The following is a 72089-nucleotide window of genomic DNA, read 5'->3' on the forward strand; positions in this document are numbered from 1 at the left end:
CCCACAGCTGGAGATCGAACTGGCAAACAAGGCGGCAAGAGCAGGGAGGCGGCAAGAGAGTATACGCAGGGTGCAGAATTCTCTCTTCTTGATTTCAGCACTAAAGAGGATCTGATGTGTTTCTTGTTCTCTCTCTCAAGGCTGCCGCCCCCTCCTTCTTTTTGTTAACTTAAAAGATCAGCTCCTAATCCCATTAGGAGGTGCTTATCCAAATCATATTTGGATCAGCCTTCTCTTCTAGTGATAAGGATAAACCCTTATCTTATCTGCAGATTAGATTAGCTTTATCCTAATCCCATTAGGAGGTTTCTAGATCTAAATCACATTCAGATCTGGACTCTCTGAGTGGATAGGATTAAGACCCTATCATATCTGCTAATCCATCTTAGAATTCGCCCCTTTAATTAACTAAATAAATATCCCAATTCAAAATAGGCTTTAGGCCCATTAAGCTTATGTGCTCACTCAACCTTCCTAACTGCTGCCCAGTTGGGCTTCCTTGTATGGCGTGGGACCCAAACATTGATCTACACATCAGCCACATGGGTTTGGCCCAGCCTTTGTTACAAGGCCTGATCGAATACACTGTTAAGACAGTGCACCCCCTGAAACCCATCAAATGGGCTCTATGGGCCCAACACTTACCCTAAGAGGTCCCTGGGCCAAGCCACCTTGTAACTCCCAGGGACTGTGGGCAGATGCAAGATTAGCCCATCAGGTATTATCCTCAATGGTCTTACACTTAACCTCTCAGCCCATAATGATCTTACACTGCCCGACAAGAGAGGACCTCTCCCTCGGCTGCAAGGAACAGTGTTGCACTCTCCACTTATATGGATCCCGGGAATTAAAACCTTTTGCAAACATTTTAGAAACCATAATATATATACTTTTATATCTCATATAAAATATACTTTGCAAAACAAATCTCAATGGTTGAAATCGGTTGTCGGCAGTCTTGGTTTCTACGATATGGTTACGTGTACCTAATGAGACAAAAGTCCGAATCCTTTGAAAAGTTCAAGGTGTTCAGACAAGAAGTTGAGAAATAGTTAGGGAGAGAAATTAAGGCCCTTCGATCAGATTGAGGTGGCGAGTATCTCTCTGACGAATTCAGGGACTACTTGAAGGTCAATGGGATAATATCACAGTTAGCTCCCCCTACAACTCCACAGCTTAATGGTGTTTCAGAGAGGAGGAATAGGACATTATTAGACATGGTCCAATCACTTCTCATACGCTTAGAATTACCCACATCCTTTTGGGATATGCATTAGAGACTGCTATCTACGTGCTGAATCGGAATCCAACCAAATTGGTTTCGAAAACTCCATACGAACTTTGGACCAGAAATAAACCAAGTTTCAGACACTTGAAGATTTGGGGTTATCCTGCACAAGTTAAAAGAATGAGTGCGGACAAGTTGGAATCCAAGACCATTCGTTGCCTATTTGTAGGCTACCCAAAGGATTAGGTGGGTTATCTATTCTATGGCCCAGGTGATTAAAAAGTGTTCTATAGTCGAAACGCCCAGTTCTTAGAGACCGATTACATCCTGGACACCCATCGTTAGGAAATAGTTCTTGATGAGGATAGATCAGGAGCAGTGGGAGATGTCCCACAAGTTCTAGGTAGTGACCAACCTAGAAGATCAACCCTGGTATCCAGGCCACCAGTTCGTTATGGTAATAACCAGGATAGTTACCTGGTGGGAAGCCTTGACTCGTGAGGAGGATCCCATGACTTATGTGGAAGCTATGTTGGACATAGATTCCTAGAAGTGGGTGGAGACCATGAGAGCCGAGATGGACTCGATGGAGGCCAATAGAGTTTGGATTCTAGTAGATCCGCCCTCTAGGGTAAAAACAATCAATTGCAAATGGATCTATAAGAGGAAGAAGGGCCCCTATAGAAAGGTTGAGACCTTCAAAGCTCTTTTGGTGGCGAAAGGGTATACTTAGAAAGAAGGCATCGACTATGAGGAAACCTTTTCGCCCGTGGCCATGCTTAAATCCATTAGGATCCTGCTAGCTGTAGCAGCATACCATGACTATGAGATTTGGCAAATGGATGTCAAAACCGTGTTCCTGATTGGAGATCTTAGTAAAGATATCTACATGCAGCAGCCACAAGGCTTCATTGCTGCTAGTCAGGAGCACATGGTATGTAAACTTAATAGATCCATATATAGACTTCAGCAACCTTCTAGGAATTGGAACATCCATTTTGACTCTGTTGTCAAATCGTTTGACTTTGAGTAGTATCCGGATGAGCCTTGTATTTACAGGAAGTCCAGTGGGGATAAGGTCACCTTCTTGGTGTTGTATGTGGACGATATCCTACTCATTGGGAATGATGTAGGAATGTTGACTTCGGTCATGGTTTGGCTTTCGCAGCAGTTCTCCATGAAAGATCTTGGAGAAGCCTCCTATGTACTGGGCCTTTGACTCTATAGAGACAGATCGAAGTGGATAATTGGATTATCCCAAGTTGTTTACATTGACAAAATTGTCAAAAGGTACAGCATGGAGAACTCCAACAAAGGAAATATTCCTTTCAAGCACGGAGTCACTCTCTCCAAGAAGATGTCTCCCAAGACTTCTGAGGAGATCGAGGGCATGAAAGACGTTCCCTATGCCTCAGCCATAGGGAGCATCATGTATGCCATGCTATGCACTCACCCTAACATTGCTCAGGCAGTGAGTGTGGTAAGTAGGTTCCAAGCCAACCCATGGCAGGAGCATTGGACTACTGTGAAGAACATACTAAAATACCTTCGAAGGACAAAAGAGTTTTGTCTGGTTTTCGATGGTAGTTCACTTCAAATTCTGGGGTATACTGATGCCAATTTCTAGTCAGATCCAGATGATAGAATGTCTATATTTGGGTATATTTTCATGATAGGATCATGTGTTGTTTGCTGGAAAAGTAGAAAATAGGGGTCCACGGAAGACTCCACGACCGAAGCCGAGTACATTTCCACAAGTGAAGCCGCCAAGGAATCCGTGTGAATGAAAAAGATCATTCACAAATTAGGAATGGTTCCATCCAACACATCACCCATCCCGTTGTTGTGGGACAACAATGGAGCGATTAGCCACGCTAAGGAGCCTCGAGCCCACTCAAAGTCGAAGCACTTCGAGAGCAAATACCATGTACTACAGGAGATTGTTGGTAGAGGGGACATCCTAATTTAGAGGGTAGCATCAGTGGATAATGTGGCAGACCCATTGACTAAACCACTCACACCTAAAGTGTTTGAGAAACACGTGAAAAGCATGGGACTCCAGCTTGTAACAGATTGAACCTAAGTGCATGTGGGAGTTGTTAGTGACAGGATTAGCCCCTTTGTCGGACAAGGGTAATGATCGGGGATGCACTCTCTCTAATGGAAACCAAACTGCCGGCAGTTGATTTCAATCATTGGAATTTTGTTTTGCAAAATTTATATATAAGATATATAGATATATACGGTTTCAAAATGTTTGCAAATGGTTTTAATTCCCAGGATCCATATGAGTAGAGAGTGCAACACTGTTCCTTGTAGCCGAGGGAGAGGTCCTCTCTTGTCGAGCAGTGTTTAATCATTATGGGCTGAGAGATTGAGTGTAAGGCCCCTTAGGGTTATTCCTGATGGGCTAATCTTTCATCTGCCCACAGTCCCTGGGTTTTTATAAGATGGCTTGACATAGGGACCACTTAGTGTAAGTGTTGGGCCCATAGAGTCATGTGATGGGTTCAAGGGGTTCATTGGGATTTCTAGTGAATTCGGCTAGGCCTTGTAACAGAGGTTGGGCCGAACCCATATGGCTGATGTGTAGATCAATGCTTGGGTCCCACTCCATACAAACAAGCCCAATTGGGCAACAGTTTTGGAAGCCTATTGAGAACTTAAAACATATTGGGCATAAATCCCATTTCGAATTGGGCTGATTTGATCAATCACTTAAAGGAGAAGATCTGAGATAAGCCCTTATCTTATCTGTAGATTAGATCAGTCCGCCTAATCTTATTAAGTATTTCCAAATCCAAATTTGTATTTGGATCTAGACTCTCTGAGTGGATAGAGATAACTCCCTATCCTATCTACTGATCCAAATCCCAGATCCGCCCCCTTCTTTAACTAATCAAATTAGACCAGTTCGAATTGGGGTTTAGGCCCATTAAGTCCATGAGCTCACTAGCCTTCCAGACTACTGCCTAGTTGGGTTTCCATGTATGGTGTGAGACCCAAACATTGATCTACACATCAGCCACATGGGTTCAGCCTAACCTCTGTTACAAGACCTGGCTGAATTCACTATTATGGGCAGTGAACCCTTGAGCCCATAACCATGGGCTCTTAATGGGCTCAACACTTACACTAAGTGGTCCCTAGGCCAAGCCACCTTAAGTCAATGTGCTCATTAGCCCATCAGCTATTACCCTCAATGGTCTTACACTTAACCTCACAGCCCATAATGATCAAACACTGTGCCTTGCAGCCGAGGGAGAGGTCCTCTCTTGTCGGGCAGTGTTTGATCATTATGGGCTGAGAGGTTAAGTGTAAGACCATTGAGGGTATGACCTTATGGGCTAATCCTGCATCTGCCCACAGTCCTTGGGTTTTTATAAGGTGGCTTGACCCAATGACCATTTAGTGAAAATATTGGGTCCATTAAGAGCCCATGGTGATGGACTCAGGGTTCATTGTCTCCTACAGTGAACTCGATCAATGCTTGGGTCCCACGCTATACAAGGATGACCAACTGGGTAGTAGTTTGGAGGATAAGTGAGCACATAGACTTAATGGGCCTAAATCCCAATTCAAACTGGCTTAATGAGATTAATTAAAGATGGGCAGTTCTGGGATTTCGATCAGCAAATAGGATACGGGATTGTCCCTATCCACTCAAAGAGTCCAGATCCAAATAGAGACTTGGATCAGGAAACTTGTAATTAGATTAGGAGGGTTGATCATTATCTGCAAATAAGATAAGGGATTATCCTTATCTCTTAAAGAGAGTCCAGATCCAAATACAAGATTTGGATTAGGAAACTTCTAATGGGATTAGGAAAACCTCTCTTTAAGGCTATAAATAGAGCAGCAGGGCAAACCTCCAGTTCATCCATCAGTCTATTGATTTAAGAGAGAAGACAGCATACAGTTTGACTGTTTCTATTTTCTACTCTTGCTCTCTCCTGCTATTGCTGCCATACCTGTTCGATCTCCACTGTGGGAGCAATCAAGAAGGGTTCTTGATATTACCTTTTGATAGAAAAGGTAATCAGAAGTCATGCTCACTAGCCCTTCATCAGATTCTTGCTGAAGAATTAGGTTCTTGTTGAAGACCAGTCCTGCTAATTCTGTTTCATCTTGCACCGTGTCATCTTCGGTGGAAGCAGTCTTTGGATCTATCCTTGGGCGTGAACACCTCCATTCGAGGTTATTTTTACTTCATATCAGGTATAAACCTCCACTCCCTTCTGGTTTCAGATCTGGTCTGGTTTAGTTTGAAATTTGATCCTTGAAAATGCAGTTTTCTAAAATAGGGAATGTGATTCCCACATGGGAGAGAGATTTTTGAAATTTTGCCCAACCTACCTACAAGGCTCGGCCATCCATGTGATGGATCTCTCATCCCTTCAGTGGTATCAGAGCCAGGTTCAAATCTTGAAAAAAATTAACCAAACCTAGAACCGTGCAAATGGGCAGAAGGCGTTCTACCCGATTTGCGAAGATTACCAATTTTTGGGAAATTTGTTCCCTCATTTTTGGTTGATTGATGTGAAATTAAATTTTATAAATCTGAATTATATTTAGAATTGTTATATATATTTTTCTTGATTTTTGGGTTGTTCGTACGGTGGAGATCAAAATTTTTTTATGGCGTAGGAAATCTACGTTTTTGTTGTTCTTTTACACTCTTGGTCTATAAATAATTTTTTTTATTTTTTAGGCAGAATGTATAGGAATTCAATTTGATGTAATATTAATAGAAATTAGGTTTTCTATTTTATTCCAATCAAAGTTGAAGCAGAAAGTGCAAGGAGGAGATTTTCGCATATTAGGATTCGCCCATCTGCGATTTGTAGTTTTGGAAACTGCAAGTTGCGTACTAACCTCTGTTTTGCAAGGTAGCAGACCTACGAACAGCCCCCCTTTACTGATTCTTGAATGTCTTGCATCAGTAATTTAAATCATGAATTAAATATCAAACCCTAGACCCATTCAAACCAGATTGGACCAAACTGTTTGGACCGAATCTGTGCTTTGATGGGGGCTGTTCTCAACCCTAATTTTTCACTCTTGGGTCTAGGAGTTTATGGTTAATTGCAAAATGCAATTCAGTCCACACCTGTAAAACCCATTTTTAATGTGTTAAAACTGTTAGACAGTTTTATATGCCCTTATCTTCAATCAAGATGATATACTTTATGAGTTTATTGTAAATGAATAAAAGTGCATATTTGATTCATGTTCCCTTGGTATGTTTCTGTTTAATGCCCTTAAACTAGACACTTAATGAGACTTGTGTTAGTTTAGAATGTTCACAGGGAAGACCTATCCTGACAAGGCTGACACTGTGGTGCCACTAAGTCGATTGGGGTGGCCTGTCTCAGCTTCCAGGGAGAGACCCTAGGCACATACAGTGTAGGATTAATTGAATCTATGAACTGGACCAGATTTCCAGTATTGCCCTGGACCTTGGAGATTGATGGGAAAAATTGGAAAATTACACCTGACCCCTAGACTCGATTATAATACTGCACTAGGCATCAGATCGAGGTGGCGAGTATCTCTCTGACGAATTCAGGGACTACTTAAAGGACAATGGGATAGTATCACAATTATCTCATCTTGCTACACCACAACTTAACGGTGTTTCAGAGAGGAGGAATAGGACCTTATTGGATATGGTCCGGTCGCTTCTCATACACTCAGAGTTACCCACATCCTTTTGGGGTTACGCATTAGAGATTGTGATTTACGTGTTAAATCGGGTTCCAACCAAATCGGTTCCGAATACTCCATATGAACTTTGGACCGGAAAGAAACCAAGTGTCAAACACTTGAAGATTTGGGGTTGTCCAGCACACGTTAAAAGAACGAGTGCAGACAAGTTCGAATCCAAGACAAGTCGTTGCTTATTTGTAGGCTACCCAAAAGTCTCTATAGGTTACCTATTCTATGACCCAAGTGAGCAGAAAGTGTTTTGCAGTCGAAATGCACAATTCTTGGAAATCGACTACATCCTGGACACCCATCATCAGAAAGTTGTTCTTGATGAAGAGAGCTTAGGAACAGTGGGAGATGTCCCACAAGTTCCAGGTAGTGACCAACCTAGAACATCCACTCGAGTATCTAGGCCACCAGTCTGTTATGGTTATGACCAGGATATTACCTGGTGGAAACCTTGAGTAGTGAAGAGGATCCCGTGACTTACGCGGAAGCTATGTTGGACATAGATTCTCAGAAGTGGGTGGAGGCCATGAGAGCAGAGATGGACTCAATGGAGACCAATGGAGTCTGAAATCAAGTAGATCCACCCTCCGGGGTAAAAGCAATCGGTTGCAAATGGATTTACAAGAGGAAGAAGGGCCCCGATGGTAGGGTCGAGACCTTCAAAGCTCGTCTGGTGGCGAAAGGGTACACTCAGAAAAAGGGCATCGATTATGAGGAAACCTTTTCGCCTATGGTCATGCTTAAATCCATTAGGATCCTGCTAGCTGGAGCAGCATACCATGATTATGAGATTTGGCAGATGGATGTAAAAACTGCATTCCTAAATGGAGATCTTACTGAAGATATCTATATGCAGCAGCCGCAAGGCTTCATTGCTGTAGGTCAGAAAAACATGGTATGTAAACTTAATAGATCCATTTATGGACTTAAGCAAGCTTCTAGAAGTTGGAAAATCCATTTTGACTCTGCTGTCAAATCGTTTGACTTCGAGCAGAATCCGGATGAACCCTGTGTCTACAGGAAGTACAGTGGAGAAAATGTTACCTTCTTGGTTCTGTATGTAGATGACATTCTACTCACTGGGAAAGATGTAGGAATGTTAACTACATTGAAAGTATGGCTTTCACAGCAATTCTCCATGAAAGGTTTTGTAGAAGCCTCCTATATACTAGGTCTTCGACTCTATATAGATAGTTCAAAGCGGATAATAGGATTATCCCAATCTGCTTACATTGACAAAATAGTCAAAAGATACGGTATGGAGAACTCCAAGAAAGGAAATGTTTCTTTCAGGCACGGAGTCACTCTCGCCAAGAAGATGTCTCTCTAGACTTCTAAGGAGATTGATGGCATGAAAGACGTTCCCTATGCCTCTGTCGTAGGAAGCATCATGTATGCCATTCTGTGCACTCGTCCTGACATTCCTCAAGTAGTGAGTGTAGTAAGCAAATTTCAGACCAACCCAAGGCAGGAGCACTGGACTGCTGTGAAAAACATACTTAAGTACCTTCGAAGGACAAAAGAGTTTTGTCTAATAATTGATGGTAGCTCACTACAGATCCAAGGGTATACAGATGTCGATTTCCAGTCGGATCCAGATGATAGAAAGTCTACATCTAGATATGTTTTCACGATAGGATTGTGTGTTGTTTGCTGGAAAAGCAGCAAATAGATGTCCACTTCAGACTCCACGACCGAGGCCGAGTACATTGCCGCAAGTGAGGCTGCCAAATAAGCCGTGTGGATAAAGAAGTTCGTTCACGAATTGGGAGTAGTTCCGTCCAGCACATCACCCATCCCATTGTTGTGTGACAACAATGGATCCATTGCTCAGGCTAAGGAGCCACGAGCCCACTTGAAGTCGAACCACATCGAGATGAAGTACCACGTACTGTGGGAGATTGTTGGTAGAGGGGACGTCCTGATTCAGAAGGTAGCATCAGCGAAAAATGTAGCAAACCCATTGACGAAGCCACTATCACAGAAAGTGTTTGAGAAATACGTGGAAAGCAAGGGACTCCGGCTTGTACCTGATTCGACCTAAATGCAAGTGGGAGTTGATAGACAGTTTTATATACCCTTAGCTTCAATCAAGATGATGTACTTTATGAGTTTATTGTAAATGAATAAAAGTTCATATTTGATTCATGTTCCCTTAGTGTGTTTCTGTGTAATACCCTTAAACCGGATACTTAATGAGACTCGTGTTAGTTTAGAATGTTCACAGTCAGTAGATCGGTCTAGGGAGACCTATCCTGACAAGGTTAACACTGTGGTGCCACCAAGTCGGTTGGGGTGGCCTGTCTCAGCTGCTAGGGTGAGAACCTAGGCACATACAGTGTAGGATTAATTGAATCTATGAACTGGACCAGATTTCCAGTATTGCCCTGGACCTTGGAGATTGATGGGCAAAACTGGAAAGTTACACCCGACCCCTAGAATCGATTATGATACTGCACTAGGTGTCGGATTGGGCTGTCTTTGATATACCAATCAGTGAGATCCTTAGCGGGGGTGGATATGTTGGGACAGTCTGAGAATTCATCTGAGTGGGTGATCATAGTGATAGGATCAGCCCCTTTGTCGGACAAAGGTAATGATCAGGGATGCACTCTCACTGATGGAAACCAAGACTACCGGCAGCCAATTTCAATCGTTGAGATTTGTTTTGCAAAATATATTTTATATGAGATATAAAAGTATATATTATGGTTTCGAAATGATTTGCAAAAAGTTTAATTCCCAGGATCCATATAAGCAGAGAGTGCAACACTGTTCTGTGCAGTCGAGGGAGAGCTCCTTTCTTGTCGGGCATTGTGTGATTATTATGGGCTGAGAGGTTAAGTGTTGGGCCCATAGTACCTAATGGGCTAATCTTGCATTTGCCCACAGTCCCTGGGTGTTACAAGGTGGCTTGGCCCAGGGACCACTTAGGGAAAGTGTTGGGCCCATAGAGCCCATAAGATGGGTTTTGGGGGTGCACTGTCCATAACAGTGTATTCGGCCAGGCCTTGTAACAAAGGCTGATCTGAACCCATGTGGCTGATGTGTATATCAATATTTGGGTCCCACACCATACAAGGAAGCCCAACTGGGCAGCAGTTTGGAAGGCTAAGTGAGTACATAACCTTAAATGGGCCTTAAGCCCATTTCGAACTGGGCTGATTTGATCAGTCAATTAAAAGGGGCGAATTCTGAGATGGATCAGCTAATAGGATTGGGCCTAGACCCTATCCACTTAGAAAGTACAAGATCTAAATAAGATTTAGATCTGGATGCCTCCTAATTAGATTGGGAGATGGTTGATCTGATCTGCAGATAAGATAAGGATTATCCCTTATCACTTAAAGGGACTTCTAATCCAAATATGATTTGGATCAGCAACTCCTAATGGGATTAGGAGTTAATCCCTTTAAGATTATAAAAGGAGGAGGGGGCGGCAGCCTTTAAACATGCAACCCAAAAACTCTTGTCTTGAAAGCTGAAATCACAAGAGAGAATTCTGCACCCTACGAATGCTCTCTTGGCGCCTTCTTCCTGCAGCCGCCACCTCCAGTAGTTCGATCTCCTACTCTCTATAGGAGTAATCAAGATTTGATCTTGATACCAATCTTTTGGGAAAAGATTGATTGGAGCTGTATTCACAAGCCATCCTGTTGATTTTGCGAAATGTCAAGTTCTTTTGGAAAAACATTGTTGATTCTGCTCCATCCTGCATTGCGCTATCTTCAGTGGGAGCAGATTTTGGATCCTTCCTTGGGCGTGAACACGTCCATTGGGAGATACTATTTCTCTGTATCAGGTACATCCTCCATCTTACTCCTTTTGGTTCAGATATGGTTTGGTTAATGGTTCAAGATTGATCCTTGAAAAATATATTTTTCTAAAATAGGGAATTCAATTCCCTATAAAGATAGGAGAAATTTTTGAAATTCGCCCAGTCCATTCCACAAGATTTGGGCATCCATGTGATGGATATCCTATCCCTTCAAAAACTGCTTTAGCCCATTAACTACATAAAAGCTATATGGGCCGAACTACTCTTTGCAATTCAGCCCATATACTTAGATAATATTAATCAGTAATATTATGGATAATTATGGGTCCCATACCAGCTTCCTCCCCAAGGGGAACCATGCGGATCCCTTCCATCATTAGCATGAAAATGGGCCTTTCAGTAATGAGGAAACGCACCATAAAATTGGGTTATCCATTTTTTTTGTTGGATCTGTTCAAATGTCTCATGAGATGATAGGGGTGTCATAGACCGATGTGGGAGGGGCATATCCTAAAATGGAAGACTCTCTCACGGTCCCTTGGCGTTCACGAATATGATGGATGGGCTCTCACTAGACATAAAGGTTTAACCTAAAATGGCAATGAACCTTGTCTGACAGAGGACAAAGGGAAAGCTCATAAGATGAGTGGATATGATCTTTCATAGAAAGGTGGTGGGGTTATGCACCTGAAACAGTTGGCTCCATGCACCCTATGTGATTTCTCACATTTCCAAAGACATAATTTGCAATCTACGTCACTGAGATAGGAGGGAAATCTCAGAGATGAACATAGGGTGTGGACTAATATTTGCTTTTTACCAGAAATGGCAAACGGACAATTCGCAAAATTGTTGGATGACAACAAACTTAAGGGTCCAAACTACGCTGACTGGTACTGTAACCTTGTGCTGGTCCTGACATCTGAAAAGTTGGACAAAATAGCTAAAAACCCTGCCTCGGAACATCCGGGACATAGGACATCTAAGGCCCGTAGGAGGGACTACTAGGAATGGGATGAGAAAAATTCCCTTGTCTACTACAACATCATAGCATCCTTAGACAATCCGATACAGCGACAATTCGATCAGATCGAATTGTCCCAATGATATCCTGAACAGTTTGAGGACGATGTATGAAGAGTAGAATTGATCTACTCGACAGAAGGTCTTGAAACAGTTCATGACTGCGTAGAAGTCCAAGAACCAGCAAGTTCATGACCATTGTCTTAAGATGATGGGATACATCAATGAACTTGAGGCTCTTGGATCAGGGCTTGACCATGTCACTAAGGTGGACGCCATCCTAAATTCTTTGCCTCCTTCCTTCAATCATTTCATCATGAACTATAATATGAACAAGCTAAATGTTAGCATCTAAGAGCTCAGCAATATATTGCAGAGGGCCAAGGAACTGATCAAGAAGGATGCCCATCGTCATGCTTATTGAAACTGGTAAATCGGGCAAGAAGAAAAGGAAGGCAAAGAAAAAGCCTCAAAAGAAAGCTACTAAGTCCAAAAGGCATATGAAAGACAAAGATCAGATGCTTGTCACTTCTGCAAGCAGGCCAGCAACTGGAAGAGGAACTGTCCTTAGTACCTGGAGTCCAAGAAATAAGGTAATTTCGAATCCTTTGTCATAGAAACCAATTTGTTGGTAACTTCTGCTTCCTGGTGTATTCACTCCAGGGCTTCGACTCATGCATGTAACTCACTGTAGGGGTTCAAGACAAGCAGAAAATTGAGTGACGGAGAGGTGACTCTTTACTTGGGGACTTCTGCAAGTGTTACAACTACAGCTATAGGAACTATAGAGTTAGTTTTCAGAGAAGGAATTATTGTACTGAAAGATTGTCTTTATATACCCACTTTGACAAAGAAATTTGATTTTTGTTTCATAACTGTGTGCGGATGGATATTCTGTTTCTTTAGTAATATGATTACTATCAAAAGAAATAACAAATTCCTCGAAAACTAACATAACCAAAATTATGTCAGATAAGATTCCCAAGAAAAGAACCTGTGATGCAATTAATCCCATGTGCCTGTGGCATTACCGACTTGGCCACCTTAACATAAATCGTATCACAAGATTGGTAAAGTATGGTCCTTTGGATTTTCTAGCTGTAGAAGATCATCCAACCTGTGAGCCTAAGCCTGAAAGATGTACAAGCACGCTTGACCTTATACATACTGATGTATATGGTCCCTTGAGTGTTAGGACACTTAACCAGCACGTTTGTTTTATAACATTTACCGATGATTACTTATGGTATGGTTATGTGTACCTAATGAGACACAAGTCTGAATCCTTTGAAAAGTTTAGAGAGTTCAGACAAGAGGTCAAGAAGCAGTTAGGAAGAGAAATTAAGACCCTTCAATCGGATCAATGTGGCGAGTATCTCTCTGATGAATTTAGTGACTACTTAAAGGACAATGGGATAGTATCACAATTAGCTCCTCCTGCTACACCATAGCTAAACGGTGTATCAGAGAGGAGGAACCGAACTTTATTGGATATGGTCCGATCACTTCTCGTACACTCAGAGTTACCCACATCCTTTTGGGGCTATGCATTAGAGACTGTGATATACGTGTTGAAACCAAGTGTGAGACACTTGAAGATTTGGGGTTGTCCAGCACATGTTAAAAGAACGAGTGTGGACAAATTGGAATCCAAGACCAGTCATTGCCTATTCATAGGCTACCCAAAGGCTCTATGGGTTACTTATTTTATGACCCAGGATAACAAAAGGTGTTCTGTAATCGAAATGCCCATTTCTTGGAAGATGATTATATCCTGAACAACCATCATCAAGAAGTTGTTCTTGATGAGGAGAGCACAGGGGTAGTGGGAGATGTCCCACAAGCTCCAGTTAAGGACCAACCTAGAAGATCTACCCGGGTTTCCAGGCCTCCAGTTCATTTTGGCTATGACCAGGATAGTTACTTGGTGGAAGCCACGACCAGTGAGGATTCCGCGACTTATACGAAAGCTATGTTGGACATAGACTCATTGAAGTTGGTAGATGCCATGAGAGCTGAGATGGACTCAATGGAGACTAATGGAATCTGGACTCTGGTAGATCCGCCCCCTAGGTAAAAGCAATTGGTTGCAAATGGATCTATAAGAGGAAGAAGGGCCCTGATGGTAAGGTTGAGACCTATAAGGCTTGTCTTGTGATGAAAGGGTACACTCTAAAAGAAGGAATCGATTATGAGGAAACTTTTCGCCAGTGGCCATGCTTAAATCTATTAGGATCCTGTTAGTTGTATCAGTGTACCATGATTACGAGATTTGGCAAATGGATGTCAAAACTGCGTTCCAGAATGGAGATCTTAGTGAAAATATCTATATGCAGCAACTGAAAGGCTTTATAGCTGCAGGTCAGGAACACATGGTATGTAAATTAAATTGATCCATACATGGAGTTAAGCAAGCTTCTAGGAGTTGGAACTTCCAATTTAACTCTACCGTCAAAAAGTTTGACTACGAGCAAAATCCGAATGAGCCCTGTGTTTACAGGAAAACCAGTGGTGATGAGGTTTCATTCCTGATTTTATATGTAGATGACATTCTACTCATTGGGAATGATATAGGAATGTTGACTACGGGGAAAGTATGGCTTTCACAGCAATTATCCGTGAAAGATCTTAGAGAAGCCTCCTACATATTGGGTCTTCAGCTGTATAGAGATAGATCGAAGAAGATAATAGGATTATCCTAATCTGCTTACATTGACAAGATAGTCAAGAGATACAGCATGGAAAACTCTAAGAAAGGAAATGTTCCTTTCAGTCATGGAGTCACTCTCTACAAGGGTATGTCTCCCAAGACTCCCGAGAAGATTGAGGGCATGAAGGACGTTCCCTATGCCTCAGCCGTAGGGAGCATCATGTATGTCATGTTGTGTCCTCGCCCTAACATCTCTCAGGCAATGAGTGTAGTAAGCAGATTACAATCAAACCCAGGACAGGAGCATTAGACTGCTATGAAAAACATACTAAAGTACCTTCGAAGCACAAAAGAGTTATGTTTAGTATTCGATGGTAGTTCACTACAGATCTAGGGGTATACTGATATCGACTTCCAGCCAAATCCAGATGATAGAAAGTCTACATCTGGATACATTTTCACGATAGGATCGTGGGATGTTTGCTGGAAAAGCAGCAAATAGGGGTCCACGGCGAACTCCACAACTGAAGCCGAATACATTGCCGCAAGTGAAACTGCCAAAGAAGTTGTTTGGATGAAGAAGTTCATTCACAAATTGGGGGTAGTTCCATCCAGCACATCACTCATTCCATTGTTGTGTGAAAACACCGGAGCCATTGCTCAGCCTAAGGAGCCACAAGCTCATTCAAAATCGAAGCACATCGAGAGAAAATACCACGTACTGCGGGAGATAGTTGGAAGAGGGGACGCCCTTATTCAGAAGGTAGCATCAGCATGGGACTCTGGCTCCAATTAGAGTGATATACATTATAACATTTAATGTAAATGAATAAATTACATATTTGATTCATGTTATTATGGTGTGTTTTTGTATAATACCCTTAAATTTGACATATATGGGACTCGTGTTAGTTTAGAATCTTCACAGTCGTTGGATAGATATGGGGAGATTTATCCTGCCAATGTTGACACTGATGTGCCACCAAGTTGGTTGGTGTGGCTTGTCTCAACTGCCAAGGTGAGACCCAATGTACATGCAGTGTGGATTTTTTTGAAACCTTGAACCGGACCAAAATTTCAGTATTGCCCTGTACCTTGAAGATAGATGGGCAAAATTGTAATGTTACACTTGACCCCTAGACACGATTATGATACTACACTAGGTGTTTGGTTGGGCTGCCTTTGATATGCCAATCAGTGGAATCCTTAGAGGGGGTCAAAAGCTGGGTATGTTGGGACAATCTGAGAATTCATCTGAGTGGGTGATCCTAGTGACAGGATCAGCCCCTTTGTCGGACAAAGTGAATGATCGGGGTTGCACTCTCTCTGATGGAAACCAAAACTGTCGACAGTCAATTTCAACCATTGAAATTTGTTTTGTAAAATATAATTATATAGAAATATACATATATATATATATATATTAGACCTGTTCATGGGTCGGCCCGAGCCGGGCTTTCACTTGTCATTAAGGGAAATATGCTAGGCCCGAGCCCGAGCCCGGCCCTGATAAAAAGCCCGAAGCACGAGCCCGAGCTCGAAGCCCGGCCTAATAAAAAAAACAATTTTTCCTATTCAAATTAGAATTAAAAATTTAGATAGTTTTTTTTTTCCTATTTAAATGAACTACAAGGTGGTTTTTTTCCCCTTTCTTTTATATTTTAAAACACAATTTTACATTCTTAAATCAAAAATTTTATTCAAATGGACATAATCACATTACTCACTTTAAGTCTAATATTAGGTTGGGTCGGCTCGGGCTCGGGCTGGCTATTTTGACAAAACCCGAGCCCGGCTCGAATTTATTGTGGGCTGGGTTTTTGGGCCGAATTTAAGCACGGGGGCCTATAACCACGTTCAAGCTCGTCCGGGGACCGGGCCGGCCCGTCGGGCCACCCGACCCCCCACACACACACACACACACACACACACACACACACACACACACATATATATATATATATTATGGTTTCAAAATGTTTGCAAAAGGTTTTAATTCCCGGGATCCATGTGAGTAGAGAGTGCAAAACTATGCCTTGCACCCGAGGGTGAGGTCCTCTTTTGTTGGGTAGTGTTTGATCATTATGGGATGAGAGGTTAAGTGTAAGACCATTGAGGGTAATACTTGATGGGCTAATCATGCATTTGACCACAGTCCTTGGGTTTTTATAAGGTGGCTTGACCCAATGACCATTTAGTGCATATGTTGGGCCCATCAAAAGCCCATGGTGATGGATTCAGGGGCTCATTGTATCCTATAGTGAATTCGGCCAGGCCTTGTACCTGAGGCTGGGCTGAACACATGTGACTGATGTGTAGATCGATGTTTGGGTCCCACACCATATAATAATGACCAACTAGGCAATAGTTTGGAGGATAAGTGAGCACATAGACTTAATGGGCCTAAAGCCCAATTTGAACTGGCTTAATGAGATTAGCTAAAGAGGGACGGTTCTGGGATTTAGATTAGTAGATAGGATAAGGGACTGTCCCTATCCAATCAGAGAGTCCAGATCCAAATAGAGACTTGGATCAGGAAACTCCTAATTAGATTAGGAGGGTTGATCTTTATCCACAGATAAGATAAAGGATTATCCTTATCTCTTAAAGAGAGTCCAGATCCAAATACAAGATTTGGATTAGGAAACTCCTAATGGGATTAGGAGAACCTCTTTTTAAGGCTATAAATAGAGCAGCAGGGCAAACCTCTAATTCATCCATCAGTCTACTGATTTAAAAGAGAAGACAACATACAGTTTGACTGTTTCTATCTTCTGCTCTTGCTCTCTCCTGCTATTGCCGCCATACCTATTCAATCTCCACTGTGGGAGCAATCAAGAAGGGTTCTTGATATTACCTTTTGGCAGAAAAGGTAATCAGAAGTCGTGCTCACTAGCCCTCCATCAAATTCTTGTTGAAGAATCAGGTTCTTGTTGAAGACCCATCTTGTTGATTCTGCTTCATCCTGCACTGTGTCATCTTTGATGGAAGTAGTCTTTGGATCTATCATTGGGTGTAAACATCTTCATTGGATGTTATTGTTTCTTCATATCAGGTATAACCCTCCACTCCCTTTTGGTTTCAGACCCAGTCTGATTTAGTTTCAAGATTGATCTTTGAAAATGCAGTTTTCTAAAATAGGGAATGTGATTCCCAAATGGGAGAGAAAAATTTTTGAAATTTTGCCCAACCTACCTGCAGAGTTCAGCCATCTATATGATGGACCTCTCATCCCTTCATAATAAATACCCAATAATTCATCAGTTGTATCATAAAAATGTTTTAAAAAATCTCTTATACAAATTGCAATTTCCTAGTCTTCATCAAATAACATATCAATAGGAATTTTCGTATTATAAAAATCATTAAAAATTTGTTTGTAAGAAATATAACTTTCTAACATAGCATAACTAGAATTCCATCTATGTTTAACATCTAATATAAAATGTTTATATTTTAAACCATAATTTTGACATAAATATTTAAATTCTTATCTTCTTGCTCCAAAACTTTTAATATATATATATATAATACAATTTCTAATTTTAGAAAATATGAGTAGAAATAATATTTAAAGCATCCTGAATACATTTTTAAGATGTGACATGCACATCTAATATAAAATAATTTACTATTTAAACATGATTTTAATTGACATTTTAAATATTTATTGTTGAATCATTATTACTAGCATTGTCAAAACAAATATAAATTAATTTATTGTCAATTCCATAAGTGTGTAAAGTATTTAAAATGCTTGCAACAATAACTAGTATGTGGCCATTCAAGCCTAGTAAAACTTAAAATTCTTTTATTTAAAAGTCAATTTTCATCTTCATCGATAAAATGACTAGTAACGCATATATAGTTTATGTTAAATTTAGAATTCTAACATCATAAGTAATTACAACTTTAGAATTAAGATTTTATAACATATAAATTAAATTTTGTTTATATGAATAAAAAAAAAATTAAAGCATCTGATCTAATAGTATGCCTAGAAATTTTTTTAAATTGTGGATTACATAATTACGTAACCATTTTTCAAGTTTAGTATCTTCAGCCAACAAAAATGGTTGTTCAGCATGTACAATGTATTTTGCTAATCGTTGCATTATTTTTTCTTTAGAATATTTAAATGTACCAAATCCCCTACCCAATTTGTGTTTGTGTTGTTTCTCTCCATTTTCTTCTTTCTTAGTGAGCAAATTTCTACCCAAATGGTCAATACCACCATTGCTACAATAGCTAAAGCTTTCCCTACATTTTTTGCAAACAACTTTTTTTCCCTTCCCCTCAACCTCCTCTAGTTTAAATATTTTTTTCAAACCGGGCTAATCAACTTAGAGGCCCACTTTTTCTTTCCCCTAATATCAGTAATAGGGGTGAAAGTTCCATCAATATCAATAGCATCCATAATAGTGCTAACACTATCATGATGCGAATAAATATCGTCAACATTTTATCATGTGGAATTGGTTTCTAGAGGAGTTGGCCATTTTTAAAATTCTAAAAAAATAAAAATTAATTTAATTGGAGTTACCTAAATTGACGGTTCAGAATCCTAACTTGATTTCAACGGTTAAAGCCTTTTAACTCCAAGAGTCCATGCCTCCCAAATTGCTAACTTGAGATACTTGAGCTGGTTAAGCAAGCCTTGTTGTTGAAACTTCAATAAAGTTGGAATTGGAAAATCAACCAATCAAAGTTCAAAAAATGTATTGGAGATTGAGAATTTGAGAGATTGGGAGATTAAAACTTCAAAGAGTATGAGAACTAAAGAAGAGATTAAGAGAAGTGTTGAATTTGTGTGATAAGAATGGTGGATGATAGGGTTATTTATAGGAATTGAAAACAATTCAATTACCCAAAATACTCTCCTAAACCAGTTGTTATATAGCTATTGGGAGGCATTTGTATTGTTTTTTCTCCCCCCATAACCAAAATACATAAATACCCCCCTATATAGTTGTTTATAATTATCAGGGGGGTATTTCTGTAAGCCCCGCCACCCCCCCCCCCCAAAAAAAAAAAAAAGTTGAAATTAGCCATTAGGGGGTCCCTAACGACTAGCTCTTAGATAGGCCAAGCATGGCCCACTACAAGCCCGCCAGCCCGTCATAGGTCGTGCCGCAAACTGGGACGTGCCAGCCCATGGACTTCAAACCCCAGACCCAGCATGGCCTGAACCAATGTGTCGGGCCTGAGACGGTCCACATGCCATCGTACCGTCATGCCAATCCGTGCCAAGTCAAGCCAACCATTGGTTTTTTATTGTTCTTCCAATTTGTTGCTTTTCTTTCTTAATCGCAATTGTGGCTTCTCAGATGATGAATGTGAGTTCAATAACACTTTTTTCACACCAGAGGAAAAATGGTTTCAATTTTTCTTCCCATGCTTTTATTCTGGTTAATAAATTTGTATATGGGGACATGGATTTTGGTGTTTTCTTTGTTTTTGTTCTCCAAATTTCAAATGCACTAGAACCTGCTATATCAACAAGATGAACTATTGGGAACCCAAAATTCAAAATTCCATTTTTTATGTATAGAAAAAAGGGGACAGCACCTATAACCTTGAGTTCACTAAACTGGAATCATAAAACATTACTCTTTTCCACAGGTACTTTCCCGTTAGGTAGCACTACTACCGAATATTGTTTGAAAAATAATTGCTTCGGATGAAAAGATATGCTGGTCTTGAATCTTGATTTGAGGGCCAAAACACACACGCACACAAGAATATTTTAGTGAGAACCTGCACAACACAGATTTCATTTATTCATCTGTAAGACATCCAGAGAATATAATCAAAGTAAGATTGGTAATATTGACGCTTCCCAATTAACTAATAATTTTGTATTTAAAAAATGAATGCACAGAAATGTTTTGTGACTACTTGCAAGTGGCACAAATTTATATCTCTAGTCTCTGAATTGAACTTTTGCAGATATGGAGAAGGTGAAGGACGTTCTTAACATTTGCCAAGAGGGCAGAAATGTATTACAGAAAGAGACCTAAGCTCATTAACTTTGTAGAAATATCTTTACGGGCAAGAAGAGAACAAGCAGAATTACTAAAGCCAACTCCCCCCACCTTCCTTTTATGAGGTGTTTTTTCATCAGAACCTTGAGTTAGGTAAGTTCCTAAACATAGATTCAATCATCCAGATAGATCTAATACGATCGCAACTCAAAATCAAATAAAATAGCATACCGTTTGCAGCCCTAACATTGTTCTTTTCTCCCCACCCTATCCCAACACCCTAAAAATATACTTACATTAAATGAAACGAAAAGTTTATCATTAAAAAGAAAGAATGAAGGAGCTGAAATACAATGGTCAGTCTTAAAAAAAAGTACAGAAATAAGAAATTATTTAAGTTAATAGAGAGAGGAAATACGATAGAAGAAAAAGACATTAACAGCCAGGGTATCATCTTGACAAAATATTCATCCAGTTTAGTTAATCACCTCTAAAGCCAAGCCTACATTTGTACAAATTTAAGAATTGTATAGCACAAACACTTGCAGACCGAGCTTATGCCCTGTGTTATATTAGTTGAGCCCCTCAAGGAATCCAAATACATCCAACCATGCAGGGCAACACAAGTGGAAGGAGGCACGGACAACTCCAAAAATCAACCAATCAATCAAACAGATCCGACATGGCTATCTTCCTGAATGCATCTACCTTCACCAACTGGGACGCCAATGCTCTGTTTGGGAACAAATTGTCTGCCTTCAACCTCTCCCTGAAGCCATAAGCTGGAGTTTTGGCATTTATATAAGCCTCGAGGAGAACTTGGTACTGCCGAACCCGACCAAGGTACCCTGACTGCCTCAATCTGTTGAATATTTTTTCAGCATTATGGACATCACCCCTCTTTGCATACTTATCCATGATGGTCATGTATGAGTTGTATAGTGGCCTCAAATGCCTTTGCTGGACTGCCTTATTCAGGATTGAGTCTGCCTTCTCCACCTCCCCAGCCTCCACATACAGCTTCACAATAGCATCCCATGTCAACGGGGGAATATGGCATCCACTATCTGCCATCCTCTTCACAAGCTCCTTCCCCTTGCCTAACATCTTATGTTCTGCATAAACTTTCAAAAGGCAAGTATAGCACTTTGAGCTGGACTTCCTTTTCTTGATCATCCTCTCAAAGACTGACTCAGCCTCCTTTATGTTTCCCAGCTTTCCCCAAGCTTCAATGGCAGCTAGGTACTCCTCCATCAATGGGTTTGGCTCACATGCCTTCCAGACTCTCATGACATCATCACTCTTTCCACGGGCTGCATAGAGAAGAAGTAAGGCCCTGGAAGCCCCACGATTCTCCTTCAAATTATTACTCCCTTCCATCTCCTTCAAGACCTTGTCCGCCTTGTCATTGAGTCCTGCATCAGCATAATGTTTAGCAATAGTGGCTTTGGTTTGTAAGTCAGGTTCAACTCCTTTAGCATTCATGGTCTCAAGCAACTGCTCCATTCCCAAAATGTCATTGGACTGGCCTTTAGTGTCTATTAAGATCCTATATGTGAAAAGAGATGGTTTGACATTTTCCTTCTCCATCAACAGTAGCACATCAGCTATTTTCTTTTTGTCAAGCTTCTTATACAGCAAAAGTAACTGGTTGCAAGTAAACACTGTGAGTGGGAACTCCAAGTCCTTCATTTTGTTAAAAACCTCCTCTGCTTTCTTCATGTTTACAGAACGAACACAGTTAGCCAAGAGGGTTCGATAGACTACTTCCCCTCTGAAAGATTCTGGAATACTCTTAATGTACTTCTCAGCCTTTTGGAGATTACGTACTTTAGCAATCAAATCAAGGCGAGAAGCATAATCATGTTCAATAAAATCAAGGTGCTTATTTTCCTCCAACCACTCTGATAACTGCATGTAAAATAAACAAAATATAATATAATCAGAGAAAAAAGAGAATCAAAAAGCCTTATAAGAGGATTAGAGGGCAAACCAGAATGCCACAAAAGAATATCATCTTGCTTATTTCAATTTTAGCAATAATAGCCAACATTCTTTTAAGGCCTGTGAAACTTACAAAGAATGTGTATTTTCAATTTCTTATCCACTTTATCTCTGGAGTTCTCCCAAACCATAAGAACAATTAATAGGACCATTGGATGTCTATCTAAAAATCCATTTTAGAAGTAATCAGGTAGAAGTTAATGGGTACAAGTTCCCACTAGAGGAAAATTTTTATAAATTTTTTGTTCCACATTCCTAATTGTAAATGAAAGAAGTGCCCATTAATGGAGGAACTGGAGAATCAATTTTGGAATTTTCTGAAATTTTATGTATCTCTATATTTTTGGGCACTAGGTGGAATTTTCTGAAATTTTATGTATTTCTATATTTTTTGGGCAGGAGCTGGAGAATCAAATGAAAGAAGCTATTGTGTTTCGTAATGCAAAAGACAAGGAGTCAATTATCAAAAAAAAAATGCACAAACGAGTGCCATTTTTGTAATTATGATATGAACAGTATTCACAAGGCAACTCTCTCATATAAAATACACACACATCAAATCAGTCTTGTGATAGTTTATTCCATCCCTACTACATCAGTTTTGGCATCAGAGCTAATGATTATGTACCATGTTCTTACAAAGTGAGTGATTCTATAAGCCTAGGGTAACTTCTAAACAATCTTAAGGGTCTCGAAACAATGACTATCAGGTCTTTGAACCATACAAAAGGTCTATGGTTGACTTATTGAAAAGTTGGTCAAGGAAAACAGATCCAATAATATTGGCTATAGGAGTAAGGTTTTCAAGAATGTCACAAGAGAAAAGAAAATCCCTAATTCAAGGAGATGAAGACTTGCAAGCATTCTTTGATTGGATTGCTGAACTAAAAGAATATTTTGATTGGCATAATATGTTTGAAAAAAAGAGGTTTAGATTTGCATGCATGAAGCTTGCAGGTCATGCTAGAGTATGGTGGAGAACCCTTGAGCAACAACTAGAAAACAGAGGAGAATATAAATATCCTATTACCATGCAGGCAGATATGAAGAGGTGTTTGCAAAAAAGTTAAAGTTATGCATAAGTTTGATTAATTATATATTAGATGTGAGATTACAGAAAGTCAAAGGCACAAATTAGTTCATTTAACAAATTGACTAAGGGATGATATCAAGAATGAATTATCTACTATTCAAATTTATGACTTGGATCATGCTATTGAATTGGCTTTAAAGATAGAGAAATAGCTGGTTACAACAAAGAAATTGAAGCCAATGAGAAGAAAGTATGAAGTTGAAGATAAAGGTGATTTCTTTCATGTTAACACCATCCTAGAGCTAAAGCCATGAATGAATAATTTCAACCTATAGGTGTAAGCATTGAAGACCAAAAGGGTATGGGCCAAGACAAGATAGGAAATGTTGAAGAAGGAGCTTCCAACATGATGTGGATGCGTATGGGAGCAGCAGCAGCAATGATCCGGTGTTCTCATCCTATCCAATTCGGCAGCAACAGTCTTATCCATTCAGCAGATTAGATTAGACTATCTTGTTATTCTTATATTATTAAGTTAGTAGATTAGATTATTTTATCTTATTAGATTAGAATTAAGAGACTTATCTTATTAGATTAGGATTAAGAGAGATTATCTTATCTTATCAGCCTTATCTTATCAAGATAGAGTTGGAGGTCTCCCTATTCAACAAGGAGTCTCCCTAGGAACAGGACTCTTGTAATCTCCTATTTAAGGAGCCACTATTATTAAATAAAGGCATCCAAAATTTCAGTCAAAGAGAAGAGTAAAGGAGAGTTAGGGTGATCTCTTGGACAAATCACCCCTTAAGTTGCCACGATAGGGTCAACATGCAAAGGGAGGGGCAAGGAGAAACTAGAGGTTCTCCCCGTGGACCGACCCGTGACGAGATCCTACGCCCGGGCCCATAACATTTTGGTATCAGAGCAAGGCGTCGTGGGTGATCTGGAGCAGCTGTCGTCCAGGGTCCACGAACTTGAGCACCGGCTCATGGAGACCAGCTTGGAAGTACGGGAAATCAAGAATGAAGTCAAGGAGCTACAACGTCTGATGGAGTTATTCCTTTCTAGAAAAGAGAGGAACATAGAAAGGGTGGCAGCCACTAGCGGCCGCCAACCAGATCTGTCGGAGTCTTCCGGCGAACAGTAGTTCGACAACCAAGGGGTCGCAGTCATCCCCAAGTACAGCAGGTTAGAATTCTCGTCGTACAACGGCAACGGAGATCCCTTGGGCTAGTTGTACCGGTGCGAGCAATTTTTTCGAAATCAACGGACAGACCACCGGGATAAGGTAAGCCTAGCCGCCTTTCACTTAACAGAGGAAGCACAACTCTGGTTCTATCGATTAGAATAGGAAGAAACTGGGCTCATTTGGACCCAGTTCAAGTCCTACTGCCTTCTTAGATTTGGGCCCCCACTAACAAGCAACCCCTTGGGCGAGTTGATTAACCTTAAACAAACCGACACAGTGGCAAAATACCAGCACCAGTTCCAAAGCCTCCTCGTGAGGGCATCTTCAGTGCGACCGGATCAGCAGGTAGACATGTTCACCGCTGGGTTAGCAGAAACCCTGCGGGTGGACGTGGAAAATGCAGAACCCCCACAACTTACAGCCATGAATATAGCTCGCGCCTTCGAACGCAAACTACAACTCAGCCGCGAAACCTTCAGTATGGGGCGGCCTCCATCAGCATGGGCATCCCTGGAACCACTCAAAATGGCTCCATATTCAGTAGCCAGCCAAGAACGAATGCCACAGACAAGCAACAATTGCAGATCAGCATCTAGTGTGGGGACCAGCGTCGTTGCACCCCCTATTAAGCACTTGTCTAGGGCTGAGATGGCAGAACGCAGGGCGAGGGGACAATGTTTTAATTGCGATGAACTCTACTCAGCAGGGCACAAGTGCAAGAGACTTTTCTGCCTCCTGGTGAAACAAGAGGAAGATGAGGATGAACCCTCTTCATTGGAACCCGATCCAGGAGGGCAAAATCATTCCACCTATCCGGGATTCCTTTGACGGTGTTTCCCGACACCCATCCTGAATTCGAGCTCGAGGACAAGCTCGTAGTCCAAGAGGGAGTAATGATGTGGATGCGTATTGGGAGCAACAACAGCAATGATCCAGTGTTCTCATCCTATCCAATTCGGCAACAACAATCTTATCCATTCAGCAAATTAGATTAGACTATCTTGTTATTATTATCTTATTAAGTTAGTAGATTAGATTATCTTATCTTATTAGATTAGGATTAAGAGAGACTTATCTTATTAGATTAGGATTAAGAGAGATTATCTTATCTTATTAGATTAGGATTAAGAGAGACTTATCTTATCTTATCAGCCTTATCTTATCAAGATAGAGTTGGAGGACTCCCTATTCAGCAAGGAGACTCCCTAGGAGCAGGACTCTTGTAATCTCCTATTTAAGGAGCCACTATTATTGAATAAAGGCATCCAAAATTTCAGTCAAAGAGAAGAGTAAAGGAGAGTTAGGGTGATCTCTTAGACAAATCACCCCTTAGGTCGCCACGATAGGGTCAGCACGCAAAGGGAGGGGCAAGGGGAAACTAGAGGTTCTCCCCGTGGACCGACCCATGACGAGATTGTTACTCGTTTGTGGCTTCCGTTCTTGGTTGGCTGCTGAATATGGAGACATTCCGAGTGGTTTCGGGGATGCCCATGCAAATGGAGGCCGCCCCATACTAAAGGTTCTGCGGCTGAGTTGTAGTTTGCATTTGAAGGCGCGAGCTATATTCATGGTTGTAACCAGGTTGGGGGGATTTTGCATTTCCACGTCCACCCACAGAGGTTCTGCTAACCCAGCGGTGAACATGTCTACCTGCTGATCCGATCGCACTGAAGATGCCCTCGCGAGGAGGGTCTGGAACTGGCGCTAGTATTCTGCCAACGTGTCGGTTTGTTTAAGGTTAATCAGCTCGCCTAAGGGGTTGCTTGTTAGTGGGAGCCCAAATCTAAGAAGGCAGTAGGACTTGAATTGGGTCCAACTGAGCCCAGGTTCTTCCTGTTCTAATCGATAGAACCAGAGTTGTGCTTCCTCTGTTAAGTGAAAGGCGGCTAGGCTTACCTTATCTCGGTCGTCTGTCTGTTGATTTCGAAAAAACTGCTCGCACCGGTACAGCCAGCCCAAGGGATCTTCGTTGCCGTTGAACGGCAAGAATTTTAACCTGTTGTACTTGGGGATGACTGTGGCCCCCTGGTTGTCAAACTTCTGTTCGCCGGAAGACTCCAGCAAATCTGGTCGGCGTCCGCTAGTGGCTATCACCCCTCCTATGTTCCTCTCTTTGCTAGAAAGGAATAACTCCACCAGACGTCGTAGCTCCTTGACTTCGTCCTTGATTTCCCATACTTCCGAGCTGGTCTCCATGAGCCGGTGCTCGAGTTCGTGGACCTTGGACGATAGCTACTCCAAATCACCCATGACGCCTTGCTTTGATACCAAAATGTTATGGGCCCGGGCGTAACCTAACAATCGAGGGGGATTCCAAAGTGGTGGTGCATTGGTTGAAAAATTGTGAAGAGGTTATGTGGCGTTACAAGAATGAAATGATGAAATTTAGTTGGTTGACAAGGAATATGTTGGTCACCATACAGTGGGTGGGGAGATCAGCAAATACTTTCTCAAATGTGTTAGCTAAGAAAGGGGTAAATAGTAAAGAATTGTTTTGGTCACAATTGTGACTCTTGCTTTTCTTTCCTAGTTTACCTGTAAGATTCAAGGAGGGGCTGCAACTCTTGCCTCTCTTTGGGATGTTGTATGAACTCACTCTAAATCTGCTTCTGAATTAATAAAATTATTATCATTCATCAAGAAAAATGTACATTAAAAATATAATATATTAGTATATTATATTAATATAATACGGTATATTAATATAGATTATTCCATTAATATTTCAAATAAAATATTTATAAAAAGAATTTACAAAATATAAAAACAAAAGAATAAATTAATTACTTTATAATATAAAACATAAAATATTTTTCAAGTAATAGAATATTAACTAGTTAGTATTTTTTAAAATATTTATTAGAATCAGAAAATGTTTATTAAATTTTATAATAAACCATATTCTACATTTAATATAAAAAATCAGAATAAATTTTATACTAAATCATAATTTATTATAAATTTAGTATTAAAAATCATAATAAATTCATTAAATTTTATAAGAAATCAGAATTTATCATAGTCTTAATACAACAAAAAGGAGAATCAGTTTATTAAATTTATAATAAAACATAATGTATTATTACTTTAATATTCAAAAAATCAGAATAAATGTATTTCTATTTACTAGTGTGAAATAAATATATTAGAATTTATAATAAATCAGAACTAAAAATAAGAAAAGAAAGTATCAGATAACCTTGTAAAAACATCAAAATGCATAATTAATCAGTAAATCGTCATTTACTAATTTGTTATTGATCTTAGTTTCTTAGCTTTATATAATGGTTGGGAATAAGATAATAGTCTAGAAATATGTATTAATGCTTCTTTTTTCATTTTACAAAATATATTTGCATATTTCCACATATTTCATAATATTCCCACAATGTCTCTAATTTTTACATTATTTCCCCTCGACATTTCCAACATATGTCCTATATTTTGGTAAGTGGCATTTCCATCGACATCGACATTTTAAACCTTGATTCTCTATCAATTTTCAGTTTATTTGCATTAGTAGGTAGAAAATCATTTCTTGAGGAACAAAACAAGGAGTGGTATTTTCGTAATTATTGTGAACAGTATTCCAAGCCACACAGCCACTCTATGAATAGATCTTTCTCTAGCTTTTTAAACTAATGAAGATATTCTTTAGAGTTCTCTCAGAAGTTTGCTGTAGGATTGATTTCCACAAACCCAAGAGTGATTCCAGGACCCTTGGGAGTGATTCCTTGGGATTTCTTTCTCTCTCTTTCTCTACCCTTTCTCCTCTCTCTCTCTCTACTCTCTCTTTCTGTCTTGTGATAATTTATTCCAGTGCTACCACATCACTGATCAACTGTTTGGACAATTATGTAATTTGGGATTGTAAAGATGCTTATTCTTGTGTCACAAATTTTTTGTAATATTCCATAATTAATCTTTATGAATTGAACCATTTACTGATCAAAACAAAATATGGGAGTGCAAACTCATGTTTATTTTATTGATCAAAAAATCAGATTTATTATCTATCAAAAAAAAATCTGATTTATTTGTGTTTCAGTCATTGCCTTATTGTGTCCATTTGCATTGCAGATGAAGTAAAATAAAATCTGAAGCAAAGTAAAACCCAAAGCACAGGTAAATACACTGTTCTCATTTACACAAATGCACTTGTGCTAGTACAAATAAATTGCACTGCAAACAAATGGAGCCTTGAGGTTTCAATTTGCTCACAGCAACTGAATATTATGGACAACTAAGGACAAAGATTACATCCTCCCTAACCAAGATTAAAAAAAAAGGAAACAACCTCCGATCTCTGAAGGAGATAGAGCAGTTTCCTTGACAGATATGGACAACAATCTTCATTCTCGCTGCAAGGATCGTTTCTGCAATAAAATGGGTTTACTATTTCCATGGAAATGTCACTAAGTACAGACAAAAGAAGCACCCCAACTGTTCAGAGCAATATTGAGTACTTTGAGCATAGGAACAGGATGGAAGAGGTGGGAGATAGGTGTGCATTGAGAAACTCCTGACCCACAATTGGCATAAAACTGTTACATAAGGATGTGTCTGGTACCTTAAAAATGCATGTGTGAGGCTGTTTGTAGAAAATAAGATTGATGTTACTTGCTCTAGAGGGGGTGCAGTCCAATCATTCTAGCTTAAGTGACTCTCATGTGATGTGACAACATATAACTCACCAATGTGTATCAAACTACCAATCAACCCAAACATTTCAGGTAGAAACAGCAATGGTACCACCATACCAAACATCACCTGTGATCCAGAGTTTTCCATGTGGAAAGATGGTTCAAGGTTGAACTCTCAAACATAATTGTCAAGGTGACACCTACGTGGGCACCTAGGTAACAAGGTGCACATGGAGGATCACCTCGCTTAATCACCAAGCTAATTTGTACAAGCCTCTATGGAAATACTTTTATATTATTAATTTTGTGAAAATATGCTGAACTAAAATATTCATTTTGTGGTTTTATATACCAATTTATTTTTATTATTTTATTATTTTATTATTTGTTCTAGTTCAATCAACATATGATGTAATGCTGTTTTGAACCCTCAAAGACTTAAAAACCTGAAGCAATAAGTTACAAAGACAAAAACAGATTCTTCTTCCACCTTTTCTTCTTTTCCTAGGACAAAAACAGGGCTCAGCCCCTATATTTTACAAATTTTCTTTTCTTTATTCTTTTAAATCTCATGAATATGTTGTTTTTCAATATTTGAATCTGAAATTTATACTTTTTACGAAAATTATAGATAATAATTAATGAATGATGGTTTCTAGTTGGTACAGAACCTAGGAAACTACTGTAGGATTCATGTTTTTCATTTAAAAAATCCATCACCTAGGCAACTAGTGCCACCCCATCGCCTGGCCTCACATTTGCACCTTGAAAACTATGCTCTCAAACAGTTAATACATCCTACATGGTTGGTTTTTGGATGGTGTCATCAAGGTTTTCTATGATTTTGAACCTTTAACTGGGTCTAAAGCAGGTGATGTGCAAGGATCAGATTGTGAAAGGATGACTGAAGCAGCTTTGAAAATTTTTGAGCTTTGCATAAATCATATTTACTCAGGTGGGTCAATACAGTAAAGGATTTATATGCGGACCATGGTGGTTCTGTGGTCTCCTATTTTTAGAAGACCGCTGTTGAAAAGGGAGATCAGTAAGTGCACAGTGTTGATGACTTGATGCAAAAAGCAAAAATTGGAGTCTGCTATTCTATTCCCAAACATGAGACTGGTTCCAGAGGTACCATTATATGATTTATGTTTCAAAATGCAGTTTGTTGGTGTATATGAAAGAAGAGAATTTGTCACACTTGAAGAGTTGAAGAAAATGAGAAAAATCTTTTCAATCTGTGTGCATTTCTAGTATTCTTCTTATTGATTGGGTTTTCCCTCTGAAAGACCTTTCTTTTTAAGTTTTAAGAGGAGCAGTTTGTTTTCAGATGGTTGTTTGCTTTGGGTGTAGAGGGTGGCATATTGTAAAGAACTTCCAAACTTTATATAAAGGGCCTTAATTTACACCCTTATACTTGAATTAATAAAGTTTTTTTTGTTGCTTACTGAATAACATAGAATATTTGCACATGTAATTATCACTTATCATTATTCATGGTGCATCAGTAAATCAAAATACATGAGGGCTGTGAATCACATCAATAATTGCAGACCAAGGATTCAAAACACCTAAATACTAGAGAAAGCCTAAGTGTGAAATAAATCCTAATGGAGGATTAAAAAACACATAATGTCAGCAATTATAATCACCATCATCATCCAAGCCTTATCACAACTATATGGGGTTGAACACAAGAATGCTGCTTTGCCGGTCCAATTTGTTTAATGCAATATCCATTGTTAGGCACTCAAATTTTCTTATTACTTCTACCCATGCCCGTTTTGGTCTACCCTTTGCCCTTCTAGCCCCCTTCAACTTGTAACAAATCACTTCTTATGGGTGCTGTCGATGGTCTTCTATAATGCACATGGCGAGACCATCTTAGTCTACAACTCTACATTCTCACATTTTATTGGAGCTACTCTTAAGTCCAACAAATTACTTCATTTCTAATACTATACTTTCTAGTTTTTCCACTAATCCATCGCAGCATATGCATTTCTACCACACTCATTTTCTGGATATGTTGTTTCTTGACCAACCAGCACTCTGTTCCATTCAACATAGCTTGCCTTTTCTTATCAGCAACACAGAAATTCAACATAGCTGGCTTACAACTGCTTTATAGAATTTTCCTTTTAATCTAAGATTCTAAGTGCATTTTCCTATCACATGAAACTCCAGTTACACCCCTCCGTTTTGCCCATCCTCCTCTAGTTCTATGGATGACACCCTTCTCAATCTCTCCCTTGTTATGAATTATCAAACCAAGGTACTGAAAAAAGGTCATATTGAGTTATCTCTTGGTCTCCAATCCTAGGTGTACCCTGATTTGCACTCCCATTATTATTAAATTTGCATGCCATATTATTCTGTTTTAGTTCTATTTACTTTAAAACCTTTTGTTTCTAACTTTCTAAGGCATTTATCCATGTGTTTAATCAATTCATACAAGATAAAAAAAAAAAAAAGTATCTGCCTACATCAGGCGTACTTTTGCTGCATCATCTAGCTAAACCAAGAAACAATCAAGACTTCAACAGAGACAAGACTGAACTGGACCTTGACTATCACTCTGTAACTCATTCTTAATTCAACACCTGCAAAGTTTCAGCCTATTGTAGGGATGCAATAGGATCAAATCAAATTTGGATAGGGATATATCCAAATTCGATTCAATGAAAATTTTGGGATATCCGAATTCGATTTGAATCCAACAGATATGAAAACTCTTATATTTGAATTCAATTCGATTGAATAGCTGGATATCCTATTACAATTCGATTTGATTTGCTCATATGCATGCTTGTTCTCCATACAAAAAATAGTAGAAGAATGAATAAAGAATATAAGCAAAAAATAAAAGAGCTTATTTTCATCTTCTTACCTATTAAAGGTTAAAAAAATAGCTGGAAATTTTTTTTGCTTTGCATTCAATGACTACTGGACAGTCATTTTAAGTTCTTAATATTACCAAAATTTTCTCTCCTAAACTTGAAATCCTGCCAATAATCAGCCTTTAAGATTGTACTAGAACCTAGATCACTAAAAAACCAAAACTCAGAAAATTGAAAAACCATCAAACCCATTCAGATCTTCAACCACTGGCACTTGCTACTTTAACGATGGATTTAGAAGGTAGCTGCTATTGGAAGAAAAGAAAATCAAAAGAAGGTTACAGATATTGGAAGAAGAGAAAAAGAAAACAAAAAAAAAATCTAAAGAAGGTAGCTAAAATGAAAGAAGAAAAAAGGGTTTAGAAGACGGCATTGAGAATTATCTTGATAGGGACCAGTAGCAGCAGATTTGGAAAAAGAAACCCTTGTTCATAGTTCTTCTCATCAAGAACAGCGGGTTTTAGATTTTGGAAAAAGAAACCATGTCTTGTCTCTTTTTAATCCTTTCAATGGCTAGTCATCGAAAAGAATGAAGAAACCCTTTAAGTCCTCTCAGTCATATGACTAGACTAGGGTCTAAGGTCATTATGTTCTTGGGTTTTGTTAAATAGTAGTACACAAATACCCTTGCGTACTATGAAAATCCTCTTCAAAAGCTTTTGCCATTTAAGTTCTATGAAGGATATACTTGCCCACCCACACCTACAAATTTATAAATATGTACTATAAAATTTATCACATAAATACATTATATTATTATATATATACAATCAAATCAAGGTATATCCAAATTTGATTCAATTTATAATCAAATCCTCAATTTTCAATTCGAATTCAATTCATTTACTATGACTATATATTTGAATCCTTTTTTTGGAAAAGGTAAAGTAATATTTTTTTTTATAATTGATAATAAATTTATTAATTCAGAAGCAGATTTAGAGTGAGTTCATACAACATCCCAAGGAGAGGCGCGAGCTGCAGCCCCTCCTTGAATCTTACAAGTAAACTAGGAAAGAAAAGCAAGAATCACAACTGAGCCCAAAACAATTCTTCCCTATTTACCCCTTGCTTAGCTAACACATCTGACAAAGTATTTGCTGATCTCCCACCCATTGTACAATGACCAACATATTCCTTGTCAGCCAACTAAATTTCTTTATTTCATTCTTGTAACGCCACATAGCCTTTTCAAGATTTTCCACCACCACCACTTTGGAATCCCCCTCGATTGTTAGGTGTTGTACCCCCAGCTGGTTTGCAAATTGCACCCCTTGTACAGCAGCTAAAAGTTCTGCCTTGATGGAGTCCCCAATTCCCAAGGGACCTGAGTAGAGCAACAAAATCTCTCCCTTCTCATTTCTCAAAGCACCCCCCATTCCAGAGAATCCTAGATTACCCATGCTACTTCCATCAAAGTTCAATTTCAATGAGCCTTCGGATGGAGGAGACCAGCTTGTAATTAATTTGTCCTTTAGAGATGAACACCTCGCTACTGCTGACCAATTTCTCCAAAGGTCATTAAAGGAGAATTGATGAAAGATTTCCAAGGTCTTCAGCCAAGGTATTGCCCTATTTAACACACAATCTTTCAATTCCTAACTGCTCCTTTCCTTTTCTTGAAAAATTCTAATATTCTTTTTTTCCCAAAGAATCCAAATCAAGGCAGCATGAGCACATCTCCACATAATTCTCCCTATTTTTGTAGGCCAATAAAAGGTAGAATGGTTGAAGAGCATGTGAACTTCTGCTGGTAGACTCCAACTACTCCCAAACAACGAAAGTAGCCAAGCCCAAAGGTTTGCAGAAAATGAACAAGATATTAATAGGTGGTAACAATCCTCACCGTGAGCTCTACAGAGGATACACCAATTAGGAGAAATACAGAGGAAAGGTCTTCTCTTTTGTAAGTTATCTAGAGTGTTTACTTTCCCATGGTACTTTCCAACAAAACGCCATAAATTTTTGGGGAACTGGCCTGCACCAAATTTCTTTTGACGGAAAGGGTTGGTGAGTAGAAAGTTGGGAGATGGACTTGAAGAAAGAAGCACAAGTGAAGGTTCCATTGGGTCTAGGAGTCCATACCCTCTTATCTGGCTTGGAGGGATCCAAACAAACCTGATTAAGACAACCAAGCAAGACAGAAAGAGATTCAATTTCATCATCCCTAAGTCCTCTACGAAACCCAAAATCCCAAGTAAGATCTAAAGGTGTTCCCAAAGGTGAGACAAATTTTGAAACCACCTCTCTTTTGTACAAAGAAACAAAAAATAGCGAAGGGAACTGATCCTTTAAAGGTATGTCTCCTACCCAAATATCCTCCCAAAAATGAACAGTGTTGCCAGAACAAACTTCATACCTGATAAAATTGAGGAATTGAGGAAGGGTGTTGTGAATGGCCTTCCAAGGTGCTGCTACGTTAGCTTGCCTTGATACACCAGCATCCCATTCATTCCCTGACCTCTCATGAATGCTTCCCACCACCTCATGCCACAATCTCTCTCTTTCCAATGGCCATCGCCACAACCATTTCCCTAACAGAGCTTGATTTTTTCTAGTTACCCTTCCAAGTCCCAAGCCCCCCTCTTCTTTACTTCTCTGCACACAATTTCCCAATTAACCAAGTGATCCTGTTTTTCTTGTCCCTACTCCCATAAGAAATCTCTCATCAACTTCTCCAATTTCCTAGCTTCCCCAACTGGTATCCTAAAAACAGACAACAAATAGATAGGTAAGTTAGTCAAGGTAGCTCTTATTAGGGTAATTCTCCCTCCTAAAGAGACATAATTCATCTTCCATGAGGCTAATCTCTTCTCAAACTTTTCCATCATTGGGGTCCAAAATCTACTCTCCCTAGGATTTGCCCCTAAAGGAAGCCCTAAATATGACATAGGTCAAGCAGAGGTGGAACACTCAAGACACTCCGCAATAGCCTCGATCTCCCCTACCTCCAAATTTATACCCGCTATGCAGCTCTTTTCCAAATTTATTATCAAATTAGAAATACTTTCAAATCCTTTGATTAGCTCCTTTAGGTTTGCTACCTTTTCGCTAAAACCTCCTTCACAAAAGATCATTGGGTCATCTACAAACTGAAGATGGGTGACAGGGACTTAATGTCTCCCTATTCTCCAACCCCTAATGGCATCTTCACTGTCAGCCTTAGTAATGATCCTACTAATCACATCAGCTATTAAGGTAAAAAGGAAGGACGAGAGTGGATCCCCTTGCCTAACAACCCTGCAAGCTGGAAAAAAGTCCCTCACCATACCATTTAACAGAATAGAATAGTGGCAAGTACAGATACACCCAAAAATCCAACTACACCACTTGTCCCCAAATCCACAGTTTCGCATAACCTCTAATAGAAACTTCCAATCCACCAAATCATAGGCCTTTTCAAGATCCAATTTACAAATGAAACCTCTCTTACCAGACCTTTTCATTTCCTCCACACTCATTCACAATTAAGATCTGATATGTTATTTGTCGTCCTTGAATAAAAGCCCGCTGGGTTTCAATAATGATAGAAGGGAGGACTGTTTTGATCCTCAACGAGAGCACTTTAACCAGAATTTTATAGATGTTTGTCACCAGACTAATAGGCCTATAATCTTTTGGGTGGTTGGCATCATTCTTCTTAGGTATCAAGGCCAAAAAGGTGGAATTAATTCCAGGGCTTATAATGTGATTGTCTGCAAATTCCTTAAATACTTCAACTAAATCCTCTTTCAACACCTCCCAACAGTCTTGATAAAAAAACCATTGTAAAGCCATTTGGACTTGGAGCCTTGGATCTATCCATTACAAAGACAGCTTTCTTAATCTCTTCTTCCTCGAAATCCCTTTCCAGCCACCTTGCCACTCCGTCATCAATTCTTGGCCATTCCACCCCTTCCACAACTACTCTCTCACTCAAAGGTCTTCTATAAATCGATTTGAAGTGGTCCACAAATTTTCTAGCTATGTCATCCTGGTTGGTAATCACCACCTCTCCTGTCTCTAGCTTGGTCACAAGATTCTTTCTTCGTCTCCCATTTGCCAAATCATGGAAAAATCTAGTGTTTCCATCGCCTTCCTTAATCCACTTGTGTCTAGATTTTTGTCTCCAACTGATTTCTTCCCTCAGTAACACCTCTTCCAAATCCTTTTTCAATTGTCTCATTAACACTCTGTCCTCCTCGGTCAACCCATTTTGAGATTCCTTTACATCTAAGTTTTCTATTCGAGAGATTAGGAACAATTTTTGCTCCTCAATTCTACCAAAATGATCTTTATTCCACTCTTTTATTTTGGCTCTCAACCCTTTTAATTTCTTATGAAACTCGATCCCCTTCCATCTTACCCCCCTCTCCTCACCCCACCATTCCTTCACTTTTTTCACAAAATCTGGATGGGTAAGCCACATATTTTCGAATCTAAAAGGTTCGGGTCCTGTAAGAAAAAAACTCAGTACCTATCTAGATAGGACAATGATCGGAGGTGACCCTGGGTAACGCTCTAGCAGCCAAGTTTTCCAAACTATTCTCCCAGACAAGGTTAAATAAGAACCTATCCAACTTCGAACACAAAGGGATTTCCTGAAGGTTGGACCAAGTGTAACTGGCTTGCAGCAGAGGTATTTCCTTCAGTTCACATTCTTCAATAAAGCCATTAAATTTCCTCATGCTTGTTATAATTACCTATCGGGATTATTGGTTTCATCAGACAACCTAATGACATTAAAATCCCCGCCCAGGCACCAAGGGCCATCCCATAGCCCCTTGATTGCATATAGTTCCTCCCACATCACATTCCTCTCTCTATAGGAATTAGGGCCATAAACATTGGTTAAGACCCATACACACCCATTCTCTACATCCTTACACTTAATGGAAACTGATGCAGCACAATCTGGGGGCCAAATCACCCTCCATCAGAAACTAAGAATCTGCCTATCAATTGTTCCACTACTTCCACCACATCCTCCCTCCACAGTGTTACAATCCCCCCCCCAAGGCTCCCCAAGAAGGAGATGAGCTCCAACCTAAACCTCTAGACCTCCAAAAACTCCTCACCCATCTCCCATCTAATTCCATCATTTTGGATTCTTGTAACAGCACAATATCGGGTTTTTCCCTTTGGAGTAGGTCTTTGATCACCCTTCTCTTTCTTGCACTCCCCAACCCTCTTACATTCCAGCTAATAATTTTCATCGAGACAAAATAGCAAAAAATCCCATGAAAAGGCCATAATCTCCTCAATTTAGGCCCTTCCTCCTATCCCCTCTACCACTAAATTCTAAATCCCCCTCGATGTCTGAGATTAGCCTTTCCACTTCAGATCTTTTTTTCTTCTTTGTTCCTTCCCCCCCCCCTCCTAATACAACAATCATCCTTTTTCTTTTCTCCATCCTTTCCAGCCAATGTCTGAGGAAGAACTTTACCCTGATCACACTTATTTTGGCTACAGCATCTCTCTAAGAATCCTTTCTTTTTTTTATAGTTCCTCCATTGTACAGATCAACTCCCAAATTCTGCCTGCTTCCCCCTTACTACTTCCTTCCATCACCCTCTCTCCTCCTTCCACTACCACCCTCTCTCTTGCATCAGAATGTTATGGACGCATTCCCCGAGAAGACGTACCGTTGCCACCGGCAACAACAGTCACCTGACCCACCGCCAGCAACAACAGTGATTCAATGACTCTCATCCTACCCAGTTCGGCAACAACAGCCTTATCTAGATTATATTAGATCATCTTGCTTGTCCTTATATTGTTCTTATCTTATTCTATTGCTCTTATCTTATCTTGTTAGTAGCTTATCAGATTAGGATTAGCTTATCTTATCCTTAGCAAGATAAGATACTGTTGATTAGATTATCTTACCTTATCAGATTAGGTTTAACTTATCTTATCTTATCAAGATAGAGTTGGAAGTCTCCCTATTCAGCAAGGAGACTCCCTAGGACTAGGACTCTTGTAATCTCCTATTTAAGGAGACACCATTATTGAATGAGATATCAAGTTTCCAGTCAAGAAAGAGAGAAAAATGAGAGTTCGATGATCTCTTGGACAAATCACCCTCTAGGACACCAAGATAGGTTCAGTTAGAAAGGGGAAGAACAAGGGAAAACAGGAGGCTTTCCCCGTGGACCGACCCGTTACGAGATCCTATTCCCGAGCCCATAACAACTTGGTATCAAAGCCAACCGTCATGGGAGATCTGGAGCAGCTATCATCCAGGGTCCATGAACTAGAGCATTGGCTCGTGGAAACCAACGTGGAGGTTCGTGAGGTCAAAGACGATGTCTGAGAGCTGTGACGCTTGCTGGAATTGTATTTCTCTAACAAGGAGATGAATCCAGAAGGGGTTGTAACCACAAACAGCCGCCAACCAGACTTGACGGAGTCATCCGGCGAACAGTAGGTCGTCACCCCGATAGCCGCAGTCATCCCCAAGTACAGCAGGCTGGAATCCCCGTCGTACAACGGCAACGGAGACCCCTTAGGCTGGCTGTATCGTTGCGAGCAGTTTTTTCGAAATCGACGGACATATGACCGGGATAAGGTAAATCGTTCTATATTGCTAGAAGAGGATCATGTTAAAGCAGAAACAGAACATGCTAAGGCACCAGTAGATTTCACTACATTACAGCTCCACAATTTGATGTATGAGAAAATTCATTTTGTGAAAGCCATAAAGGTGCGCAAAGATTTCAAGTCAAAGTATCCGGATATTGAACTTGTGCCTAAGGAGGAGTTTTTCAGTTCAGCCCCTCAAGATATTAAAGGATCTGTACTATCAAAAGACAGTGCACATGACCTGATGCTAAGGTAGCTTAATTTTGAGCTTTTCCGGCAAAAAGAACTCTGCAAACTTCATGAGAAACTGGAGCAACACAAGAAAAGCCTTATGGAGACCATTGCACACCGAAAGAAGTTCCTTTCAAGTCTCCCGAAATCTCTGAAGAAAGCATCCTTGCCTGTCCAACACCAACTAGGGGTTCTGCATACAAAGAAATTAAAGTAGCATAATTTAGCAGAATTACTGCCACCTCCACTCTGTGATTTACTCACAATTGCTAGCTCAGAAGGAGGCATTTGGGGAGAGTATTGAATTGGAAATTATAGGAAGCATGAAGGATGCCCAAGCATTTGCCCACCAACAAGCAATTAAGGACAATGGTGTTTCTACAAATACAGAAATGAACAAGTTGGAGGATGATGCGCCTGATGAGGAAGAGGAGGGTCAAAGAAGGAGAAAGCGGCCAAAGAAGGTTACTAGAAAAGAGAACCTTGACCAATCAGGAATCTATCGATCTCATCCTCTTAAAATCATCATTCATATACATGATGATGAGGTTTCAAATCCCAAGCCTGCAAAACTGGTTAATCTGAGGTTTGAATACTTGTTGAAGTTGAATGTTGTATGTGTTGGGATTGATGGCTCTCAAGAAGGACCTCAAAACAACATCTTATGCAACTTGTTTCCTGATGCTATTGGTACTGAGCTTCCCCATCAGTCAGCTAAGCTTTTTGTTGGTGATGCTGTTGGAGTCATGGTAGAATGGTGTAATTTACCATCGACCGAAGCCACATGGCTCCCATTGGCAAAGTTCCACGCCACATATCCAGAGTTCGAGCTTGAGGACAAGCTCGTAGTCTAAGAGGGGAGTAATGTTATGAACGCATTCCCCGGGAAGACGTACCGTCGCCACCGGCAGCAACAGGCACCTGACCCACCGCCAGTAGCAGTAGTGATTCAATGATTCTCATCCTACCCAGTTCGGCAACAGCAGCCTTATCTAGATTAGATTAGATCATCTTGCTTGTCCTTATCTTATTCTATTGCTCTTATCTTATCTTGTTAGTAGCTTATCAGATTAGGATTAGCTTATCTTATCCTTAGCAAGATAAGATACTGTTGATTAGATTATCTTATCTTATCAGATTAGGATTAACTTATCTTATCTTATCAGATTAGGATTAACTTATCTTATCTTATCAAGATAGAGTTGGAAGTCTCCCTATTCAGCAAGGAGACTCCCTAGGACTAGGACTCTTGTAATCTCCTATTTAAGGAGACACCATTATTGAATGAGATATCAAATTTCCAATCAAAAAGAGAGTAAAAGGAGAGTTCGGTGATCTCTTGGACAAATCACCCTCTAGGATGCCAAGATAGGTTCAGTTAGGAAGGGGAGGAACAAGGGAAAACAGGAGGTTTTCCTCGTGGATCGACCCGTGACGAGATCCTATTCCCGGGCCCATAACACAGAACTTCCTGGATGGGAAGCCGGAATATCTGTTACAGGCATAGCAAACAAGTCAGTGCCTAAACAAGAATTGACACCCATACCTGGTAGGACGAGGGTAGGACGAGGGTAGGACTAGAATCACTGGAATTGAGTTGCTGACAAGCGACAAATGGTTTTAAGGCCTTTCCCCTTTTTCGACAAAGTTGTGAAGTAGATATAGTGAAAGAATCACTTCCTGACGACCTACCCACTTGGAAAACCTTTCTCTGTGTTTCCGACACTAGAATACCCACATCCATCCTCATAGCCAATTCTTGTCCCTCTCCACCAACATCCTGTAATTCATTAGACTCAGGGTCAGCTCCCTCGACGAAGGGAATAGGAGTTTTCACAGCTTTAGGACCATTTTCTTCACCATTTCTAGTCTTCCCGCCACCTGTCTCTTCAATCTCTTCCTCGAAAAACAACAGCTCTATATGCAAACTTTCTGTTTCAAGTAAATCATTGTTGCTTTTCGGATACAGACTTCCCAAACTTATAGTTTTGTCTCTATCAGAATCGTCATTGTTGTTTTATTCACTCAACCAATCTTCAAACCCTGTTCTGTTCAAATCACTAGGCTTCAAGTATTTCGGGTTGCGCCTATCTGGTGAGAGAAGGTTCGCCAGGTTGGATGGGACCCACTGCAGAGAGCCTCGAGACTGAGAGTCTTGAGATTTTGCGCCTGAACTGTTCGATCAAAAGGAGGGACTCAGGGTAGAAGAAGATAGACGCTTAATCTCGTCTATCAGCTCATCCCTCCTCCCAGTCATGTGCTCACTTAAAGGGTCCCTTGGCCCATCTGTCTTGTAATGGGCCTTGGGCTCAAAACTTGTAATATAAGAACCCAGCTTTAAAGCCTTTACTTGAGTTGCCTTCTCCAGCCCACCAGAAAAGGGATCCACTCGACTGGACCCATTTTCTAAGTCTTTTCCTCCCACGTGACCAATCACGCCCCTTGTTTTAATGGTCGAACCAGCAACCCTCCCTGTCTAAGGTTGCTTGTTCAGCCCTCTCCCTTTAGACACTGGTATATTTTTGTCTATTTCCCCTGACACCACCTACGCAAAAAATCTGCCATTTGTCACAGCCCTTTCTTGCTTTTTACAAGTTTGACCTTCCATCTGCCCCAAAAGTAAAGTAATATTTATTGAGAAGAAATTACACACAGGAGGTTGGGATCAGTCCCAAAAAAGGCTGACTGATCAAATCAGCAATTACACACAGGTATATCCAAATTTGATTCAATTTATAATCAAATCATCAATTTTCAATTCGAATTCAATTCATTTAGTATGACTATATATTTGAATCCTTTTTTTTGGAAACGGTAAAGTAATATTTATTGAGAAGAAATTACACACAGGAGGCTAAGATCAGTCCCAGAAAAGGCTAACTGATCAAACCAGCAATTACACAATCCACCAGGAACTAGAAAGAAAAACAGCAGACACATTACAATTTCTGAAATCCTCAGACACAGACACCCAAGACATCAGTTTGCCCACTGTTTTTTGAATTAGCTCTTCCAGACTTAAAGCCTTGTTACAGAAAATCCTTCTATTCCTCTCAGACCAGATGGACCACAACACAGCAATTGGAATCGTCTTCCAAACAGTCTTCTTTTTCTTGCTCAAACCCATAAGCTTCCAGCAACCCAACAGCTCCTTAACGGACCTCGGCATAGCCCAACTTAAATTCACATAACTAAAGAAATGGCTCCACAGCTGAGCAGTGGACCCGTTCAAGGGTTGGGCTCGAGCAGGGCTTTACCATTTAACACTAATTGATAGAAAATGTTCAGGCCAGACACCAAGCCCAACCCTCATATAAAGCCCAAAGCCCGGTCTAAATAGGAAGTAAAAGTATATTTGGGACCCAAGCAAAATTCATTAAATATTACAAATATATATAACTAATATATAATATTATCATGCATTACTATTTACTAGTATATATTTTTATTATATATAATATTATCGGGCCAACGTTATTTACAAATGCCCAAGACCGGCCCAAAAAATAATCAGGCCTGATACTTAAAGCCTGAGCCCAAGCCCATGGGCCTCAAAATATGTTCAACCCAATAAAGAATGGACTGGACCAAAGCAAGCCCACCATACTACATGGCACATGAACAGGTCTAATAATGAGTCTGAAGCATTTCTTGCCATATGACCTTACTATAGAGCCAATAACCATCAAAAGTTTCAACTTCAAAAACCCAGAAGTAGAATGGAGTTCAGGATTTCATTATGGATATCTTTTAGTACACTAAAATTTCCTACCCCTCCTTACTCTTTATTTCTTATCTTCTCATTCTGTTCTGAATATAGCACTCCATATGTCAATTTATTCTTTTTTGAACATGACTCAATGTAAAATGTGCTTTATCTGATGTATCACTCAAATGTTTTTTACAAGGGAAGGATATTGAATATAAAACCATAAAATTGTTTCTAAGCACCAAGTATGCAGAAAGAAAAACAGAATTTAAGTTGATCTAACATCGATATGACTATTTTATTTCACAATTATTTAAATTAAAACAAAAAAGAATGTCATAGTGGTCATTAGAACCAAAGAGTTAATATAACTGCAAAGTTTGGAAATTGTTTGAAATAGAAATTATAAGATAACATGTGATATCTTCCTTTATGAAAGCAAAAAGAACATCTCTCCCTCTCCCCCTCTCTCCTTTTTGAGAAAATGTAAAGTAGTGTATTATACAAATATAGAATATATACAACCACTAAAACCAGAACAAGGAGCTTGCATTACAAAAATCATAGGATAAAAAAAAAGAACTGTATGGTATGCTTTTGAACAAGCTATGCACTACAACCAATATCTCCCACTTTTCATGCTTTCTCATCTCTTACTTGGTTAAGGGTAGAATATTTCAAATCTTAGACATACACTACTTCTTTAGTGTACTTGTCTACAGAAGAGAGAATAGTGTTTCCCAGAATCAAACGTTTGTGCCTGAACCCAGTTCCCATGCACATAACAATCCAAGTTCCATTAACATTGAACTGACAAAACAATTAAAGCAATAATTGATAACTTAAAAAAATAAACCATTTGATCAGTAAAAAGTGAAAACCTGCAAAGCCCTTTCATACATCTGGCGCTTCCGGAGAATAAGCATGGCAGACAATATCTCAGGCCGGCTCACCATGTTACTTTTTCCAGCCCATTTATTGAGAGCATCACGAACAGAATCCCGTGAAGCAGCCATTATAACTTTGAACAAGTCTGAATGACCCCTCTTCCTCCGTAACTCTGTCTCACCTGTGTCACTTGTACAAATATCAGCTTCCACATCAAGTTCGTTATGGGAGGCATCACCCATGCTCTCTACTGCATCATCATCTGAGAGCTCTGGCTCGGAAACCAATTCCTCATCATTTTCCTCTCCTACAGCATCCTCTCCAATTTCTTCTGTGTTAGATGGACCTTCAAGCTCGGAAAATCCATCTTCCAACTCATCTTCCTCCCCGCTGCTTTTTGCACCAGCCTGCGAAGAAAGGCTACGGGTACTACTCCCCAGAGAGAACCTTGCATTAAGATGCCGCGTTTGGTGAAATCCCTCCAGAGGAATGCTTTTACCAGACGTAAACTGGCTAGAATCGCAAATTCCCACAATGTGTTCTTCATGATTACTTGCAATATCGAATTTAGCACAAGCTGAAGAGACAACTCGGCGATATCCTTGACCCCTAAGGATGCAATCCAGGTTAAAATATTTGCAGAGTAAAAGAAAACAAGAAGAATCTGGCCAAAGTCGTATAGCTGCAGTAGAAATAAAATCATTTGCAATCTAAAAAAAAAAAGGAAAGAAAAAAAAAACTAATAATTAACTTAATATTCATAAAGAAACTTGACTAATAGAGATTATAACACACAAACAGAGATGGCGGGGAGAGGACTGGACGTTATTCTGGACAAAACCCAGAAATAGAAAACCTAAGTGCGGTTAAATTTGAGGAAACCCATCTGATAAATTGAAACACATTAGATGATTTCACGCATGCTTAAGCAATTTCATCTAAAAAAGAATACGAATCAACAGCATTAAATGGAGCGAAATATCATATTACCTGAGAGGATGAACAGCTCTACGAAGCGCCCACATGACGATTTTAAGTTTCCTTTGAATGAGAAAACAAAACCGCAAAAACCTAAAACCTGGAAATGAGTAGGATGGCGATAAACCCTACGCTCAGCGGTTTGAACTTTGAAGAGACACCTAATCTAAAACCCTAAAAAAAGTACAAAAGTTACAAACCTTTTCGTTGTCGAGCTTCGAGCCAGTAGGACAAATTGACTTAGTTACCCCTGTTATTTAGAAATTGACTTGAATTATCTGTAATTTGACTAATGCTGTTTACCCTTAGCATCCATTAACAAAAAGCAAATTAAAGGTACCTTAATTCACATTCACCACAAGTTTTTATTTTTCAAAACTCATCTTCCTTGCATATTTAAATATTTATTATCATAAGTGTTTATATCAGCATAAATAACAATTTTCATGATCAAATTACCCTTGAATAATGAATTAGAGAAAAATTTGTCTTTTTCTGTTTTTAATTTTCTTTTTTTTTACTTTTAGTGTTTTGTTATAATTTCCAATGTTTTATAATTTATGTTTTTTTACATTTTTCTATTTTCTACAATCTATTAATTTTCCTGTATTTTCATTATTTATTTACAATTTCTATGTTTTTCTATAATTTTTATTTTCTGATTTTGTTTTTCAATTTTTATAGTTTCTATCATTTGAAAATATTTTTTTATTTTGTTTGCAATTTCTATAAATTTTTATATTTTTTGTAATTCCTATGTTTTATGTATTTTATATTTGAAAATATTTTTCTTGAATTTTTTTCTTTTTTTCATGTCTAAATATTAAAATGGTAATATATTAACACCCATTAATTTATTTTGTATATATTTTATATTTTTTATGAAGGTTAAAATGGTAATATATTAACACCCGTTAGTTTTTTAATGTCAAGTTTGACATGGTAAGTTTTAAACATTTTGAAAAGTTGTGGTGAATTTAAGAGAAATGTTAAAAACTCATTGTGAGTTTTAGACAATTTTCCTTAACAAAAAGACGGAATATATGATATAGAAAAAGTATCTTTTCCATATCGTATCGGATGATATGGACTAATCAACATCTGGCTTGTCTGTATCGATGAATATGGTTTATCCCATGTAACCAGTTGCAAAAAATAACCATTTAAATCATGTTTAAAAAAATAAATTCATCTGAAAATAAGAAAGACGTTAGCATCTTCACCGTTAAACGCCACTATCCCCTTCTCTCTTTCTTTCCAAATTCCAACCTCCATGCCCGGAGTGGTTGCACCATTCTCCTATTTCAGAAGCATCTACCTTAATCGTTCACTTTCATGGCAGATGTTCCTATTTCAATTCCATATTACTCTTCCCACAAATCAAAAGGACTCTAAAAATCTTAGAGAGTACAGAAAAGGTTCTCTCTCCTGAAAATGCAAATGGAGAATGGGAAACCGTTGCAAACTCAAATTCGGTCTTAATTAGGGATTTAAACGATGTAATCAAGTTATGGCAGCATGTTTGTTGAAAGATCCATGAGAGGTACATACAACTAAAGCTCTTCTAATAGTTAGTTGTAATAGATAAACAATAAACATATCGAAAGAAGATATTTGGTATGCTTATTGCTTTCTCCTATGCATGTTTTCTTCTGGCTCTTAATATATCGAAAGAAGATATATTATATATAATATATAATATAATATGCTATATATTTATATATTAATATATTATATATAATGTATTATAATGAAATTAAATTTTATAATATATATTATAGGTTATAATATATAATATTATATATATAATAACTATATTCAGTTTTTAACCAAAATAACCAAAAGCTGAACCAAAAATCTTAATTTGGTTATTTTGGTTTTATTGTAAATCAGTTTCGGTTTTCATTTTATTATTTCGGTTTTAAAAATTTCAGTTTATTCAGTTTAGTTTTTAACCGAATAAACCGAAATTTCACCCCTGGAAATTGTTGTCACCCAGTCCCTATAGTTTGTGTTATATTTGGCTGCGACCAAACTTCTCTACCAACTATCTCTTTCTATGCCAAATCTCCATATCCATTTACCCAAAAGAGCCTTATTAAAGACCTTCATTCTCCTTATCCCATGAATATTTTTTCTTTTAGGGGCACAAACCTGATCCCAAATAACTAAATGAATCTTTTTCTCCTCTTCCCACTCTTGCAAAGGAAGTCTCTCTACAACTTTTCTACTTTTTAGGCCACTTTCCTTGGCATTGGGAAAAGAGACAAGAAGAAGGAGGGCAGATTTGATAATGACTTCTTTAGAAGAGTAATCCTACCACCTAATGAAAGATATTTTGATTTCCATGAAGCCAACTTCTTTTCTAACCTTTCTAGTACATGCTCCCACACTAGGGATGGTGTGCATTTAGCTCCCAACGGGAGCCCTAGATAAATAATTGGCAAATAGCCAACTTGGCAGGCTAGGACCTCAGCTAACTTTTGAATATTTTCTACTTTTCCCACTAGGATTATCTTGCTTTTTTCCTAGTTAACTTTCAGGTTTGATACTACCTCAAACCAGTAGAGAACCCCAAAGAGCACTCCCAACTGCACCACATTAGCATCAATGAAGCAGAGAGTATCATCAACAAAAAGTCATTGAACTTCATCTCCTCCCAATGCGGTTTCAAAACATTGCCACAAGCCCTCATTACCCCCCCCCCCCGATTCACAAAGGCTGTTAATATATCCATCACACAATTAAAAAGAAGAGGAGAGAGGGGATCTCCTTGTCAGAGACCTCCAGAGCTTTTAAAGAAACTAGTCGATTGATTGTTTAATAAAACTGAAAATTTAGGAGAAGTAATGCAAACCTTTATCTAGTTCCTCCATCTTTGCCCAAAATTCATTTATTTTTCAACACAAAGTCCAAGCATCTCCAGTTAATGTGGTCATAGGATTTTTCCAAGTCAAGTTACAGATTTGCCCCAGTTTTTCTTCTCTTTGCCTTGAATCAATCAGTTCATTTGCCACCAAGACACCATCCAACATCTGTCTCTTGGCACAAAAGCAAACTGGTTTTTAGCAATTACTAAACTCAAGACCTTCATCCTTTCAGCTAGAACCTTGGCTAAAATTTTGTAGAAGTTGTTTAACAAACTTATTGGTCTAAAGTCCTTTAAATTTGTAGCTCCCTCTACCTTTGGAATTAAAGAGATAAAAGTAGCATTCAGACTTCTTTCAAAAGTAGCCATAGAATGGAAGTCTTGAAAAACTTTCAAAAGATCAAATTTTACCACCTCCCAACACTTTTATATAAAATGTTCGTAAGCCCATCCGACCCTGGAGACTTATCAACTTCCAAGTTTTTTTATCACTTGCCAAACCTCTTCCTTTAAGAACGGGGCTTCTAGTTCTCTTTGTTGAGCATCCGAGGTCCTATTCAAGTCTAGATCAAGGGGGAGGGGTCTCCTTTTCCATCTTTCCTTGAACAGATTTGAAATGTAGTAAGTTGCTACACTTTTCAACTCAGTCCAAGATTCAACCACTTGGTCATCCAACTCTATCCTTTCAATTTGATTAACTCTTCTTCTTGCATTTGCCATCCTATGAAGGAAACCATAATTTTTATCCCCTACTTTCAGCCAATTAACTTTTGCTCTTTGTCTCTACTTTAGCTCATCCCTGTAAGCTAACTTATCTAGGATCATCTTTACTTTAAGCCTCTTTGACGGGTTTGTCGAAGCCCTCAAAATTAGTACTAGTCCCACAATAAGATATTTGCAGTAAAAGTGGTACTAGGTCGAATCCCACAGGGAGCAAATCAATAACCTCTTAGCCGAATGGATACTATAATTGAGTGGGGAAATTTAATAACTAGAATTAAAAGAATAAGAAAGCACTTAAACAAACAAGAGAAAAATCAGTCTTACCGAATTCTGGTTCAAGGGTTCGGGTTGAATCAATTGGCCATCGATCCTAGGTACAATTCATCATTCTTGCAATTCAAACATTTAACCTTATATTTACTAGGATAGTCATAATAAACCTTGTGTTTTCCTAATTCAGTTGACCAAACCTAGCATTCGATCAACACTTATTACCACTCAACTGGGTACGATAGCGTTCCATGTTAAACAATGATAGCATTAAGATTTGTGAAAACAGTTAAACCAAAATAACAATAATTGAGATAGCTGCAATTATTGAATTTTGTTCCATCGATTCCTTTAGGTTGAACCATGATAAAACGTTGGTCAAAGGCTACCACGAACAATTGACCCAAAAAGATATCAACCTAATTGCTACTTGTACCATTCTTCGTGACAATTACGGATCACCGAAATCATGGATAGCAATAGGAAAATCAACATTAATTCAGTTGTCAAACTAATTAACATCAATGTCCAATAAAAATATGCACAAGAATCAATAAATACTTGAATTAGAAAGCAAGAAAATAAAGTAACTACAGAACCTCGCAATGACACAATCGAACCTCCCCCTTGAACCAGAAAAAGAAGCTTAGCTACTCATGATGTACGCAATCTCCATGCTTTTCTTCTCCATAGCCGAACTACCTTCTTGAGCTTCTTGGCCTCTTGATGATCTCTTGGATCTTCGAATGAGTGATGCTAGAGCTGGTTCGCCCCCTCTTTATATAGCCAAAGGAGAGGGCTGTTTTCCAACTCATTGTAGGAGATCATCTTATCTTTAGGGAGTCTTGATCTTATCTTCTTTAAACTAATCCTATCCTATCTCTTATCTAATCCCCAACCTTCTTATCCCTATAGGATTACATTCAAAGTTTAGATCTAATAAGACTCTCTCCCTCTTGGGAGATTACATTCGAATTAGGACTCTAGACTCTTGTATCCGAGTTGGATTTCTCTGCTATTTGGGCTGCTTCCAGGTTCTTCTGCGAGTTGGGCTTCAGCTGTTAAATGGGCCTGGCTGCGACGTTGCTCCGACTTCGGGCCCGGTTTCGTACTCGATGCAGATCGAACCAGTCAATACCCAAAATATAAAAGTTGTGGGCCTTTCATTCTTCTTTCTAATGCTTCTTGAATTGCCCAATTTGGAGTCCGGAATTGTGAGTTAGGCCCAGATCACTGACTATCGCCGAAACCGTGCAAAATCGTCCGAATTGGCATGTTTCTTTCCAATTGCCTTCTTTATTGCCCTGAATCGAAATAAAAGAGTAATGAGTGCATTTAAGTGTTAAAATAATGAAAAAAGATGAAAATTAAGGGACAAAAATAGGGTTTTTTTCAGTCTCATCACTCTTTTTCCTATCTATTTCTGACAAAGGACCAATCTCTTGAGCCAAATAAAATTCCTTAGTCAAATTTAGGCATTTCCTTTTTTTATTTTTATTTTGATTGCTCTTTATAACCTTGCTTCCAATATTTTAGAAAAAGGGTTTGATTGAATTGAGCTTCTTTGCAAGAATATGCAAGCTAGAACCCGAAAATTTTGAATCTGATGGGGAAATTTTCTTACCCTTTGAAATACGCTTTATTTGGGAGATATGCCCTATTGGTATTTTGAAGGGGCCTTTTACATGTCTTCATGGCAGTTACTTTTGGTCTTCTAGTGGCGCTATTGGAGATCCATAATTCCAAATCAGAAGCAGAGATAAGCGGGCTTGCATTGCCAAGCAGGCCCATAGTGATGCAAAGTTGTTGGGTTCCTAGAGGGTTGAGGCTTAACTCTACAGAAAATTGTGTTGCTAATCAATGATAATAAGGATGCTACACATAGTGATGGCTTATTTCCTTTGTAATTCTTCATGGTGGTTGAACTGCCTATTCGTTGATCTTGTGCAGCTTTGTGTATCTCCTTATTATAGTAAATTGAATGATTTTGTATGTTGTGATTTTAAACTGCTAAGAAATCATGTATGCCATGATGTTTTACCTTATTTCAAGAATTGTACCTGTACTGCTGAATGAAATTAAATGCATACAAAAGCCAAAAAAATCATGGCATACAATTGGCTTTTCTTTTCTACCTTACTAGCAAGGACCCATGCGGTGCATGGGAAAATCTGAAAGATTTAATAATTTTATTTTTCATTTAATGTTGATTTATAAAAAATAATTATTGTTAATTAAATATGAACAAATATTTTTTAATAAAATTAGTTTTATTAATAATTTGTAATAATTTTAATAATTTTTATTCTTTTTATTATTTTTAAATGAAATTTTGATTAACTTTAAATAAATGAAAATAATTATAAAAGCTAACATTTTTATTAATTCCACTAATAATTAACAATTATATAGGAATGACAATGGGGTGGCTTCAGGGCAGGGCACCCCATCCCTTTCCCTACCCCATAGTCAAGACACTCTACCCCATCCTTGCCTTGTCCCTAGTGTCACACGGGTTCAGGGCAAGGTAACCACTCCTCAATGTCAAGCGAGTTCAGGGACAAGGCACCCCATTCCTAATCAAGGATGGAGAATCCTTGAATTTCCTCACCCCATCCCTAGTATTGGGCGGGTTCAAGTAGAGGTGTAAATTGGGTTGTGCTAAGTTAGCACAACACGACTTGCATGTGGCCCACACAAAGTGTGAATCCTAGCCCACGAGGTGTCTCGGGCCGTGCCTCCCTCCTCTAGGATAATTTGGGGGGTTGGTTCGGCATGGTCCACGGCCTGAGCCCGAATGGGTCCGTGTCGTGCTGTGGGTTGGATTGGTCCATAGGCTGGGCCTTGGGCCAAGCCATGTCGCACACCAAGCCAAGCTCAAGGCAAGGCACCCACTTCCTGTCCAAGGTTTTTAAAATTTGGACCGGATAGGGAATCGTTCTAGGGTTAAACGGTTTGACTGTTCGGTCTGAATGGATGACCCGCTCTGACAACAAACACAAGCCAAAAGCTATTGTCCAGGTTAATGGTTCAACTGCCTAGGTCAGCAGTTTGCTAACCAAATAAATAGTTTTTGGACAAAAAGTTGTTTTGAGGTGAAATAGTTTTTAAGTTTAAATCTTTTGAACAGAAAAACTAAACTGAAAATAGACCCAAATTGATACAACCCGAGTTGGTGGGTTTTCACTAATGGTTAATCGGTTTTGAGTGACAAACTGTAGACTTGACCAGATTAATTGGTTGACGAAATAGCCTGCAACTGAATTGAACCAATCGTTGAACACTCCTAATTTCAACTAAATTTATAGTCTAATCTCTAATAAATAACAATAGTTTAATCTCCAATAATTATTGAAAATTTATAGCAGACGTACACAATCATTGAAAATAAGTTTATAATGAAAATATAATAGATATATAATAAAAATACAATAATTACAAAAATATAATAAATACTAAATATATACTAAATTAGTCAATAAATAGTGTAATCTCAACTAATAGTTTAATCTCTAATAAGTATTGATCTATAAATTATAAAAATATATAATTATTAAAAATAAATTTTAACAAAAATACAATAAATACGATAAATTAAATTGCAAAAGTTAAATAATAGTTGTTTAATCTCCAATAATTATTGATCATTTTCTATTAAATAACAAAATAAAAATAGATTTATAAATAATTATTGAAAGCATATTTATAAAAAATAGTAAATAATTATTGAAAATAAAAAAATATTAATTATAGTATATATAAATATATAATGAATACACACTATTATTGTAAAATTATTACTAATAAATATAATTTTGTTGGTAGTTATTTTCTATAATTATTAATTGATATAAGTGAAATTAGTTATTTACAATATTATTTAGTTATTGAAATAATAGTTATTTAAATTCTTAAAATATTAATTATTTATTGAATTTAATAATCCATAAAATTATAATTGTACTAATATTAATTATTTATTGAATTTAATAATCCATAAAATTTAATTTATTACATAATTTCATTATTTTAACTATTTAAAATTTTGTCAGGTTAAATATTATGTTATTTAAATATTTAAATAATATGTTAAATATTTAAATAATGTTTTATATTTTAATGTTAATTTTTATTATTGGGCAACCCTCGTGTTTAGTTGCCACTGTTGAGTTTGGAACCCTGAACAGACTGCCGGTGATAAGCCGGAGGAAGGTGCGGATGATGTCAAGTCATCATGCCACTCATGCCCCTCATGCCCTAGGCGATTTAAATTTAATAATTTGTAAAATTATAATTTATATTGTTACTACATAATTTCATGATGAATTTTGTAAAAATGTTGAATTATTAATAATATGAATATTATTAAATCTATTAATTTTTTGTCTTTTGAATAAATATTTTAAATTTAGTATATAATTTTGTTCTGACATTTAAATAGTTCTGAATTTTTTAATTGAAACTTTATTTAGATAAATATAGATAAAAAGTGGGGGAGATAATAACTAGGAATTGGAGATAGTTTAGGAGAGAATCTCTCTACTAAATTAGAGATAATTTAAGAGATAAATAGGAATTAGAGACAATTTAGGGGGAAGTAGGGGAAAGTGGTGCCACTTGGCTAAACATTAGAAAACTTTCTTTATGGTTGTTAGAAATAGTTAAGCATTTCCGATTTTCTTATTGGTTTAATGGATAATTATGTGGAATTAAAAAATAAAAAATTCAAAAAAACAGAAAATTAGGAAGGGGGGTTTGAAGCAAGGAGATGTATGATGTCGTGGATGGACCAATTTTAAATATATATATATATATATATATATATATATATATATATATATATATATATATATATATATATATATATATATATGGATTTCAAATAACCTTGTTGGTACTCACTCAACCAAAGGAGATCTTCACTAAATGACCAAGATTAATGAGTAGAAAAAATGCCAAACCTTTTGGATCATTATCCCTTTTGTAGTTTGTTGGGGCATTTAGAGAGAATGGATTAGGCATATGTTTTTAAGACAAGGCTAGAGATAGAATGAAAACTAAGGTTGTAATTAGGTCTTTGTGTGAACTGGGTTCTTGTACACATAGAGTCTAAATATATGAATAGTGGCAAGAAAACTAAGGCAATGGGGGTGTGCAATATATATATATATATATATGGATTTCAAATAACCTTGTTGGTACTCACTCAACCAAAGGAGATCTTCACTAAATGACCAAGATTAATGAGTAGAAAAAATGCCAAACCTTTTGGATCATTATCCCTTCTGTAGTTTGTTGGGGCATTTAGAGAGAATGGATTAGGCATATTTTTTTAAGAGAAGGCTAGAGATAGAATGAAAACTAAGGTTGTAATTAGGTCTTTGTGTGAACTGGGTTCTTATACACACAGAGTCTAAATATATGAATAGTGGCAAGAAAACTAAGGCAATGGGGGTGTGCAACAGCAATCGAATACTTTGGTGAGCTTATTTCGTTCAAGAAAAAAATCTATTAGAAATAAGGAGATCAAATCAACTGTCGACAGTAATTAGCCAATTGGAAGGTAGAAAAGATGAGAAGCAAGATGGAATAACAACTGGTGGTATAAAATATGAGATGGGAGTGGGAAGAAGAAGAAGAAGAAGAAAAGAAATACCTGTGGAGTAAGGGAGATGATTAAGTTCGATACTAATCCAATGCATTGTTGATTGACTATGAGAAGTTCAAACAGGACTGAGAAGTCTAGCTAGAAGAGGAGACTAAAGAAGATGAGTGTGAGTAATGGATGAATCGGCTTACTAGTTTTTTTTTTTATATTTTAAAATTTAATTATAATATAAAATAATTAGTTACCAGTTACTATAGTAAATCCGGTAATTGTTGTAAACATGGCATTACTTGGGGTTTTCAATACAATATGGTTTTCCATATGATAGTCGGACCCTTTAGTACTTTATCCATCATTCTTCTTCAAAATTTTAAAATGTAACCTTTGAATAAACTTGTCATTTAACGAAAATGCAAACTCCAAACTCGTTAACAAGAGTTCCCTCTCTCGTTTCCCCTCTTTTTGGTTGTTTAGGGATGGCAAATTTCCCCATTTGTGCTAGAGACCTGATTGTTGGGGACGTGGATTGCTTTGGTGGAGCGGCGATGGGAACGGGGATTAATAGGGATCCCCCGATCGAGTCGAGGTTGGGGATGGGGATTGAGGTCCTCGTCCTGCTTGACCTCGACTATATACATTCGTAAAATATTATTTATATAAATATACTACATATATGATATTATTTATATATCAAAACATATTTAAAACATTATTTATATTTTACATTTTTATTTATTTTTAGTAAAAAATAAGTAAAAACATTTTGGGGATCAGGGATGGAGAATAACTTTTACCCCTAGTAGGGATCAAGGACAGGAATGGAGATTAATTTTAGAATCAAGATCGGAAACAGGGAGCCCCAAACCTACCCCGTTGCCACTCCTAATTGCATTCAAGTTTGCAAAGATGGATTAAGCTGGTAATCTTAATAGAGGCATCAAAATCAATTCACACATTATGGACTATGCTTGATCGTGACATTCAACACAACTGTGTAAGAAAGGCCGGTAGTCATTTGAAAAATTTTTTGAGAGTGAAGTGTGGTCTCGACATGATCAAAACATTGTTTGAGCAAATTTTAGCCACAAAAGGAATTCCTTCAAAGATCCAACTTCCAAGGCTTATGACCAGGTCTTTTCTCCACACCTTGGGTGAGCCATCTGGAAAGTTGTTGCTCCAGGATGTATGCCCTTCCTACAAGTAAGGGTGTCAATTGATCGGTTTGGGATTGGACCCTGTCCAGTCCAAAATCAATTTGGATGGATTGGATGGACCAACAAGATAATATTGGATTGGATCAATCCGGTCCAAATATTGGATTGGGTTGGACTAAACCAATATCTATTTCATTGAAATAAGATAAGAATATATTATCGATGAATCGGATTTGGATTGAAACCAATCTAAATGAAAATGAATTTGAACAGATTAGACGGTCCAAACATTGAATTGGATTAGTTCAAAATGGTCCAAAATAGTCATTGGATTGGATTGGACCAAGTCCATTTATAATGAACTCACATTGGACTAGATCGGATTGAACCAAATACAGTACAATTGACAACCCTACCTACAAGAGCCAAACTCTTGAGGAAGCATAATGAAGATGAGGCTTCATCCGCAAGGATTTAGATGCAAATATGTATACTTTTCATGGACAAGCTATTCCATTGAAGGGAATTGGGTACTATTGGTGAAACATTAGTCAATTTTATTTCCTAATATTGATTTGATTAGGATTATGTACCTTATTGTCAGTCACATGGTGTGATTTATCATTTGTTGCTGCATATGTAGATTAAAAGGTGTCATATAGGGGTGATGTAAATTAATAGGAGTATTATAAAAGTGATTTTGAGGAGGAGGTTTATAAGAACCATACCACCCACTTGAACTTGAATGGTTTCCACTTGACCTCAGCTGCTATTTATGTCAGTTGGATCCTAATCTCCCCCACCATTACCAAGGGCCCAAGGCCCCTAACTCTATGCATCCGCTCGTGCCCTCCTAATTGTTAGACAGTTGTATGCCCTTACCTCCAATCAGAATGATGTACATTATGATTTTATTGTAAATGAATAAAGTACATATTTGATTCATGTTCCTGTGGTGTGTTTCTGTGTAATACCCTTAAACTGGACACGTATGAGACTTGTCTTAGTTTAGAACGTTCACAGCCAGTGGGTCAGTCTGGGGAGACCTATCTTGATAAGGCTGACATTGATGTGCTGCCAAGTCGGTTGGGGTGGCCTGTCTCTGCCACCAGTGTGAGACTCGAGGTACATGTAGTGTAGGATTAATTGAATCTTTGAACCGGACTAGATTTACAGTATTGCCCTGGACCTTGGAGATTGATGGACAAAACTGAAAAGTTACACTTGACCCCTAGACTCGATTATGATACTGCATTAGATGTCAGATTGGGCTGTCTTTGATATGCCAATCAGTGAGATCCTTAGTGGGGGTCAAAACCTGGGTATGCTGGGACAGTATGAGAATTCATTTGAGTGGGTGATCATAGTGACAGGATCAGCCTCTTTGTCGGACAAAGGTAATGATCGGGGATGCACTCACTCTGATGGAAACCAAGACTGTCGGCAGCTGATTTCAATCATTGAGATTTGTTTTGCAAAAATATATTTTATATGAGATATAAAAGTATATATATTACAGATTTTAAACATTTGCAAAAGGTTTTAATTCCCGGGATCCATGTGAGTAGAGAGTGCAACACTGTTCCTTGTAGCCGAGGGAGAGGTCCTCCCTTGTCGGGCTGTGTTTGATCATTATGGGCTGAGAGGTTAAGTGTAAGGCCATTGAGGGTAATACCTGATGGGCTAATCTTGCATTTGCCCATAGTCCCTAGGTGTTATAAAGTGGCTTGGCCTAGGGACCACTTAGGGTAAGTGTTGGGCCCATAGAGCCCATGTAATGGGTTTCATGGGGTGCACTGTCCATAACAGTGTATTCAGCCAGGCTTTGTAACAAAGGCTGGGCTGAACCCATGTGGCTGATGTGTAGATCAATGTTTGGGTCCCACACCATACAAGGGAGCCCAACTGGGCAGGAATTTGGAAGGATAAGTGAGCAGATAACCTTATTGGGCCTAAAGCCCATTTCGAACTGGGCTGATTTGATTAGTTAAATAAGGGGCGAATTCTGGGATTAGATTAGCAGATAGGATTGACTCTTAACCCTGTCCACTTAGAGAGCTCAGATCTGAATGTGGTAACCTCCTAATAGGATCAGGTGGTAGCTGATCTAATCTATAGATAAGATAAGGGTTTACCCTTATCACTTAAAGGGAATTTTGATCCAAATATGATTTCGATCAACAACTCCTAATGGGATTAGGAGCTGATCCCTTTAAGCTTATAAAAGGAGGAGGGGACGGCAGCCTTAAGAAGATTATTCATTTTCACATCCTCTTTAGAGTTGAAATCACAGAAGAGAGAATTTAGCATCACTGTGCTAAATTCCTTGTTGCTGCCTCCTTCCTGCTACCGCCATATCTGCCAGTTCGTTCTCTTAATCTCAGTAGGAGTGATCAAGATTGGATCTTGATATCAGTCCTTTGTGAAAGGGCTAATTGGAAATAGTGCTCACGTGCCGTTCAACAGATTCTTGTGAAGGATCTGGTTCTTTTGAAGAACGCTACTGATTCTGCTCCATCCTACACTGCGCCATTTTCAGTGGGAGTAGTTTTTGGTTCCTTCCTTGGGCGTGAAGACCTCCATTGGGAGATACTATTTCTCTGTATTAGGTATATTCCTCTCATACTGCTTTTGTTCAGATGTGGTTCAGTTCTTGGTTCAATATTGATCTTTGAAAAATATGATTTTTCTAAAATAGGGAATACGATTCCCAGTAGGATGGAGAGAATCTGAACCTGTGCAAATAGGTAGAATGTGTTTTACCCGATTTGCACAAATATAAGGTTTTTCTGGAAAATTTGTTTCTAGTTGATGGGCGATTAATCTGAAATTAAATTTTATAGATCTGATTTTTATTTAGAACCGTTCTTTATAATTTTCTTGATTTATGGGTTGTTCGTACACATGGAGATCGAAATCTTGATTGTCATAGGGAACCAGCGTTTTTGCTGTTTCTTGATTATTTTTATTACTTTAGGTTTGTAAAATATATATTTTTTTTAATTTTAGACTGAATGTATAGGTATTCGATCTGATGTAAAATTAATAGTGATGGTGCGCAATACGATCACTCCTAGCTGGCACTTAGGTAGCTCCTAGAAGGTACCTGGGATGGAGAAGAAGAAAAATCCCCGGGGGCTTGCCTGGTGGGAACACTCGAATGCTTAAGTTAGTATTCTGTAGGAGAAACAAGGAGAAGATGAGAGTTAAGAGTGCAGATAGCGCAAGAGTAGAAGATGATACCTCCATTCCTTGATACTAGCTCCTTATAACAGAAATCCATTGTATCAGGCTCACTGGCCTCTGACAGGGTGGGTATAACTGCCACTTTCAGCCTGCCGTACCCATTACTGGCGGGGCTGAGGTGGCACACGCGGGGCCGTCGCTGCAGTGTACGTGCCTGTCAGGTGTAAGGCACCCTCTGAAGGTGGCAGACACAACGCTGTCTGACGAGGAATATGGCTGTTGTTCCTAGATTTGTCGGGTACGGTGGTCGGCAGGAGGTCTTCCTGTGATGTGCTGGACTACCCTTCCGTGAGCTACCCTGTGCCGAACTATCTTGTAAGCGGCAAGTTGCCTGTGGCAAGCTAAGCCGAGCTGTCTGGCCCGAGGTGTCTTTACCTCGGGGTATCTGTAAGTGGATCAGTGTGTTCTTGTATGGGAGAAGCTTCCTGAGGAGCAGTGGTTGGTTCGAAAGAAGTTCTTCGGGCTCAACCTTGACAGCATCACTATGAAGGGTCTGTCTCCCGAGATGACGGATCAAGTGGAGGAAGAGGAGCCTAATTCCATGGAGGATGAGGATGAGGAGGCGGATCCCTGAGGCGGTGTTTTTCCTGGACTTCCGGTGGCTCCCGTGTGCCATAAACCCGGTCTTTCAAAGATCATTGGTTGGGCGGTTATGCCTTGTTGATTTTTACACTTTCCCGAGCTGCTTAGCTCGGTTATTGCCTTGTCATTTTCTCTTCTTCTTCTTCTTTTTTGAAATGGTAATGAAAGTTCTTCTTTTTCTTCTAAGTATGGTGTGCACTCTTTAGCTTTGCTAAGGCGATCTCAACATCCGAGCTATTAGAGCTACATACCTGAAGTAGGACTTCTCGATAACTGTAATTTTGAACTATCCCTTAAATCATTCAAGGCATCTCTATGGTACACGGTGAAGTGATTACCGTAGGCCGGGGGGCGACTTGTAGTCTACCCTTGAAGTTTGCCCACGTCATGGAGACGATTGGGTCTTGTTGCACCGAGGTCATATTAGTTTGGTATTTTGGCCCTTAGGCTCGGGGAGTGGCTCGTGACTTACTTAGTTGTTACAGATAGTATTATCTTAAGTTGACAATATTCCATGCCCTAAGTACTTGTTTCCCTTCGAGGGTCTCGAGCTCGTATGTACCTTCCCCGAGCACTCGTTTCACTCGGTAAAGTCCTTCTCAGTTGGACTCAAGCTTGCCAGCACTGGGCTCAGGTACCATAACTTTATGAGGGACCAGTTCGCCAACACGGAGATTTCGCTTCCTGACCCTGGCATTATAGTACCGAACTAATCTCTACTAGTAGGCTGCGGTCCTCATGTACGCGAGGTCCCTTACTTCGTCGAGTAGATCGAGGTTGGTACGTAGCTCATCTTCGTTCGTCTGGTCGCTGTATGCTTCTAGTCATAGCGTAGGTACTTCGGTGCCATAGGTGAGGTTGAAGGGGGTTTCTCCCGTGGCGGTCTTCTCCGTGGTCTGGTAGGCCCATTGTGTCTCTATAGGTTCTCCTTGCACTCCTATTTATAGCCATAAAGAGAGGATCTTCCAATCCCATTAGGATTTTCCTAATCCAAATCTTTTATTTGGATTTGGACTCTCTTTAAGAGATAAGGATAATCCCTTATCTTTTCTGCAAATAAAGATCAACCTTCCTAATCTAATTAGGAGTTTCCTGCTCCAAATCTTTATTTGGATCTAGACTATTTGAGTGGATAGGGATAATCTCATATCCTATTTGCTGATTCAAATCCCAAAGTCGCCCTCATTTAATTAATCTTATTAAGCCAATTCGACTTGGACTTTAGGCCCATTAAGTCTATGTGCTCACTTAACCTCTTAATCTGCTACACAGTTGACTATCCTAGTATGGCGCGGGACCCAAACATTGATCTATGCATTAGCCACATGGGTTCAGCCCAGCCTCTGTTACAAGGCCGAGCCGAATTCACTGTAGGAGACAATGAACCCCTGAGTCCATCACCATGGGCTCTTAATGGGCCTAACATTTACACTAAATGGTCATTGGGTCAAACCACCTCATAAAAACCCAAGGACTGTGGGCAGATGCAAGATTAGCCCATCATGTATTATCCTCAATGGTCTTACACTTAACCTCTCAGCCCATAATGATGAAACACTATATATATATTGCAAAACAAATTTCAGAAGTTGAAATCAATTGCCGGCAGTTTAGGATCCATCAGAAAAAGTGCATCCACGATCATTCACTTTGTCCGACAAAGGGGCTGATCCTGTCACTATGATCACCCATTGAGATGAATTCTTGGACTGTCCTAACATACCCAGGTTTTTACCCCCTCTAAGGATCTCACTGAAAGGCATATCAAAGACAGCCCAATCCAACATCTAGTGTAGTATCATAATTGAGTCTAGGGGTCAGGTATAACATTCTAATTTTGCCTATCTATCTCCAAGGTCCAAGGCAATACTGGATTTTTGGTTCGGTTCAGAGTTTCAAGAAAACACACACTGCATGTACACCTGAACCCTCTAAGGATCTCACTGAAAGGCATATCAAAGATAGCCCAATCCAACTTCTAGTGCAATATCATAATTGAGTCTAGGGGTCAGGTGTAACATTTCAATTTTGCCCATCTATCTCCAAGGTCCAGGGCAATACTGGATTTTTGGTCTAGTTTAGGGTTTTAAGAAAACCCACACTACATGTACCTCAAGTCTCACATGGGTAGCTGAGACGAACCACCCCAACCAACTTGGCGGCACATCAGTGTCAACCTTGGTAAGATAAATCTCCCCAGATCTATCCAACAGTTGTAAAGATTCTAAACTAACATAAGTCACATATGTGTCCAGTTTAAGGGTATTACACAGAAACACATCATAATAACATGAATCAAATATATACTTTATTCATTTACATTAAATGTCATAATGTACATCATTCTGATTGGAGCTAAGGGCATACACTGTCTAATACAAATCCCTGATCGACCATCCACCAAATTTCATACCGTAAAATGATTGTTTTGCCCTTTATTTAAAAGATTCTAAATCAACAATCCTCATTAGCCACCACTCTCTTAATCCGAGATCTTCATTGAAATACTCCATCCAAGACCCTGAGACCTCAACCAACTTCCCAATCAACCATCCACCCAACATCATACATCAAAATATTCATTTTGCCCTTCATCCAAAAAGGTTACAACTGAACTATCTTCATTGTCCGGTACTCCCCAAATTCAATATCCATTATCACACATCATCTAGCACCTCCTTACCCCATCACCACTTCCCGATCAACCATCCACCCAACATTATACCACAAAATACCCATTTTTCTCTTCATCCAAAAATATTCCAAATGAACCATCCTCATCGCCCAATACGCCTCAAATTCAAGATCCATCATCACACATCATTTGACACCTCCAAATCCCATCAAAACCTCCCGATCAATGATTCATCATAGTTTAGACCCCAAAATGACCATTTTACCCTTGGCTTAGAAAATGAACCATCTTCGCCTGATGTACCCTAAATTCAAGATCCATCATCACACATCATTTGTCACCTCCAAGCCCCATCAAAGCCTCCTGATCGATGATCCATCACATTTTAGACCCTAAAATGACCATTTTACCCTTTCCTTAAAAAGATTCCAAATAGACCATCCTCATCACCCGATACGCCCCAAATTCAAGATCCATCGTCAAACATCATCTAACACCTCCAAACCCCATCAGAACCTCTTGATCGTTGACCCGTTGAACCTCAAGCCTTGAAATTTCCATTTTTACCCCTCATCTATAATGGTTCTGAATCGATGGCTCTCAATGGCCGCTGCTCTCCCATTTCAAGATCTACATTGTGGTACACCCTCTGATACACCTAAACCACGTCATCACCTTCCTAGACACCCGAATAAACCCTCCTCCATTTTAGACCCAAAATTACCATTTTACCCTCATATCAAGAAAAATCCTGATTCAACGGCCCACATTGCTTGACACACTCCAAATCATGATTTCTTACTCTTACACACTCCTCGAGGTCATCAAATCCCATCATTGCCCTTTTCAGACACCTTATAAACCCTTTGGAAATTTTCATTACAAAATTCCCCATTTTACCCCTTCATCTACGAAGATTCCAAGTCATGTGATCTCGTTGGTTGAGAAAAACCCTAATATCTTGAATTTTAATCTTAGTCCTTGAATCCTGCACATTACACCCCTTGGACTTCCCTCTCATTAAAAAGAAAAACCCTTCTGCTTTTTCTTTTTTTTTTCTTTTCATTCAAGCCCCTACACATTTTTGAAAATCACTTAGAACCCCTTATCTACCCTGGATGCAATCCTAGCCTTATATTTGAGCCTCCTTGCTTCACTACCATAGGATCGGCCTAACCTTAACTTCCACACCCCAAAAAAATCCTAAATCTCAAAACCCTAATCGCCCCCTTCATACTTACCTCTCAAATTCGATTCTCAAATTTCAAAATTTAAGTTTAAATTTTAAATTTACATCTCCTACATTTTAGCCATAAATAAGGGAGCCAATGGGGGAACCTTTCAAGGCATGCTGTCCCCTAGTATTAAATTCGGCCAAAAGGGAAAAGACCAATGTGGTAGCCCTCCCATCCCTTAGATTAGGATCAAGACATCTAAACCCTCCATCCTTTCCAAACCTTAAGGATATCCTAAGAGAAACCTTAACTAAACATCCCCTTTTCAGTCCAAGCCTAATTAAACTAACCCTAATTCAGTTCTAATGGAACTAAACCGCCCCTAACTGCACCGAACCAAACCTTCTTTATTCGGTTTTACAAGAAAACAAATAAAAATAAAAACATAAACAAAAGGAAAAGGAAAAGAAACCTAGATAAAATCGAACTCTCTTCTCCCTCACTGATCTCTTCTTCCTCTGACCGAACTCTCCCTCTCTCTCCATTCCCTTCTAACCACCGAACCCTCCCTCTCATCGTCTTCTCCCTCTCATGGATCTCTTCTCCTTCTTCCTCCTCTCTTCCACAAAACCCTAGACCACCGAACCCTCTTCTCCTCTCTCTAAGATGCTATCATTCTCTCCTTTCTCCCTCACTCCCTCAATCTCTCACCACGAAACCTCCATGAAACAAAAAGAAACATCTCTCCACTCCCTCATGGCCCCTTTCCCCTAACCAAACTCTCACTCTATTCTCTCCACTCTTCCCACCGAATCCTAGCTTCCCAACCTCCATCTTCTTCCTCCTCCCATCAACAACCAACCTCCATGAACCCTAGCCGTTGAATCTACCTCCATCTTCCTCCCAATCTTTCTTTCCTCAAAAAAAAAAAAAGAAAGTAAATGTGCGCTGCTATCATTTCGGCTAGAAGAGAAGAAGGAAGAAAAAGAGAGAAGATGCAAGGAAGAAGGCAGTGGGTCGGCCCTCCACCATTCTCATCCAAGTAATGTAAAAACCCTTCCCACTCTCTCAATATCTCACCGAATCTCTCCCTCCTCCAGGAAACCCTTACCACCAAGTCTCATCTTCTTCCTCTTCCTTGTACAATAAACCTAAAAAACTGCATCTCTCTTCCCCTCGCCTAAACCAAGATCCCCAAGCTCTCATTTCCTTCTTCACAAACCAAAACCCTCACTGAAAGCATCCTCCAAGAACAACTCGAGCCTCCATCTCTCAAACTCTCATCTTCCTTCCAATAGTCTAGCTGAAATTATCCTCCATCATCAATCAATCCAAAAAAAAAAGAAAAGCCTCAAAGCAGCCTTGGAAAAGTAGCCCTCTACCCATTCGATTCAAGCAACGATCAACCTCAAAAAGAGGTATCAACAATTTCAATCACTTATCTTGTAGCATTTGTCAAAGGGTCACAAAGAGGTGAGTTGTTCACCTCATCATTTTTTATTTATTTTTCTTTTTCTTTTTCTTTTTCTTTTTTATTCTTTTTTGTTTTGTATCTTCTTTTGGTTTTTACTCATTTCTAGGTAACCTTTTGTTTCAGCATTGCGTATGCCTTCTTTGAGTTAGTTCCATATTGGTTATAAGAAGTATTAGCATGGTTTGTTAATCAATTCTCTTGAATACTTTGCCTTTTAGTGTTTATGTAGTTTGATTCGAATCAATTTCAGCATTTTAATAGCTTTTCAATTCATTCTAGTCTAGGATAAACGGTTATGCTTATCGGAATTATTTGCTTGTTTGTTTGTTTATTCTCCAAAATTCTATTAATGTTCTAAGTAGTTTCATATTTTGACTTGGTTTATTTTGTAGATTGGGTGATGTTTGGAATTTTCTTTTGTTAATCTCTTAGTACTTAGGTTTAGAAATCATCATAGATATTTGTTAATTGTTTTGGATAATAATTCAATGTTCTTTTAGTATTTCTTCAAGTAGAATTGGTATCAATGCTGAAATCTTTCAATTCCATAATGTTCAAATTCAATTTTGTATAGTTAAGTGGATTGTGCACATTGGAATTAAGTGTGAAATGTTAGAGCATAGTGTTTTTTTAGCTTCCTAATTTATGTTAAATTTGAATTATTATTTGTGTTTTTTGCTTCTTTATTCACTTTTAATCTTAGGTTGGGAGTTGCCTTAGATGAGGTTGTTTGTAGGGGATTACCTCTCTTATGGTTTGGTCCATTCCATTTTCGTAGTCAGAGTGAGAGGAACCTTGGGTAAAGAGGGAGCATGACATGTAGTTGTCAACTCCTTTGCTCCTCTAAGGGTTTCTCTCACCCAAACGGGGAATGAGAAGGTTAAATCATTTGGGAAGCAACACCACAATGACCATTGTCTTTAGTAGGTAAACTCACTAACATTCTTGTTGGCTTAAACCTTATTTTCATTTGATTAGGGGAGTGGTACTACATGCTGAATATGGGAGAGGGGTGTTTAACACCTTCCCTCTCTCCCATAAAAGGTACTTAGAATAGCTTTAATTTGGGTACATTAGAGTCTTGTTTTGTTTCTTGAACTTGGGAGGCCCATCACTCCCATATTCTTTTCTTTGATGGGTGGCAACTCTATATTTCAGCCATGAAGTGGACCCCAATTTCAATTTGGATGTTCATAGGGACCAAAGTGACACTAGGCCCAAAGTACAGATACTAATCGAGAATTTCCCTTTGTTATATTTTAACTTTTATCTTTTTAAAATCGAGATATACCTCTCAACTCTCCTTTTTCCCTTTTGATTTTTAGTATTCCTTACTTCCCTTTTGTTCCAAAGCCTAAAATAATGAAATCCTAACTCCCTAAGCTCTTGCTTTCCTCCCTCTCATCTCTTGCTCTCCTCCAATCCTCCCTATCAGCCCTAGTTTGTCGGTGGGCATCGATAATAGCAAGTCGACAACCTCCCCACTCTAGTTATCCCATCTCTCTCTAATCACTAACGCCACCAGTTCTTCCAACCTCTATATTTGTTCAGGGCTTCAAAGTTCATGCAATTTATGACGAACATGAAGGTATTCATGCAAGCTCTTACAATCTATCGTCCCATCTCGTTTCGCCCTCCATCGTGTAGCGACCCATGCTCCCACCACTTTGTCATTTGCTGTTCAAGTTCAGGTAGGCTTAACTATTTTCTTTGTTCTTTTTTTGGCATAAATAATAGTCTATTCGAACTGTTGAACTCTTGAAATTGTTTTAGATTTTTATATTCAACTACCTCTACCTGAACTTGGACAATGGACGAGAGAGCGGCAAGAGCACTAGTTGCTACTCATTGGAGGGTGAAACAAGATGAGATGACAGACTTGAGGAGCTTGCCTAATTGCCTATGCTATATTGTTGTTTATATTTGTCATCAATTGCTTGAGGTCTTGAAACTATTTTAGATTTTTAGGTTTGAGATTTTTTTTGGCATAAATAACACCATAACAAAATATTTGGACCATCGAGATTCTTTACGTTAGAGAATATCAATCTATTCAAGGACTTCACCTAACAACTTAAGCTTTTAGGTTGAATGGTTCTTTGATATGGTTTCAAAGCCACTTTGACCAAGTGGTCTAGTGTTCGATCCTCATTACCCCCATTATATAATTAATTAAGTTTCAGCACAAGGTATGAGTGGCCTGTGCTTGTTCACACTTCAAGCCCAATGAGCTTTCGTGTGAGGGGGCGTGTTAGAGAATATCAACCTATTCAAGGACCTCACCTAACAGCTTAAGCATTTAGGTTGAATGGTTCTTTGAGCCTTTTGATTGTTTTTTTTACATAAATAACCGAGTATTCAAACTATTCTTTTAATGAAACACTTTAGTGGTTTTCTTATAAGAGATAAATTGAGTTTACATGCACTCATCTTAGGCTAAGTATTAGTCTATTTGATGTACATCTTTAATAGATTCTTTAGTATTTAATTTTGATTAGAATTATGCTAATTACATGTTTGAGGACAAGATATTTGGTTAGAAATACTCAAGCTAGAATTTTGGTTAGATCATATAATTTTTCTTTTACCATAATGCAGTTAACCAATTAATCAGTTGCATTAGTTCAGTTTCAGTTTGATTTTTGAAGAAATCGAACTAATCGATTTGGTTCAAGAAAAAGGCTCGTGGTTTGGTTAGTTGAACCATGAGTACCATAGTAATTTATAATTTATCCAAAAAATGACAAGGTATAGAGTATGTTTAAGTATTTGTCATAAAATAGAGGGTCTGTATGCTTAAGTAAAAGGGGAAAATTAATTAACTCTATCCTTACTGTTTAGATATTGTCATGAAGTACCCTTAAATATTTTGACAATTGTATAAAACATCCCTTAACGTTAATTTTCCATCACACTCCATTGTGACATCATATGATTAATATATTTTTTAAAATTCCTAAAGTTCTCTTTTAAAATTTTCTAAAATTCCTAAACCTTTGAATTCCTAAATTGTTTGTAGAGCTTCACCGGATGAGTACCCACCCCTTAATTGCAGCCCCACAACTACCACCTCTACCTTATTCTCTTCCTACACCACCACCACCAACTAAACCCAATTCTAATCAAACCCGGATCAAGGAAGACTCTATCTCCTTGCGTCCTTTGGTTTGGGTGGGTTCCTCCCTCACATCTTTATCCATCCCTATCTTTGTTGCCATCCCTGTCCTAACAACATTAACCAAAGAAAGATCATATCCACTCGAACAACATTAATCAAACCCGATTCCAATATGTCATTTGCCAGTTCGATCTGATCGAACTGCCTCTGTATTGGATTGTCCAGAGAATCTATGATATAGCAGCAGGCCAGGGAGTTCTTTTCCTCCCACTCCAGGTAGTCCCTTCTACGGGCCTCAGAAGCCCGATCAACTGGACGCTCCGGGGTGGGGTTTTTGGCAACTTTATCCAAATTTTCAAAAGTCAGTACTAGCCTGAGGTTTGTTGTCATCAAGAAACTTGGCAAATTGTCCGTTAGCCATTTTCTATTAAACAACAAACATTAGTCCACAACCTAATTTGATTCATGTTCATTATATAGATATGGCTTTTAATCTATGTTCCATTCCCATTTGTTCATCTTTGAGATTTCCCTCACATCTCAGTGACGGAGATAGCGACTTGTCTCTAGAAATGTGGGAAACCACATAGGGTGCATGGAGCCAACTGTTTCAGCTACAAAACCCCACCACCTTTCTATGAAGGATCATATCCACTCATCATATGAGTTTTCCCTTTGGCCTCTGTCAGACAAGGTTCAGAGCCATTTTCATGTAAACCTTTCTGTCTAGTGAGTGCTCACCCATCATATTCGTGAATGCCAAGGTATCGTGAGCGAGTTCCCATTTTCTGGTGAAGCCCCTTGCACATCGGTCTATGATGCCCCTATCATCTTATGAAACACTCGGACAAGCCCAACAGCAAATGGATAGCTCATTTTATAGTGTGTTTTCTCATTATAGAAGGACCCATCCTCATGCTAATGATGAAAGGCCTTTAGAGAGTTCATCATATGAATCTCCCTATCACATGCACTCATATTTGCTGGAGGGAATGAAAAATTACGCCCAATTTTAATTTAGGTCAAACCAAAGTGGCTTCCACTGACTTTCATAAAACTAGATTTTCGATGGGCCTAAATCAGTTAGGAGTACGCACGTTTCCTCTTCAGGATGTGTGGGGCCCACCACTGAGGGAGGTCATCCAATGACCAGCAAGGACACCATTGCAATGATGTGCATTCATCCATGGTGTGCGCAAGAGCCTCTATCGAATCAGCATGGGCCAAGCACTTATGGCCCATGAATGTAGCACATCACACATCCATACATCACATGAAGGGAAGAATTGATCCAATCAATTAATATCTGCAAAGCCCATTTTAAAGCCCATAATATTAACCATTAATATTATCTAAGTATATGGGCCGAAATTAGTGTTGATCAATATGGTCCATATAGCTTTATTTGCGAAGTGGGCTTTTGGTAGTTTTAACAATTTAAAACTGGGCCTTTACAGTTGGGCCGAATTAAACATTCAATTAATTATCAATCATTAGGCCCATTAGTGGGAGAATTAGGGCTGACATTCAACCTTGATCGAACCCTAGATTCGGTCGAACTAGTTTGGACCAATCTGGTTCGAATGGGTCTAGGGTTTGATCTTTAATTAAAGATTTAATTCAACAAATTAATCTGAAATTAAATACTGATAAAAGAAAATCAAGAATCAATCAGATAGGGCTGTTCGTACAATCCATCCTGCAAAACAAAGGTTAGATCACAGTTTGCAGTTTCATAAACTGCAAATCGTAGATAGCGATTTTCCCATCTACGAAATCTCCTTCCTTGTGCCGCCATCTTCGATACAAAATAAAATAAATAGAAAACCTAATTTCTATTTGATGGAGGACGATTTCACCCGACCTACGGAATGGTGACACGTGGACACTGACTTAGCATGAACAACAGCCCAACATTATAGCCTAGTGCGACCAAGTGATGGGCCCATAAAAGCAGCTCGCTACATCGTAGCTCACAAAAGGAGAAGCTCGCCACAACGCGAGCTTCGAGTTCCCTGAGCTACCTTTGAAGGGATACTCCAAGGCAACTTTAGCTCATGAGTTAGGGGAACTAGCTCGCCCAAGCTCCCAAGCAGAAAAGTCATCCCAAGGACCAATTCTGTTAAAGGTAATCCTGAAGTATTCCGAGCTCGCTACAAAATAGCTCGGGAATGGGCCGCGTGGGCGCTCCTCAGGAAGCTTCTCCCAGACAGGAACACACTAATCCACCTATAGATACCCCGAGGTAAAGACACCTCAGGCTAGACAGCTCGGCTTAGCTTGCCACAGGCAGCTTTTCGCTTACGAGATAGCCCGACACAGGGTAGCTCGCAGAAGGGTAGTTTGGCACATCGCAGGAATACCTCCTGCCGACCACCGTACCTAACAAATATGGGAACATTAGCCATATCCCTCGTCAGATAGCATTGTGTCTGCCACCTTCAGAGGGTGCCTTACACCTGACAGGCATGTTCACTATGGCGACGACCTCGTGCTTGCCACCTCAGCCCCGCCAATAACGGTTGTGGCAGGCTGACAGTGGTGGTTATACCTGCCCTGTTAGAGGCCAGTGGGCCTAATACAAGATATTTCTGTTATAAGGAGCTAGTATCAAGGAACAGAGGTATCATCTTCTACTCTTGTGCTATCTGCACTCTTAACCCTCATCTTCTCCTTGCTTCTCTTACAGAATACTAACTTAAGCATCGAAGTGTTCCCGTCGGGCAAGCCCCTGGGGATTCTTCTTCTTCTCTATCCCAGGTACCTTCCAGGAGCTACGTAAGTGCCAGCTAGGAGTGACTGGATCGCGCACCATCATTTGGCGTCGTCTGTTGGAAACGCTTCTAAAAGCCTTCCTCTAAACCTTCACAGTTCTTTCTTCTCTGAAAACTCAACGCTCATGGCTTCTTCTAGAAACGTTGGACAAAGCATGGAGATGGGTAACTCCAGGGAGCAGCCCTAGGTCCCCACGGTCTGCATTGGGCAGTTCACCATTCCTCTCTCGGTGGACGAAGTTCCCAGCCTAAACATGCCACGAGCAATGGCACCTGTGGGTGTTACCCTGCCTTCCTCGGTCAAAACGACCATTGCTGAACCAACTGTTGTTCCTCTAGCGACCAGCCAGAGCCAGCTCGATGATCTGTTGCAGTGCATGCGGGCCATGCAAGCCCAAGTGCAGTAGCTCCAGCAACACTAGATTTACCAGTAGCAAGTGTTGCACCACGTCTCCTAGTATCACTACCAGTAGCAATTCCCCTAGCTACCTCAACCCCAGCATCAGCAGCCGCAGCTCCCTCCTCGGCACCCACCCTCATAGCGAGTTAAGTCTCGCCACCAGGACGAATGCCCCTCTCGCCAAGGAGAAGCCTCCGAAAACCCTCCTAAGAGCCAAGCCTCCTCTCACGATAGACAAGAAAGACCGGCCACCCCATCTCGCCGCGGGCGGTCAGGTCGGGAGGACCCCAGCTCGCTAGGTCTACATCACCTCGGCATTCGAAGTTTGAAGCCCCGATCCTTGAGAACCGGTTTGAGATCCTGGCTGCAGACTCCAAGTGGGATCCTTCTATTTGCAGCCATCACCAGCGGCCTGAGCTACTTGTTGCACAACCCATTCCTAATAGCACGGAGGTGAGCAACACAAATGCCGAGCCCGCCAAGAAGTAGAGACTCCGCCACCGAGCTCGTTGATTTGCCAACCACAACCTGCCTGAGCTCGAAGGCAAAGAAGAGGTAAGCTCGGGAGAAGTCAATGCTCCCCTCCTTTCAGTTCCGTCTCCCCTGTCTTCCGAACTTTTGGCAGTCCCAATGCCTAAAGACTTCAAGCTCCCCCCTCTTGACAAGTATGACGGGTCGTTTGACCCAAATGACCATGTAGATGCCTTCTAGTCGCAGATGCACCTGGTGAGAGCCAGTGAGTCGTGCATGTGCGTGGCCTTCTCCACCACTTTTAGAGGAGTAGCCCGTACATGGTACTGGAACCTGGCACCTGGATCGATAAGAAGTTGGGCACAGTTCGCACAAGCCTTCACGTCCCACTTCGTCACTAGCAAGCGGTGCCCGCGAACTGAAGAAAGTCTCCTCAACATAGTGCAGAGAAAGGGAGAGTCCACCCGAGGCTATATCAAGCGGTTCAGCGTTGCGTGCATGCAGATACTGTATCTGGACCCTGCCGTGCGCCTCGCAGCAGCCAAGAAAGGCGTGACACATAAAGAGTTCAAATGGTACATGGTTGTCAACCAATCGGCGACCATAACCGAATTTCTTAAGCTCGCAGACAGGTTTATAGCCATGGAGGAAGAGATCAACCAGAAGGGCGAGGGCGCACTCGAGAAGAGGAAAAGGGAAGGGGAGCATTCCAGCCAAGGGGACAGCCGAAAGAAAATAGATGCAGCTCGGGAGGCAAAGCTGGGTCAGTCGTTCCGAGCTCTAGTAGCGGACCAAACTGATTATAGCCCACTGAACGCAAAGCGAGCCGAAATCCTGATGGCAATCAAGGACGCCCTGTATGTGAAGTGGCCACCCCATTTGAGGGGGAATCCCAATGAAAGAAATAAGAATCTGTACTGCAGTTTTCACAGAGATCACAGTCATAGTACCAAAAATTGTAAAAACCTCTGCAACGAGATTGAGGAGCTCATCCGTTGTAGATATTTAAGGAATTTTACAAAATAATAATAATAATAATAATAATAATAATAATAATAATAATAATAATA

General features: G+C 39.3%; 1 protein-coding gene and 1 pseudogene across 1 annotated transcript; one reads left to right on the top strand and one right to left on the bottom strand.

Moving 5' to 3' along the window:
- Positions 1-20678: 20678 nt before the first annotated feature.
- LOC148871676 (pentatricopeptide repeat-containing protein At1g80270, mitochondrial-like) lies at positions 20679-44709 on the bottom strand. Its single transcript, XM_088971967.1, has 3 exons — positions 44533-44709; positions 43536-44151; positions 20679-22292 (listed from the first exon to the last, which is right to left on the bottom strand). The coding sequence occupies exons 1-3, from the start codon at positions 44565-44567 to the stop codon at positions 21045-21047; spliced, it is 1899 nt and encodes a 632-aa protein (XP_088828093.1). The 5' UTR covers positions 44568-44709; the 3' UTR covers positions 20679-21044.
- On the top strand, positions 38347-40931 carry LOC148871677 (THO complex subunit 5B pseudogene; annotated as a pseudogene).
- Positions 44710-72089: the final 27380 nt, after the last annotated feature.

The sequence above is a fragment of the Nelumbo lutea genome, chromosome 2 (assembly GCF_056320005.1).
Source record: "Nelumbo lutea isolate HS-2025 chromosome 2, American lotus-T2T, whole genome shotgun sequence".
In the NCBI taxonomy this organism is placed as follows: Eukaryota; Viridiplantae; Streptophyta; class Magnoliopsida; order Proteales; family Nelumbonaceae; genus Nelumbo; species Nelumbo lutea.

Coding starts and splice junctions, on each gene's coding strand:
- LOC148871676 (XM_088971967.1), bottom strand. CDS start 44,567: ATGTGGGCGCTTCGTAGAGCTGTTCATCCTCTCAG. Junction 44,152..44,532: donor AGAGCTGTTCATCCTCTCAG/GTAATATGATAT, acceptor TTGCATCCTTAG/GGGTCAAGGATATCGCCGAG. Junction 22,293..43,535: donor TGTATGAAAGGGCTTTGCAG/GTTTTCACTTTT, acceptor TTTTACATGCAG/TTATCAGAGTGGTTGGAGGA.